Source organism: Hetaerina americana, unplaced genomic scaffold (assembly GCF_022747635.1).
Source record: "Hetaerina americana unplaced genomic scaffold, ioHetAmer1.1.p SCAF_4, whole genome shotgun sequence".
NCBI lineage: Eukaryota > Metazoa > Arthropoda > Insecta > Odonata > Calopterygidae > Hetaerina > Hetaerina americana.
This window is the reverse complement of record NW_027286985.1, coordinates 57,562,652-57,623,599: the sequence shown is the minus strand read 5'-3', so window position 1 is coordinate 57,623,599 and position 60,948 is coordinate 57,562,652. Positions and strand designations below refer to the sequence as shown.

Sequence of the window (60,948 nt, the reverse complement as noted above, 5' to 3'; positions counted from 1 at the left end):
TCAAAGCAATTTCTATTTGTGTCTCTACCATGTGATAAATTGACTTATTGCATCACTTCTCTTCCATTCTCATTCCCTTTTACTGCTCCTGGAACCTCTTCCAGTTTTTCAAATACTTCTGGATGGCTGGACATTGGTATATATTTGCACATTTGCTAGCACCGTATTCATGGGCTCTCCCTCTGACTTTATCATCAGAATCAACTCATTGTTTTCCCCACAAAATTTGATTCTTCTGGCCCATATCTTCTTCAGTACGATGCCTTCTTCTTCAATCTTCTGGATATCTCCAGAGTATATCACTATGTATCAGTTGCTCCAGAAGTTGTTGACCTTGGCCCACTTAAATTCACTCACTCCCGGGATGTCTATCCACAATGTGTCCATCTCACTCTTAGCATTATCCGACTGCACCCGACATAATATTAAAGAAATACTCTAATGCCTGAATTACAATAAAACATTCTTCAAATCCACATACTTCCAGGCACCCTTTATCCAATATACCTGCTCTTTGCTAGTCTCTACCGCCTCTCCCCAATATTCTACCCTCTACCATAGTCTTCAGCACTCGATCAACGACCATTAAGTGCCACTTATTATGTCCTTCATCCCTATTCCATTTGACATTTGAGGAGTTTAGCTGAGTAAATTGGCTATCAAAATAATGTGCATGTATCTCAGCAGACAGGAGTAGGTTGCAGGTGCTATTCACTTATCTGCAGCTTGTACTAGTAAATATACCTGGTGTTATATTTCAACAATAAAGATAAAGATGCTTGAATTCAACAAATGCTCATACCTTGCCAAAAATATTTCATGCTTTTGTAGCTCAAAAATGGACATAAGCGCAGGCAGGAGTGCCTTTTTCAAAGTGCCTTGTTACTCATTAACAAAGCCCATGCAATCATGTATTGTTCTATGGTGAATAAATCTATCCAACTCTTTAAAAGACCCACCATTTACCATAACCCACCAATGACCATATGGTGTAGTTTTAAAATAATCCCTAAGTTAGTAGAGGGCTTGCTATTGTGAGTTCACCTAATCAGAAAAAAAGGATTTAGCAACTCCTGACATTAGAAGCAAAATGATAAAGCAATGCATAATGTAAGTTTGGATTCAAATGACTGATAAATAACTGCCACTTACCCTTGATGATCTATCTATCTATCAAACCAAGCAGGGAAAATGTTTACAACTCTTGTGGAAAAACTTTAAAACCAAATCGAGTGTACAAAGCATATTAGTTGTGCTCTGCTATTGTTTTTACTCTCAATTCAAATTGACATTATCATTATGAAGTTACTACCAATGATTCTGGATTTCATATGGCCAATCTTGAATTCTTATACACCTATGAAATCTGGACCGTACTTAATAAAGACAACAAAAGAATACAAACCTTAGAGATGCCACATATGAAATCAAACTTTCCAATCTATAGACTTTGCATACAGATACTTTATTTTTTGGGAATGGGATGGGAATAACAATTGTTCCGATGAAATCTTCTGACTACACTCCTTCCTCATAAATATAACTCAGACTTTCAACAAATCTCTTTTTTCAATTTTTCCCTCTTTATTTACACTGTAGAGATATTATCCGTTTCTAATACCTTGTGTCTTTTAATGCCTTTTCTATCTTGTTATATTCCTAGCCCCAGCTATCCTTGCCTACATTACATTTGCTTTCTATTTCTAAGTCAGCCGACTTAATATTCTTTCTAGGACCTGGCTGTTACCATTCTCCTTTTAAAACCTACTCTCTTTTCCCTTCACTGGCATCCTATGCATCTCGCTAGTGAAGACAGATTAGGAAATGGAATGTAGAAGTGTTATCTGGGGCAAAAAGAAGTGTAGAAAATTATGAGCAAGGACAGGGTAAAAAAAGAAGAAAAATGGGAACATTTCACAAAACGGATATTGAAAGTTGGTCACAAATAAATGCGAAAAAAACAGGGAAACCAGGGCTTACAGGCGAGATGATTAGGAAGATAGATGAGATAAGGAAATAGAAATAGGCTAAAGATTTAAGATAGATTAATAGAATGCTTAGAGGATCTGTATTATAAGGCTATTAGGCCAGCCCGTTTAGACATAGAAAGAGAATATCACATAAATGAGGATTGCTTAAAGTTAGGCATACTTGATCGCAAAATAGAAAGTCCAATAAGGGCAATGAAAGAAAATAAGGCTTTGGGGGTATTTCATTTTACCCCCACGGCCTAATTTTACAAAATTCATATTACCTCAGAATGCTTAAGGGATTAGGAAAATGAGGGAGGAAGAGTTTCTATGGACTACTCCATAGCATCTTTGAGGGAGGAGTTTGGTTGGAGGTTTTAGTTAGATCATAATTAGTTCTCATCCCAAAAAATGGAACGGCAACCATATGTGAGGATTATAGAGCAATTAGTTTCTTTTTCTTCACAGCTAAGTTGGAACTCGAATCATCAATAAGAGGATGGAGATGAGGGCAAATGAAAAATTAGAATTGATTAGATTGGATTCAGGGAGGGGAAAGAAGCATATGATGCCATAGCAGTGATTAGTTTGCTAATCAAGCTGAACATAGAAAACAATCAGATGAGTTTGTTTGTTTCATAGATTTTGAGAAGATATTTGAATGGGTAAATTTGGTAGAATTAAAAATTTTATGCAGACTGGAGAGTAGATTGGAGGGATAGGCAACTTATCCACAACCTGTACTTGTCCAAGACTACTCGGGTATGAGTGGCAGATAGCAGATCTTAATGAGCAGCACTGGATCAGACAGGTCATTGTCACCCATGCTATTCACTTTATATGCGGAGGAAATGGTAAAAGAGGCATGGGAAGAACAAGAGGTAGGAATGAAATTTAGGGGAATTCATAAAAATGGTTAGGATTATGGATGATCAAGCTTTAGTTAGCCTGCCTAGGGGTTAGATTTAGAAGACCTTTTTCGAAATACTTCTCATTCCAACTGGATGCCTTTCTCAAGATTTTTTCCATTCCTAAAATTTGCAATGTATTTGATTTAGATATAGAATTTATAAGTTGCAAGAGGGTGAAGCAGTGAAAATGTGTAAATGAGATATGAATACGACTACCCCTCAGTGAAGGATGAGGGCACCATGTAGTACATTCTCAGAATTGCTAATCACCAGAAATGGGGGAGAATTTGTGATAGGCACAACCTGTTTGGGTATATTGCCCTGCGCAATTCACTCACTGTGGCACACAATCGATCAAATGAGATAAAGTAAGCACGCAGGTTGTCCCTGTTTTCAAATATAAACTTGGTGTAATCTATGAAATTGGACATGTTAATTTCTCCCGAATTCACCTTCACGGCTTTGATGGACTTTACTTTTGGTTTTCTCGTTGCCCCTTCGAAGCATGCACCGCTTCAAGGTAATTGCTGAATAGTGTTAGAGAAAGATTGTATCATGTTTTTCTCCATTTATTTTACCTCTTCTGGCTTTCGCGTGCATTGCGGCGAATGGATTCGAAGAGAAATGATAGGTTTCTGAACTTTTTTCGATATTTGGCTGCATAGAATCGAAATGTGGAAATCAATATATGTTCAAATATAATTTTAGATTTTAAATATTTTTATCAACATTTCTTCTTATGAAGAAATTATCTTATTTGAAGCTCCATTCTTCTGGTCCACGTATTGATGTAGTGTTAAAGCCGAAAAGTGCTAATCTAGTGCTTTCTAATGAGGAGGGTATCACCGAAGGGGCGACCGTAGGGCGCAGGAGAAGCATATCCATCCGCCCTTCCTTTGTTCCACCAGGGGTTCCAATGCGTCGTTTCCCTCACTCAAGACCTCTCCTGGATGATGCAGATACGGGCGACGACAGATTTTTTAGTGGTGTCGCGATCCCTACTTGAGGTGCTTTGTGGAGGGCACTTTGAGTGAGTACGTCGTCCGTCGGATAGGACATCAAGCTGCGGACCCCTTGGCGCCTTTCGTTAAGAGCAGGATAATGCTGACGCCGGGTTTCTCTCCACCCTTCATCCTTTCCTGTCCATCCCTAATGACGCAAATGACCTTAGCTGTCGGTCGCCTCCCATAAAAACTACTACTACAGTTAGGGAACATGTCTACTAACTTAAAAAATATAATTTATTGGAAGTGTATTGGGGAAATGTTACCATTCGCTGGTTTCGGCCTACTTTAGAATATGCTGCTAGTATGTATATGGAATCCTCATTAGGATGGATTGATTGCCGAATAAGATCGTGAGCGGCGTAGAGCAGTTAGATTTGTAAAGCGTCGTAATGATTAACTTGGAGGCGTATCTAAATTATTAGAGGAGCTAGGCGAGGAAACACTCACGGAGCAAAGATTTAATTAAAAATTCAATCTCTTGCATAAATTGGAAGGATGTCTCTTGCGTAATTATACCGAAAATATGTTATTACCCCATCGTACTCCAGTTGGAGATGTCATATCAGTAAAATTAGAGAGATTAAGTGTAGAACAGATAGAATTAAGATGTCAATTTTCCAATGAACGATTTGGTATCAGACTAACGCTGTCCGACCGCGCAAGGGCAAAAGTATTTCGAGTCACAATTAGTCTGGTATGTAATAACCCCTTCAATACACCCTATCGATATCGGCACAGTACTACAAAAATAATAACTAATCGCTGCCAAAAGTAGCAGCAAGTAATCTTGACGTACGTCTTACACAGTGCAAGTGAAGCAGGAGGCAACGCCCTCTCATCGCACTCCTGTCCAGTAAAGCAATGGCTACATACAGGAGAGGAGGGAGGGAGCGGTATGGAGTGAGTTTGAGGCCGTAGAGTAAGAGGATTAGAAGGCTCGGAGGGGCCGGGAGGGTCCATCGGCAACTCCGTCTCGTCGAGGGTACGGCAAAGCTTTCAAGGCTGGTCTTCCTCCACCCTCTGCGTTATTTCTTCATTTTTAATTTTTTGGTCCTTGGAGGCGTCACTTACTACCCTGCCTTTATCCACACACACACCTCCCACAGGATCACGAAATCTTTCCGTATTGATATTGTATGAGCTTTATCGTGGGGCCAACGGTTTCTGTGTGGTCTGAAAGAGAAATTGAGAAGGGTGGAGAAATTGAGAGGTGCCGCTGAGATGAGGGTTAAAGCCATTGCCGAGAGAGAATTTTTGATACTCGTCCAATTGGTGCTTGTTCCATTTTGTGAAGAGAAATTATTCCATGGGTGTCATTGAGAGTGTGCTACTACTGGTTAGTACAACACTCGAGAGGAATCCATCCTTGGAAAAGGCGCAAAGGTTCCCTAATTGGTATGTATGTACTGTATCCGATGTAGTCGGAGAAAGAAGAAATTATATTTGGTAAAAATGATCATACAGCTCAGTGGAATGAAAATTTTCGTTCTGTCAATCTGACAATACGTACATAAGCACCCCGACAGGTAGCGGCGGAATCGGGTTGCTCAAGATTCACAAGTTTGGTGAGAAGAATTCCGGTAAACACATAAATTCGAAGAGACAAATATTATTCTTTTCCATAATCCCACGATTAACCTTTTTTGATTCCAGGAAACATTTCAAATACATTCTTCCATCATCATCCTCCTTTTTCCCTTGCACGCTTATCCGCTGTAATTTTATTTTTAAGCTTAAAATAAAAATCTTATTGATTGTATATTATTTACAATTTATTTTTAACAAAATTTTATAATACACTGCGTCATAGGAATAGTTTTTGGAGCGATTTGCCGGAGTTACACCATGTATCTCCGTCTTGTGTGCTACACGATTAAATAAGTGCAATGCTCTTTAGACCTGTTGATAAGATGATTTTTATTGCACAATTTAATGTTTCTAGCTCGTCCAAGGGTGATTTGTTATCGCGTCGTTAGGCGTCTTACCTTTCCACATTTTAATGCATCTCGAGGGGAACATCACATCAGGGATATTGTTTAGTCTGGCACTCTGGTACACCTACAGTTAAGGTGTGAAAATGGGCCCCGAAAATAAAATTTAATTTTGTAGTGGGTGAATTTCCTGGTTGGTATCCGGAATCTGCTTTAGCCTGGAAAAGTAGTCGGGATATCCGCGTTCCTCTTCCAGCCAGTTCTTGTAATATTGGACAATTTCCACTCATCGTGTTTATCTTCTGTTCTTTCATTACGACTGATTTAGTAAACACGCTTTAGTAGAATGTGTTTTTAAATTAACTCGTTTGTTTATCACATTTCTGTTTTTAGGTTCAACATTTTACGACAGATTTGAAACTTCCGCTCCACATTATCATTGAGAAAAGAGCCTCTTTTTTACGTATACCTTATATTATCAAGGTAGAAAACGTTTCCAGATAACCCGCAAATTCAGACATCAAGAAGTAGTTTCATCATGCCTCGTAGTGCCGAGTGGTTATAGTGCTAAACTACTGATCTGAGGGTCCGGGTTCGATTACGTATAACGCATCTGGGCACCTTCAAGTTCACCAAAGTTGTGTGATTTTTCATTTACGATATCATCCTGGGAAATTGTAGAGACACGGTCGAATACAATAAATCAGTTTGAAGTTAATTACAGAATTTCAATTATTGAGATTGGAATGTTCAGCATATCAGTTTTGAATTTCAGAAGCGATAAAAAGGTGTGCATCTACTGTTTATTTTTTAGGGAATTATTTTAATTTTGTTGCCGTATAAATCAATTAATCTACATATTTGGAATGCTAATTTTCTGCCGATATTCTGGAAACTAGCCTCCCTTTCACGTATTTTAAGATGGAAAAGATATCGCAGAGAATCACAATAACTAGTTTGTAAAATCACGAAACTGCAAAATTCCACCTAGCATTCGTTTAGAAAGGTTCATGATAAAATTTCGTTACTGCTTTTAATACCTTGTCTCCCTGTATTTTTTCGCATAGTCTTTTCTCCTGCCTTTATTTTCTGCAAGGTACGAGTTGATGAAAATTGGGGTGCAATTAGAATTTGAATAACACACGCGACGATCGCATTTATTTTTTCGGAATGCAGTGCTATAGCTATTATAACTTAAAGATTTTATTTCGCCCATTTTTATGCGAATCATATTAAAATTGTCATCAATTTCATAAAAATATACAGTAAGTTATAATTTTTTATTAGCAAAATTATAGTCCTGTTCTAATACTGGAAAGAACCATCTCTTTTAGTAAACATGGAAGAGAATCCCATGCCAGGGAAGTCTATATGAACTCATAAAAGAGATTTAGTTTGCATCTTTCATGTGTCATTTCGATTTTATGAGTGATAATAGCGATGGTTTACATTATATTCTTTTTCGGAAATAGATGAGAAACTGATTGTCCGAGTGCAAAGGCCCGAAAATGGATATTCCTGGGGCCCAGGAATGGCTAAGAATGGGAAATGGTAGAAGAAAGGATGAGGAGGAGAGAAGAAATTTAGGGATATAGGACGAAGTGGGTGCGAGAGACTGTCGCAAGGAGAAAGCACAGCACTTCGGACGTTCCCTCAACTCTCGGAGGACCGTAAAATCTCTCCATTCTTGCGACTTTTATTTCCACAAGATGGTCTTTTAATGCATCGGCAAAATTTTGACATTTAAAATGCTTTTGTTCAGTGATTACCTTGACTATGCTAATGAGTCACAGTTGGGGATTTTCCTCAGAAAACCCGCGCATACTCATCTATTATCCAACAGTAGATAATGTGTAAGCGTTTTCGGTATTACATAAATATTTATGTTTGACTTCTTATGTTGGTATATTTCTTAAAGAAGTTCATTTATTCTTCAGGTTGGATATATCATTCAAATTATTTAATTCAGTCATGAACCGAGACTGCGATTTTCCTTTGACAAAAATTGCTTCCAAGTTGCAAAGTCACTAAAATATTGAGCCGCGTAGGAGGAAAGTCAATGCTGTTCAATTTTTAGCACCACCATATTACCTCAAATGAATTACTAAAAATAAATAGATATTAAAAATGAAAAAGCCTTAAATCCATGTTAGCAGAGTTTATAAGAGACTCGAAACCGTTTTAACCCCAAAGAAATTTGTATTGTAAACCAATAACTCTCTGACAAGCAGTTCGAATTCTGGCCGAATTCTACTGAGCTCATTTTTTCTTTTACTCTCCACTATCATGAGTCAACTTTTTAGAACAAGATCTTAGCTTAAAACTGTAAGTTTCAAAGTAACATTAAAGCTGAAAGTATGCGGATTTCTTGGCACCGTTAATGTTAGAAAGTGCATATATAAGATAATTGATGCTTTACACGTGAAAGCTAAATTATCAGCTTCAGAATAGAAAAAAAAAGCTTATATGAACTATTTGATTGCCATTATAAGAAATTATAATAGTTGTACAATATAAAAGTCGGAACATAAAATTTATTTCTTATTGGAAGTATCAAGTTGCGGAATTTTCTTTGAGCCAAACGTAGAAGATATTTCATTAAGACAAAATGCCTTTTTAAAGGTCGAAAGCTCTTTTAAAACGGCCATGTTTAACATTGATTCTCGTGAGGCATACGAGTAAATGTTTAAATTGAAGTTCATAAGTGGTTTGAAACATCGTTATCTTCCACTTCTTCGTCAGTTTGAGTTGGCGCGCACTAGCAGGAAGGGCATCCCATCGGAATGTTAAACAAGATATTAGTGCCCTTAGCTGACTCTGCCATGCGTTCAATAGGATCCTTATCGCTGTCCCCCCCCCCTCGTGAGGGTGGAAGATTATAACCTTATCTTCTTTCTGGCATTCGCAATTGGAAAGGGATTGCCCTAGCATTAAGGAAAATTGAGTATCGCTCCTTCAGAAGGATTTGGTTTGATAGAATTCGTCCAATGTACCTCATTGTCCACAGACCTATCCCTCTAACTAAATCGGGGAAGTGCATGACCGTCCTGTATATGAAGCGGCGGTGATCCTGGGTTTGAACCAACCAACTTCCTCGTCGACTCCCGTCTTTTCCCTAGCATACTATGTATTCATCGCCCCACGAAATTCCTATTCTGTCTTGTCGGCGGCGGTAAATTTGTTCCCCTCTCGAGAATTCCAAGATCGCAGTCTACCTTTCCTAGCCAATCCATTGTTCGCTCGACTAGTTTAGTTGCTTTCTTACTCTCAAATTCTGAAATGCTGCTCTCTCGTTGGACAACCTCGTCCAAGGTCTTCCAAGAGAGAGGAAATATATCGTATACAATTACCGTCTTAAGCGTGGAAATATTCAATTACCGTCACCAAATGCTTTATGATACGTAACCTTGGGAAAACAAGTTTCTTGGTTGCTTGTGCGGACGGGCTTGAAAACACTTAAGTCTTTAAGCCAGATAGGATAAATTGAATTTATGCCTGCAAGTAGGACTTAGAAATACTCTGTTTATGGCTGTTTTCAATGGGGTAACGTGCGCCTAATGAAAACGATCAGCGAGAAAGGAATAGCTGAGATTGAAGTGACACTATTAATTCGTTTTCAACCGAAATTGCCCTATGAAAAATACAAATTTTTCAAACGCATTTGGATTTCTTCAATTCTCGAGATGAATTGGAATCAAAGAATTCTTCTATTCAAAGTTTACAATTTTAATGGTGAAAATGGAATATTTCAATCATTGTTCAACTAGTGCTCATTTTCTTAACGAATTTGACTGATTGACTTTTACTATATCGTGTTAAACTTCCTCCAGTGGAACACAGCCTTATTGTATGAATAACTTTCAGTTTTGGCCTTTATGAGAGACTTAAGCCCAAAACTAAATAAACTGGACGTGGAACAGTATATAAGGTCCTAAAAGGGAGTCGTAATACACATTTGATGCTAGTCAGGTAGTGAAAGCTAGATAATGACAAACATGACGTGTCATAATACTGGTCCTCAGAAATTATATTTTTAATTTTTTCCCGACGGATAATTTTATTATTAAATTAAATGTAATCCACATATTCAATACTCGGGATTTGGAATTGGTGCCATTCAAATTCTTAGTATTTTTACTGAATCGAACATATCATGGGAAGCAATTAATAAAATATTGTTGGATCATTATGTCACATACACGAGTTTCCGGTTTGGATGCCTTCTCCAAATCTACCAAACAAAGATTCGTCAATCCTGATTACACTCTATATTCCTTCCTATCAGTGTTCTCACATATGGCTTCAGACATGCCTCTCCCCTTTCTGAACCTAAACTGACCATCCCCAAGATATCGTTTGTTTTCCTCTCATTGATGATCCTTAGTATCACATTACATGTATGTGAGATCAAATATTGTTCTATAGTCCTCACATGCGGTTGCCTTTCCCATTTTAGGAATGGGAACTAAAACTGACATGAGGAATTCTTCCGGCAAACTTCCTCTCACAAAATGCGAAGAATTAACCCAGAAAAATTCTTCCTTTTAAGTTTTCTTGAAACCTCGAGTAGTTCTATAGGGATGTTTTCTATATCCAACAACCTTACTTCATTTCAATTCCCTTAATGCCTCTTTCGATCTTGCCATCAAGAGTACCCGGCCGTAAATTATCTTCTCGTACGTCACATTCTCTTCCTACTACCTTGATCAAAAATTTCCCGGAATTTATTCAGAAAATTAAAAATACAAGTTTATTCATCTAAATCTATATTGTCCCCTTCAAAGTAATCCCCATCGACTGCAACACACTTATGCCAGCGCTTGATCCAATCCTCGAAACATTTTTTATATTCGGTTTTCGGTATGTCCATCAGTGCGTACTGCGATTTTTCCATTACTTCCTCTCGGCTGCTAAAACGCGTTCCCCGTAATGGTTTTTTAACTCGATTGAACAGAAAGAAGTCACAGGGAGCCAAATCAGGTGAATTCGGTGGCTGTTGGATGGTATTTGTTGCATTTTTCGTCAAAAAATTACGAATAATGATAGCACTGTGCGACGGTGCGTTATCATGGTGCAAAATCCACGAGTTTTCTGCCCACATTTCTGGTCTCTTTCGGCGAATTGCTTCACGCAAACGTCTCATAACGCCCAAATAATACTCTTTGTTTACTGTCTGGCCTTCTGGCAAAAATTCATGATGCACTACACCGTTGTAATCCATGAAAACCGTCAGCATTGCCTTCTTTTTTGACTGAAAACGACGTGGTTTTTTTGGTCTCGGCTCATTTGGTGAACGCCATTCACTTGCCTGATGTCTGGATTGCGTGTCGTACTCATAAACCCACGTCTCGTCTCCAGTAATGATCCCTTTGATGAATGTGGGTGGGATCGGATTCAGCCTCGCAAATCATGTCTTTTGCGACGTCAACACGGTCTCTTTTTTGCATGAAATTGAGGTCTTTTGGCATGCTACACGACGGAAACCCAAATCATTAACCACAATGTCTTGGGCGGATCCATAGGCAATGTTCAAGTCCTCCGCTATTTCTCTGATGGTTAATTTGCGGTTATTGACCAACATTTCTTTTACTTTATCAATTTTTTCACCGACTTTCGATGTCGATGGTCTGCCACTGCGTTCATCATCTTCGATTGACTCACGACCACTTCTGAACCGCTCGTGCCACTGGTAAACGACCGTTTTTTTAGAGAATCGTTGCCGAAACACTTTTCCAACATTTCCAACGTCCGTGCGCCACTAAATCCGTTTTTTACGCAAAATTTAATACAAGTTTGTTGTTGCAAATTTAAATCCATTTCTGAAATTGTAAAAAATCGCCAACACACACAGAGATAGATGTACTCTTGGCTACGTAACTTTTGCAAATGTCAAGTTATGACACTAAGATTTAAAGGGAATATCAACAACAGATGTACCAATTTAACAAAAAAAACAGAACTCAAATCGGAACGATGGGAGCGCCACACGGTGGTTATTCCGGGAACTTTTTGATCAAGGTAGTATGTCTAAGCTTGCTGGCGGAAAGTCTTTACCATATAAGTGCTCAATGCATCATTCTATCTATCATGAATCTTTTCTAGTTCAAGTAATGATATTCCTATTTTACCTTTAGTTTTTTGCAAGCATTTTCTCTAGGATGGTGCTTTCACCTTTATTTACAGTGCACCAACTTCATCCTTCCTTTGTAAACTTTCCATATTCTCGCCCTGTCTTCCACCACGCTTCTTTTGTCCTGTTAGATTTCCGCCTCAGTGCGTTGTTCAACTCTTCATGCTTCCTTCTACCTTACTGAGTATAAATTCTTCCATTTCATTTTCTCATCTTACTTTCTAAGTCATTTTGTTGGTAATCCATTGCTATTTGTCTTTTCCTATTAATTGCTCCCGTTATTTTGTTGGTAACTCTCGATATACTTTTTTGAATCTCCCCAAGTTTATTCTACTGTACTGGTTCATTGTCCTCACTCATTTTTTCTATTGCCTCCCGTGACATTTCGATTAGTTTTCATTTCCTCAATCGTCTTCCCGTTTTAACCTTTTGAATCTGAAGTAACATCAGTAGTGCTAAATCATGATCTTCATCCGCATCAGTCCCTGGGAAACGGTCCCACTGGGCGGTGACTTAATCACTTCGTTGCTAAATGTGTGCATAACCATTATATAGTCCAACTGACATCTTCCTGAATCACCAGGGGATTTTACAGGTATAAATGCGCCTATTTTGTTGCTGAGACTAAGTGACTTTTATCTTTAGTCTTCATCTCGCGGAGAACTATACTGGTTTCTTTCCACGGTGATTCCTTATTCCTAAACCATGATCCCTTTACTACTGACCCCCCTTCGCCTACTACCCTCAAATTCAAATCCCTCATGACTAATAAATGTTTCCTTCCAGGAACACCAGCAATTATTTCCTATTATTGATAGAGAAGATTGTTGGCAGAAATCCAAAAGAGGCTGGAAAGATGAACGCAGAAAATTGTAATCTACGAGGGTCATCCGGAAAGTAGTACCCGTTCGTGAAATAAAGACACAAAAGTAAATATTAACAAACATAAAAAATTTTATTTGAAAGAGGATACTTTAAACTACTTCTCAACATAATCTCCAAGCAAATTAAGGCATTTGTCATAACGTGTGACAAGTTTCTGTATTCCTGCTGCATAGTCCTTCGCCGCCAGCTCATTGAGATACGCGAGGGACCCATCTTGCACAAATTTTTGCATAATGCAGATGGTGTTTAACAATTTCATGAACAATTGTTCGAGAAACATTGGGAAAATGCTCACAGATGTCATCAATTGTGACGCGCCGATCGTTCCTCACGAATTCGTCAACTGAGCTCACCAGTTGGTCTGTAATGACAGACGGTCTCTCCGAACGCTCATCGTCGTGTGTGTTCCCCCTCCCCATGTTGAAGTTGCGACACCACCGCCGAACAGACGACTCGTCCATTACATTGTCTCCATACACCTCCTTTAATTGGCGATGAATATCACATGGGCGAACGTTTCTTGCATTGCGGAATTTAATCACTGCCCTCACTTCACAACTGGCGGCGTTCTCAATTTTTTTAAACATTGTAAACAATCACAGAAACAACACAGGCAATGCTAGCGTCACGCAACTTGGCTCAGAGAAGGCAGACAAGCCACTGAAGCTATCTGACCTCGTCCAGCGGCTACTCGCGTCGTCAGCACTTCATGCGGCACGAACGGGTACTACTTTCCGGATGACCCTCGTATATTCGGCAGTCCCCGAAGGAAGTGTAATAGGGCCGCTACTATTCTTAATATACATTAATGCCTTAGTCAGGCTCACAAGTTAGCAACCATAGATTCTTTGCAGACAAAGGGTGGTATACAGGGAAATTAGGAACCAACTAGATCGCGAGCTACTCCCGAGAGACTTAGACACAATATCGTATTGATGTAAGGAATAGGGCTTAGTACTAAACATAGGCAAATGCGCAGTTTTGAAATTTTGGAAAAAAGAAAGTGGCGATCAGGACATTTAGTATGAAATAGAGGGTTAGGTGCAAACTACGGCCGATCAAGTTAAATATTTGGGGAGTAGTTCTCACACCACGCCTTTCACGGGGAGCACATGTGGGGATAAAATACGGATCCGCTTTAAAGAAACTCCGGTTCATTAAACGGGTGGTGGGGAAATGTAATGAGAAAGCAAAAGAGAGGTGTAATTTTACTCTTGATATGCCTAGGTAATATGCCGCAATTATTTGGGATCCTTGGGAGAAAGTTTGGCAAAAAGAATTAGATTAAGTTCAGAGAAAATCTAACAAGATGCGAAGAGGACAAGCGAGTTTAACAATGACAATAAAGGAATTATTATGGCCCCACACTATTTAGGTATATGCATGCTGATGCATATCAGAGAATGGTTAAGATATATTATTAAATGAATTGAGTTAATTATTAATCGAAATATTACGTTCCAGTACGCTTGATCCGTTGAGGAGAGAGTAAATATTTCATTTACCACCATTGGTTATGATTCTGCTTAGAAAGTTGGAGTTTTTTGTTAAAATTACTTCAATTTCGTTTTTCACCAGATAATTTCCTTACGAATAAATCCACCACTCTGGTACATTAACGTGCGATTACTTGTCATACGTTCAGTCATTTTTTTTCTATCAGGAGCCAACGCGGTAATGATCAAAATTGCCCATTTCATTGGGGTTAATGCGCCACGAAAAAGTTCATCGCCTTATTTACTTAAATGCTTTTAGGCCTACGTCAACCGCTGTGGGTTTATCTCTTCAATAACATTATTATGGCGTGCTTAAGCCATAAAATGGGTGCATTGGACTGGAGAAAAATTTATTTCCCGTGCTGGTGATTACGTAATTTTCTTTCGGTTTGCCTCTTACGGGGAGATTTCAAGTTTAACTAGTCATTCTTTTATCTTTAGTCTGGCTACAACATACGGGCTTTCCATTACGGTTAAATAAAAATAGCTCTATCTTAGAGTTGTATTTCAGGATTCCTTAAACAGCTTAGAAAACTTGTTCACATATCGAAGGTTTACGTTTAGATTACAGTACTGAATTAATATTGGTAGTAAACATAGGTTACAGCGGTATTTTTTCAAAAACGTAATAGAATCCCTAGGAAACACGAGTAGAGGGGCTCGGCATTAGATTCATTCGAAAACTTAAAATGAGATTATTGGAGTAATTTGTATACGCCATAAGGTTATTCGATTGAATTGTAATTCATCCATTTATCATAATATCATGTATTATTGCTTTCTTTTTGTTTTCATTTGGGGTTCCGAAATGGAGGAACCTTCAAAATAAAATGAAGTAATGAACACAGAAATAACGTCGCGGAAATGAACTCTGCGAGAAGAGAGTTAATTAATAAAATCCAAATGTTAATGTCGTATTCGCAAGTCACTTTCATTTCATGCTTCAATATATTTCTGAGGTAGAAGCAAAGGGCACCATGGCTTTTTATGATAAAATACCTGTGTAACTTATAAACGGAGAAAAGGTAACGTTATCAAGTATTGTATTTTATCGGTAATTACATAAAATTTGAATTCATAGAAAATTTTCTTTTTTCCACTAAAATGTGAAGTGTATTAACTTAACATTGTACGTTTCAATACGCAACTGGCGTTCGCATTGCGCTTCAGCGCGCTATCGCAGTAATTGTACGTGTTTTAGGAGCTCATTTCCTAGGTATCTGGGCGGAAGTGATGATTAACCGTCATTTTCCTTTATCACATCAGTTCGTGATATAGTGCTTTCTAGAATGAGGTCGATTACCGGAAGGTGACCGGTGGTAAAGGCCACTTAAAGGTATGCTTACATTCTATTTATGCAGATCGAATTGATGCAGACTATTGTTAACAATAACTAAGTTAAAATTGTTTAGTTCCATATAGGTACAGTTCATTATCCTATTTATAGAATTAGTAGTATGGCTGAGCCCTACACACGGTTTATAAATCTCGAGGTAACTAGCTTTTATCCCCAGAATAATATATCCACAGGATAAATCAGTTTAGCATTTATCCAAAAGCAGCTGGAGGTTACGTACTCACCTCCGCACCCTAACTTTCACCAATAAATGAAGCACACTAGTTACGAAATTGATACACTGTGATTTCGGGTGGCCATTTGGAATTATTTGAACACTAATTTCTACTGGCTGGATTGCTATACGAGCAAATTTTACCTCACGCTGACGTCCCAAAAATCAATACATTATCTCCAGGAAAGTCATCATTTCCATCCTTTTTCGTCAGTTGCTTCGCAGATATGTAACTTATCTTGAAAACTCGCTTGTATCTTGAAAAACGGTTGTAGCTCAATAAGTGAATTCTTAAGTAACCCCAACTTGCCTAAAAAATATAAACTGCAATTAAATAATAATATAAAATATGAATTGTATTCAATATGATAATGTATTAACATACACACACAATATGCAATTAAAGTCAGAGATACCAAATAGAGGGGATCGGGATTGGTGCGGTAGCTATCGTACTGGCTTCCCACCCAGAGGGCGCGGGTTCAAATCCCGGCGGTGTTGAATATTTTTCAGAGGTATCTCGATCTGTACTTGAGGTGCTTTGTGGAGGGCATATTGAGTGAGTCCGTCGGATGGGACGTTAAGCTGCGGACCCCTTGGCGTCTTTCGTAAAGAATAGGCTAATGCCGACGCCGGGTTTCTCTCCACCCTTTCCATCCCCAATTGCGCAAATGACCTCAGCTGTCGGTCGCCTCTCCTAAATACTACAACCAAATTCTACTATGCTCTTTGTTGAACTGGTGTTCTGATTAGTCCATGAAGTTGCGCAACGGAGAGAGGATTTAAAGAGCGCTTGGGTAAACAGGAAATAAAAATGGTTACAAATGCCTCTGGCGATGTTTAATGAAGTTTACGCATACTGAACATAGTTAAATGCGCCCGCTTCAGCTTCTCGAGCGTATAGTACGTGACCTGTTCCACGTTTCGTATTATCGCGCCCGAATGCAGAAAGCTCGAGCCACCGAAGCACGCACCTTACGGGCTGGACGCATTACTTTACCGTGACAAACTTTAAAAACGCGTTTCTGGAAGTTGTTTGACCTCTCAATCCCTTTATTCTCGAGGGCCTATTTTGTGGAAAACATCTCAATTAATTTGTTTCCGCCAAATTACTGAAATGAATACGGTAGCTGTTGCTATATAAAAAAAACCATAAACACAGTAATCAACCCGAAGGTCGGCTTAGTAGGTGATGGTAGAGTTCACCCAGTACTAAGCCCTATAAGGCGTGTGAATTTCACACATCGGGGTAGGGGGGCCAGTTCCTTTCCCTGCGCCGGTTATGGTTTCCCAGGAAGACCTGGTACCCAAAAAAAATCACTTTAGCTTGGGTGGAGTTGCAGGTGCCCAGAGTGCCTTCCCCGGGTATCGAACCCGGGACCCTCCGATCAGCAGTCATCCCGGCGGTGTTGAATATTTTTCAGAGGTATCTCGATCCCTACTTGAGGTGCTTTGTGGAGGGCACTTTAAGTGAGTACGCCGTCCGTCGGATGGGACGTTAAGCCGCGGACCCCTTGGCGCCTTTCGTAAAGAGTAGGCTAATGCCGACGCCGGGTTTCTCTCCACCCTTCATCCTTTCCTGTCCTTCCCCTATGGCGCAAATGACCTTAGCTGTCGGTCGCCTCCCCTCAAAACTACTACTACGATCAGCAGTCCAAAGCTCTACCCACTGGACTGCCGCGACCTTGTTGCAATATATAGACGGCATATCGATTCCATAAATTATGTGACGAGGAGTCTAAATTACCACTTGAAGTTTTCCTTGTGTGCTTTAAAATAATGAATTGACTTACTGTACTCTTTTCCCTGCTGTTGGGATTAGTCACGGAAGAGGGAAGTCGTCAATGAAGTGAGTTTGTATCACGTCGCTTCTACCGATGGTCAGTATCGGTCTCTTCGATCTTTGATCCTCAGGGGTTGAGCCAACTCTGACAGTCATCATGTAAGTCCAATGGTCCATTCGGGAAGGCAAATTTTCTTCTCTCTAGTCAGACGGTCTTCGGGATGATGCTCCGCTTTCATGATATACTATACACACGAGGAGGATAAGAATAGTATAGATAAAACAAATTGAAGGAGCGAAATAAGGTTTCGGAAGTGAGAGAGACTTGTCAGATGCACTCATTTCTATCGCAACCCTTCCATTCTCACGCGAATACAATAACCGCAGTCAACACTCTCTCCGAATCTACCTCTACTATAGTCAACCAATTTTAATTTAATGGCATTGAATAAGAGACTAGCTCCCCTAGGTTACCTTACCTCCATTCCCCCGGGCACCGCAAAACGCATGTCCCATTCATTGCTTCTCCCCTTAGGCTTGATTTCCTAGTTCGGCAAGGAGAGTGGCCGGGATTGCTGGGCACCTTCGCAAGACTTAATTGATGGATAATAGCGAGGAGCTCAATTCCCGTTTTACATCCCTTCAAGATCCATGATCTCTTGTTTCAAAGAAATGTCTCACCTCCGTTGACCGCATCGCCCGCCTACCCTTCTCCCCCATGCCAACCACTTCGGTCGGTACCGAGAGGGCTGGCTTGCTCCCTCGATTGCTTTTATGCCTCTGGGCAGTTTTATTCGATTCGTGACAAAATTTCGGCATTAATGCGATATCAATGGCAGCACACATTTTGGTCTCCTTTTTAACGGCTTGAGGTCTACTTATGTCGAAAGGGAAACATGTTTTTTGCTGCCACTTCAGGAGTCGGTTCCATTGCATAGAAAAGTTTCTCTCCATTTTTTTTTCATTTTCGACGTCAGGGAGTGTTTACCTTCATTAAATGAAGAACACAATGTATATTCCCACTGTTCTTCATTTAATGATCCACAAAGGTGGGCCTGAAACAATTGAATAGTGTTTACCTTATATTTTAGGGGCGTATTTCATTTAAATTCATTTTCTCCATAAAACAATGCAGCAGACCACCTAGTTATTTATCGTCGTTTGTTTTGAGATAAACCTGGAACTTAAGCATCATTCTTAGTTATTTATTCGTCCTAGTTTAAAAATTAGTTTTTCCAGTGAATTCCATGTTTGGATTTACAAATTCTGCTTGATGAACGTGTAGTTTTCCCGTTGAAATTGACATTAAAAAGTAGTTAGGTTTGCAAGATCGCGAAACAAAACTGGCTTTGTTCTTTTCTTCGATAATTTTATTTTGAGAGGGGTTGAAGTTTCCTCCAAAAACAATATCATCTTATTTTCCTATTGATGCCAGTGGTTCACCGCAAATTTAGCCCTAGAAGTGCATGTAATTTGCTTATATTTAACTTTAAATTTCAGTGAAAATTTATGAAGTGCGTCCCGTTATCTGTACAATCTCGGAATACAAACTGATAGTCGTCTCATGGGTCTACAAAATCAACCAGTCGTATTTTTCTGACATTATCGTAAACGCTTTCTAGTTTCCCCGGCGACTGAACAACATGACCTTTTTCAGAGTTTAATTCCGTTCGAGCGTTATATTTGGGGCCATATCCAACCAAGCCGCCCTCCCTTCGCTTCGTTCTCCCTCACTTTCCCCACCACCACTCCCATATCGCGACAGCATGCCCGAAATGCTAATGCTCCCCACCTCCTATTCCCCCTAGTAATTAATCCGCGTCTCATCCAGCCAAGCGATTTCTGCCGCCACCTCCAATCAGCTCTGCTTACGACATTCAATTTCCAATTAGACCACGCCGTGGGGCCCCTCCCCTGCGCGCCCTTGACTCCTTATCTCATTACTTTCAAGTGGCGTTTTAGCTCCCATTCGAGCAATCACCCCTAAAGTCCTCCCAAATGGTGAGCACCCACTGTAAGCATTGACAAAAATTTACCTTTAAGAACCGGTTTTTTTGGAAGAATTGAATTCTGTCGGCAGGGTGTTTCATAAATTCTCCCGTGTTCATGTTTGGGACCATTTCGTCTTCAGTGTTCCATGCTTAATTTCTTCCCTACTTTGAAATAAACAGTGAAATTAGTTATTTTCTTGAATGACACCCTTACAAAAAATGAAAATCTAGAGCATAACTCTCATTATATTCATGGTTTTTTAACCCAAATAAAGACGGATATTGGCAATAAAAGACCTACTTTTAAGTTTTTAAAAAAATTCTGCTGTTGTTAGAAATTTCACTTCTTTTTTAAATGTAGCTTGCAATTGTTGAGTTTCCCTCTTAAAGTTCCATATTGCCATTCGTAGGTATGCGCACTAAGCCAAAACAAGGAATAGTTCCATTTTCTTTGTATAACCGTAGGATTTGCTAATTAAACAGGAGAATGTAGGGAAACAGGTTTTGGATATGCTGGAGAACAACGCGGCAGAACCCAAAAATCCAAAACTTACGATTTCATCGCTGCAAAAGTTGTCGACAGAAATGGACTAGAAAAAAATGGAATCATTATTGGGGACAGTTATCGAGGAATATAAATTACAGAGGTTTGTAAATGAAAATTTGGAGTGCAAAATAGACTGGCGTTAATTGATGGTATGAGAAAGCAGTATGATGTATTTAGGTGCTCTCCCCTTGACTTTGAAAAAAGAAATCGAACTTGAACACCTTCCGAGGAAATCCACTTCAAATGAGACGATTCATATTTTTCTGATAGCATCAGCCTAAGCCAGCCTTTCTTCTTCCCAATCCTACTTGCCCCGACTCAAGCAACTCGGGGACCTGTAGGGGATGTGACGTTGTGGAGGTGGTTACGATTTGGGTGTTTGCCGACGAATTAAGCCCCGAGTTCAATTTAGAACTTGGCCGTCAACGGATCAATTCTTTAAGACTCCGCTTTCAGACTCCATTCCTTCCACTTCTTTTATACCGGAAGGCCCCCTGTCTTTTTAAACCCATAAGTTAACCGAACTGAAGGAATCTATCTGATGTCGTACGGCCATTCCTTCCTTTCAGGTAGCCTGTCGATCATGCAGCCCGCAGCGTAGGGCAGTCTCCACCCTTCCTGCATCTTTTGGATTTCAAACTACAAGCCCGTCTGGTGCCTTCCCCACTACACCTAGCACCACCTCGATTGTTATTCTTTGTCCATTTCAATTTTTACATACCCACATTCCGAAAGCCTCTAATCTACAAATCACCTTGCCATTAGGACAAAACGTGCATTATTCTACTAAAAATTACTATGTGATGCACAAAACCATGCTCTACATCAAAGTGTTAATGGTTCTTTTCGTAACATTCTTATTACATGGCCCTGTCATTAATTCCATTGTTCAGGTGACAGCTACTTAGATTGATGCAATTCTTTTTTGTTCCTACCACATAAAAAGAAGAATTGACTGAAAAGTGAATTTTACATGCTATTGAGCTTAGTATTGCATGAGTACACACCCTCATCAAGACCACCTATTCTGGACTGATGGATTTTGGCAAATCTGGAAATATGAATTTTTGACTCAACAAATAAGAAGGTTGAAATCTTAACCACATTTCGCTAATCACCTGGTAATCAATGATAGGAATATTGGAGAGTTATCAATAATACAATTAATTAACATCAATCAGCAAGAGTCCAATTCATATATTTATACAATCCCTTAAACAGTTTTCTTCCCTCTGTTTATGAATTGAGTCATTAAAACCATCAAAACCTCATCTCTTCATTGGTTTTTTTATCTTACTTACCTTTTTGGATAAATTAGACATTTTACTGAATTTAATGGGAGTTCTTGTGACTGTTTTACTTTTAACACCTTCTAACATCTTTGATGCTTTCACTTTTTTAAGTTTTGGTATAACTTCACCATCATCTGAACCTTCAGCATCACTACTACCTGGTTTCATTTGTTTCACGGACTGCTCATTCTCTAACTTTTCACCATTGACGGTTTTCTTCAAAGCCTTCGTTTTCACATTTTTAGAAGGTTTTACAACTTCACCAGATTCCAGATGGGCTTTTATTTTGTCCATCGAAATACTCTTATATTTCTTTCTCACTATTATCCCTTCTGACTTCTTTACTTTCTTGACAGGTGAAGGTGTATTCATCAGCTCATCCACTGGTTTTACTGTACTTGCCTTGGCTACCTTTAATTTTTTCTTGACCACAGGAGATGTTTCTGACACTTGAACCTCTGAAATTTTCGAGACTTTGGATTCAACTATTTCACCAGTGTCATCCTCTTCCATTTCCTCTTCATCATTTACATGATTATGCTTGGGGATCAAATTTGAAAATTTTTTCAACTTCGCCACAAAGAACCCATCCAAGTTATGGGTATGAGGGTAATATCTGCGAGTGAGCTCCATTGAGGAATGAAACCTGCAATGAAAGAAAATTTTGTAGAACACACAAAAGTGAGGAAATCTAATTCTGGATCTACATCTATCCGTGCCACAATCACATACCTGTGCTGTCGAAAGTTTTTAAACCCAGGCGTTCCAAAATCCAGTCCAGTTGGGACAAGTTTAACATCTCTCTTTTTGAGAGCATAGTTTATTACCAACTCATTTTCTTCTGGCTAAAAATCATGAACATAATTTTTAAATGACAAACAATAGCATTTGGTATAACAGCTTCCCAAAAATTCAATAGAAATTGAACTCACCAAAATTGAACAGGTTGAATAGACCAGATATCCCCCAGTTGATGAACTAGAATTCAGGCAATCAATTGCAGCCAATATAAGTTCTTTCTGTAAAGTGCAGCATCTCATAATGCTTGAGTCATCTTTGCTCATTTTCACACTGGGGTCTTTTGCTACAATTCCTGTACCTGAACATGGTGCATCAAGAAGAACCCTATCAAATCCCTTCATCACCTGAAATACAAAAAAATATGGATTTAGGTCAAGCAAATTCAACCACATAACATCACGAAATGTTAAAAAATTAAAGAATGAAAAATCTTACCGTTGGAAGCTTTCTGCCATCCATACAGGAAATGACTGAGTTGACAACACCCAAACGATGAAAATTACCTATGATAGCTTTAGTTCTATCAGATTTAGCATCATTAGCTAATAGCACACCAGTGTTTTTCATTATTGCAGCTGCAATTTGAAAATTTTAAAGTTAATAAGGTTTACTAATATAATGTATAATGGACAATAAATAATCATAATTCTAAAACAAAAAGTTCTTAGCAATAGCAACCAAGGAGCTTGCCTCACATTTCTTTTACTCTCATGGCCCCTTTTTTCATGAATTCATCACAAGTTTATACTGGTGTGTATACAATGTAATGGAGACCATTTAATCAACGGCAAACATTTTTGCACTGCTGAAGTTAAATATATTAAACAATGTTGCAAAAACGAAAAACAAAGAACACTACACACTTTTCAAACTGCTTTTCTCTTATTTTACTCTTAACAGCTAAGAGTAAAAATATAATGGAGGGCTAAAAATTTGCACATGTCTGCTTTATTTTTTTGGGTAGGCACCACTACTTCCTAATCACTGTTTTGAAACCCTGTGCATAATAATCAACTGCATTCCTACATGTAGTGCTGCCGTATTTATTGATCAGTCTACTTCAATTACTGTGAATTAGGCTATAACATGAGGGTAAGGTAGATGCACAAGTAACTAGTAGCAAGGTCTAGGCTCAATGAGGAGTGATCATAAACTTTTTATTTGGAGTTTCTGTATCTTCCCAGCAATGCATACAGCAGAGTGTGGGTTTGCATGGTCAAAAATGAATGAACAAAGAATCCTGAATACTAGTTCTACAGTAATGATTCTTTCCATTAATGCACCAAGGGGTACACAGATTGATGTCTCATTTTACAGAATTCTTTACTTGGAGTGCTCTACTTATAGAACACCAGTAGGGATCAGGATAGCTCTTGAAAAATTATTTCACCAACCACACCAATGGAGGAAAATCTCATTACTAATCAGGTAAACGAATCTTTCAATAACATAAAACCTATAAATAAAAAAACCAAGTAAGTAATCACCTATATGAGAAGCTTTTCCACCAGGAGCTGCACACATGTCCAATACTTTTTCATTTTCCTGAGGTGCAAGGGCCATTACCGGCAGAAAACTTGAAGCACCCTTAAAAATCATAATGAAATTGAATAAACAATTGATAAAAAATGTTCAACTAACTTATATTAAAGAATATAAAATCACATTATGGATGAATAAACTCTATTATGATTATACATCCACTTTAATAACATTAATCTTTAGAAGAAACTACTCTATTCCATCTGTTACAGAGGGTGGTCACTCAATTAATGATTCAAACTCAAGTGTTATTCACACTCATTTAAGCACATAAGTCCTAGTTTCCAAGGTTTCTTGGAGTAACCTGAAATTATGGTATTTGTATAGTATGACGATAGGTAATTTAATAGCAATAATTAGCATTGATTTTTGCAGAAAACAGGATTAGACTGGAGGGATAGGCAAATTAACAACAACCTCCACGTTTCTCAGACTACTCACATTAAAGTGGCAAATGGAGTACGGGCAGTGTTAAAAAGATGGGCCATACAGGGCCATTATCACCCATGCTTTTCAAAGTATAAGTGGAGAAAAGAGTAAAAGAGGCACAGGAAGAACTATACATAAGAATAAAAAGTTAAAGGGGAATTAAAAAAAATTAGATAAGCATGCGGATGATCAAGTTTTAGTTTGTCAGTCAGCCAACGGACTGGAAGCATTGCTGAGTGCATTGGAAAGTCAGTGCAATGGTAAGGGATGAAGGTTCATGTAAACAACACAAAGGTGATGAATTTTCGAGGAAGAGGAAGGCTAAGTTCAACGTTACAATTGGAGGAGGAAATAAATAATTCACAGAAAATAGGTAGAACAGTTTACCGAACTGGTAAGTGTTTTAGACCAAGACAGCCAAAGTAGTCGGAACATTAGATGAAGACCTGCATTAGGCAAAGAAGTTTACACAAGATTGAGGGAGTAGAAGAAAGGGATGCTGAATACAGATGTAAACAAAAGGTTCAGTGAAAACTTAGATCCACAGCTTTGTTTTGTAGGGCTTGGAAACTTGGCCATTCTAGCATGATGAGGTGAAGGAGAGAGAGGATTGTCGGGAGAAATCCAAAGGAGCTAGGAAGAATGGATTGAGGCTGTATTAATCGGTGATGGAATGTTGAAGATTGCACAAGAGGGAAGAATATTAGGAATGCAAGGAAGACATAAAAAGATTAGACATGTTGAAGGGAAGTAGACAGCTCGGAATTGAAGGAGGATTTATTGTAGCATGGGGTCAGGTTCTCTTTTGGGAGAGACTAAGAAATGTACGGGTGTTAAATTTGCATCTTCCCAAAACCTACCTTAAATGGTAGGCTACCAAAAATGAATATTAATTTAACTGATTGTGTTTGTAGCTCGCCCAATTCTTTCATTTAATTGTTCAACCATTCAAAATCTTAAAGCCATTAAAATTCCAAATTTATCGACCAGATGTCACATTTTTTTTTGGCTGCAATGAATAATCACTTATGCTACATGACCACCCTGTCACATTGAGATACATCATATTAACTCATTAGAGGCAATAGTGGTGAGTTTGGCTCAGAGGATGGAAGCCTATGGCTAACCAAAAATTTTTTTTAAACTGTTCCTAAATACTCACAAAGAAAGTTTAATTCCAAAGCAAAGGGAAAGCGATTGATTTATGAAGTTTCCACATTAAATAGTCAAGGATTTGAAGGATATATAAATTGGGACCGCAATTTTTTTGACCAAATATGGAATTATATGACATTTTTGCAAGTTTGTTTATTTTGCTCTTCTAAGTTTTTTCTGAGCCTTAAATTTTGAAATGATGACACTATACTATATAACAACTCCCATCATGTTGTTAAATGGTACAGCTCAATTTTTTTGCTTTATACAGCAAAACAACCATTTCAATTGAAGAGAGACAGATGTCCATCTCAGAATTATACAAATAAAAAAATTAGCATCAATAGTACACAAAAATCACTCCAACTAATTTCCTAGAATCCAACTAAAGAGGCATTATCTTCACCTTGTTTTAAATATTTTTCAAACTTTTTAATGACACAAAATCACATTAGTAATTAACATATTCCTTTATTTCCTGACCCATACGATGCAGATTTTCAGGTAGGAATTAATGAAAAATACTTCATTCATACAGAAAATGATCGATGTATTTTGGTGTGGTATATGAAGAGAATTGAATTGTCAAATTAAAAAATTAGCAGCTACACATACACCAATGCTTATTCATCATAAAATCCTAGAAATTTGACATTCCTGTTGCTAGATCGTTTCAGCAGTTTCTTTTCATTGGGGTTGTCACTTTCCTCTTACACAATGTGGTCTTCACTTCCATGTATCACATTACTAATATTACATTTTTAAGAAGACATTATGATAGTCTCACTTTAAACTCGTGTATGTATCTACATTTGAAAAACTTACCTGAATGAGATAATGACCAGCCAGATATTCTGGAGTAGCACCAACAGGAACTTGAGAAGAATACACGACCAGACCAACTTTTGACCATGTTATTAGATCCAAATTAGTTCCCCGGTTTATCAAAGCCTAAAACAAAAAGCGAATATTTTATCACAAAAACTTGAAAATGAGCTCAAAAAGGCCAAGATCACTAAAATGGAGTTCACATAGGATGTACCTACAGATACTCTATCTTTACTGCATAAAGGAAAACTTGCCTGATTATATTTAAGTAATTACTTACCATGAACAAATTCAAGGCAGCTTATTTGTTTCCTTTGTGTATAAAATCATCCACTTCGGAAGTAGAACTCTAGCGTGGTCAACCATGACTACGCTTGAGTTCTACTTCCCAAGTGGATGACTTTATACTCAAAGGAAACAAATAAGCTGCCTTGCATGACCACGCTAGAGTTCTATGGTAGAAGAATAAGAGAGGGGTGTTGAGTTTGTAGTCATTTAAATGGGGTGCCCTGGCACAATGAGTGACTACAACAGTAAAAAACACATGCCATAGCCAAACCTTCCAAAAAATAAAACAACATGGAATTCTCATAATTGCCAATTACTTTATTGCTCAAATTTATGTCCAAAACCTATGGATAAAATAAAATTAACCAGTTAACTTAGATAAAATCTAAGTTAATTGATTAATCTTCTTTTATGGAGATGATTAACCAATTTCTATCACAATTCTCCCCAGCTACATTTATAAAGTTAAATTTTTGTTCATATTATATTGGTAAATTAACATTAATTTTTGTTAAGACATTTGGAATTAAGAAATAGACAGAGATCTAAATTTGGGGAAAATTGAGACCAAAAGGTCCCTTCTTCCATTTTATTAATAGGTCACATATTTATCAATTTTTAAACTGATAATTGGTCTTACTGGCTGCTGTAATCTGGATTGTGCAAAACATCATATTTTTATGTTGAATGGCTTTTTTCAATAAATTATAATAACAAACTGGCTGATGAACGGCCCTAGTGATATTGATCACTATCATTTAAAAGGTCAAAATAAAAACATTGAAAATCAAACAGAAGTGGGAACATTTGCAAATAGCATACACAAAGAGAGGTATACTCTATTATACATTTAAGATTTTCTTACATGAGAAGATTCACTTCATATTTTTCAGTGTTATGCTTTGTGTTATATGCGTGACTTATGACAAAAAAGAGCTATGAGATTCAAACAAAAGAATAATACCCACAACTTGCATGGAGGTGGAAAATCCAAGTCAGACATGGGCCATTGAGGGTTTTAAAGAACGATTTAAGTAATTGACTGAACGGATGAAATTAACAATGTCCCAATACCGTAGCATGCACTTGTCTGACAGTGCTGAGAGATGGATAATCATGACTTACTTCAAAAGACATGTGACTAGTAAGTGGAGACACTGAAGGGAATTATCTTGGGAATGCCATATGCCAGCTATTGGGAAAGCAATAAAAGGCAGATTAAGCCCAAGTGACAAAAATATCACTTTTTTCTTCTACATAGACATCAATGAGAACAATTACCAAAATGTACCTTTATAATGCACTTACATGAATGAATGTTCTTCAGTTGAGAATTTCCATATCTTTTAAGCCACTGCACTACTATCAGGCAAAACAAATTTTAATTTGATTGCCCTCACTATCTCACATCACATTTTACTCTATTGTAAACATTAGCTTATTCAAAACTACCAATCTTAACTTGGAAAGATGATGTTTCTGCAGTCTATTTACAGAAAATGCAGAAAGGGCAGGACAAGGAGAGGTCTGTTGGATAGAATAAAGAGGGTTACATACAATGTATGCAGAATGTAAGAAGGTTTGTTGTAGGGTATATTAGTGCCGGTAAGCCTTAGACTAATGTCATTAGTCTCTGAACCCATGTAAAACCTTAACTGGTAGACTACCATCAATGATAATAGGCGTTCAGATAATTATAGATTCTGTTTTCCAGAAGCAACCCCTCAGAATCACTGTTTTACTTCCAGGTGGAAGAGGCAGTTAGATGAGTGCAGGGAATGGAAATAAAATGATGTCGGCAAGTGGGAAAGAAAATAACAAGCTCTGTTTTGAAGTTATCATTACACTTCATTTATCATAAACAGAAATTAAAACACTTGCAGTATTCTTTGACTGAATTAGATCTAAGACTTCAAGGTTGTAGCATGAAAATCAATTGAAATAAAACTTTCAACTTTTAGAATGCAGAATAGAACCCAATGTAGGTACGAGGGTTAGATGAGAAGTTCTCGGCCTGACTGCAATTTTCTGTTAAAAAATTATTTTACTTTTCTACATAATCTCCCTCGACTTCAACACACTTGGTCCAACATTTTTCCCAGACAGTATTCCTTCCCAGAAGTTAGAAGCCTGGAAGGCTGATATAATATCTATCTACGGCTCTCTTAGCAAAGCCTAACGCAAATCCAATAGTTTTTCCCATCACCAATGCACCTTTGTGAGCAGGTGCCTTGTCCTGGTGAAAGATGATTTTTTTCCTTCTTCAAGGAAGGGCTTTTCTTGCAAATTTTGGCATCCAGCTGGTCAAGAAGGTTGGAGTAATATTTGCCTGTAATTTTTCTGCCTTTCTCAAGGAAATCAATTAACAGGGTCCCTTTTGCATCCCAAAGCATACTGGCAATGAACTTTCTGGCAGATGCCATCAACTTTACTTTCTTTGGTGCTGAACCACCAGCTTCCACCCACTGCTTTGACTGCTGTTTCATTTCTTGCATGTAGTAGTGAACCCATGTCTCAACTATAGTAACATCACTGCACAAAATCAGTCGGTTCCCTCTTGCATTGGTCCAAACATTGCTGTGAAAATCGTTCGAGCATTTACTTTCAATCAGCATTCAGCAATCATGGCACCCACCTTGCACAGAGCTTTCACATCCCTAATTCCTTGTGCAAAATTTTGCACCCTTTCTTCTGATTTCCCCATGGCCTTAGCTATCTCACTCACCTTCACTCGCCTATCATCCAACAAAATATCGAGCACCTTTTCGATGGTTTCCGATGCCTTTGCAATTTTAGACCATCTATCACGTGGGTCATCTTTGAGGGATATGCGACCACGTTTAAATTTAGCTGCCCACTTTTTAACACAAGACATTAAAGGAGCAGAGTCCATGTACACTTTTTTCAATTTCAGATGAATTTTCTTAGGGGTTATTCCATCCAAAACAAAGAATTTTATGACTGCACAGAATTCCAGTTTCTCCATTATAACGAAAAACAGGAAAGACATCTACTGTAATGATACGTGTAAACAAACTACTTGAGAGAACAAGTTGAAACTTGTCTTATGAACTAATGACACGGGCACCCAGGTAGAAATCATAAATTTTGCTGATTGGAATGCTGTATCAGTGTCAGAGTGAGAAGTTTTCACCTTACCCTAGTATATGCTGCATTATTGAGAGGTATTAAAATAAGGAGATATTTAGTTTCATACATCTAATAAATCTAGTTGAGAAGGAAGAGAACTTGGAATAGAAGCTTAAAGATAATAAGTGAAGAAGAACTCAGATTTGAAGGAATACATTATGAGAAGGTAAATATTGAAAGGACAAAGGAGAAAGATCTACAAAAAAACTTAAGTGACCATTTGTGAGGATTATGACACTCAAAGGATCAAAGGCATGGACTTGGAAAGGAATAATAAAAATTCAGAAGCAACAATACAGCACTGCACATTTTTGTGCAAAAGGAGGGACACATTGAGTGGCCATGAAAAATCTAAGCAATACATTAAAAGAGCTAAAAAAAAGAGAATAGCTAATGAAAACTGGGGCTGTAGAAATACTGCTACTTAGTCTTTTCCCATAATATCTAACATTCAATATGACTACAATTACATTTCATAAGGAACAAACAATTATTGCCACGTAACATACTAACCTGTGCAAGGTCTCTCCTCCTTGACTTGAGGCTATTTGTTCTGAGAGTCATTGGGCGGTTAACTTCACTGGCTTCAAGGAATTCAATTAGTTCAGACAATGGGAAGATCTGTAGTAGTTTTTCCATCAAAAATTCATTGTAGCTATAGTAAAGGCACAAGTCCTTCAAAAGCAATTCTGTGTATTCACTTCGGTTTCTGGAAAGGGAAAAAAATCATCAAATCACTATCCAATGAATATTAGTTAAAAACAAAAACCCTAAAAGCATGAAATAAATTCATTCTCTCATCTTATGAGCAACAGAGATGGTGTAACAGGTATGAGAACTAATTTAAAATAATGAAGGTTCCTGGGAGAGGAAACTAAAGTTGAATATTAAAATAGGCGGGCCAAAACTAGCACAGGCAAAACAGTTTAGGCATCATGGAAGTGTCTCAGACCAAGACGGTCACAGTAGTCATGATATAAGAATTGTGTTAGGCAAAGATGCTTTCACAAGAAGGTGGAAATTGATGACATTGATGATCAGTAAGGAGGTTAAAAAAGATTAGAGGAAAATTTGGTGTGAAGTGTGGTTTAGTAGAGCTTGGAAACTAGGTTGTTGAAGCATGGTGAAAGGAGTAGATCAGAGGGTTTTGAAATAGGGTAGGGGAGAAGGATGAAAACAGTAAAATGGATGGATTGGATACCAACCATAGAGTACTATACACGGAGGGGGAAAAGAGTGTTTTTAGGGAACATTAAATACCAGTTAACCAATTAATTATAATCTGATGAGCACGTGATTTATACAGCCCTAACAGAAAAATGTATCATTTATTCAAGTTGTATGTAATATATTATCTTGAAGATAAGCCCAAAAGTTAATGAACAATTATGTGCATATCAGTAATATTACATAAAATATGCAAAAAAAATTTTATCACAAGATATTTGGAATACAATATTTTTCTAGCCTTAAATGATATTCTGATAAAAACAGCTAACGTCAACTTATGATAAATTAAGAGTGTTTGAAGTGAACATGTATATAGTATACCAGATATAGTACGCTTGTCAAAAGATCATATCTTACCAATATCTCAAACAATGAAAATCTATGAATAGAAACAGACTATTCATGACTCGAGGTATATTAGAACCTTGTGCATTTAGTATCTGACAAGTATTTTTCTCAGCATGTAACTATGCCAAGATAAGAAAAATAAAAAATGGTTGACTTTTATTTTACATTGTGTTTCAAGGAGCCAAATTTGCAAATTATTGTTGTTTATGCCCACGTATGTGCACTGTAGAACTTGTCATATTAGCTGAAATTCAACATCAATTTTGTAGCATTGTAGTACTTCAGATGCTGTTATACATTTCCTTGTTGATATTGTTATGTGGTACTGCTTGCATGTTGTGTTACATTTAAGTGCATCAACTTCTAAATGGCAACTCTTTGAGTAGTAAATAATGACATCACAGCAGTATTACCACTATGTGGGGGTATTATTTTAAGTAATTATTACTGAGAAGATATTTGGATTAAATTAATCCTGCAAACTGATTGATTCTTATGCACATAATCATGTAAATTACAGCTATTCATGTTGATTTGTTTTGTTTCAGTAAACCGTAGGTTGAAATAACCTGCAATAAGGAGAAGATATTTACTTGCTGGTAATTAAGTTCAGTCATCTGAAAGGTTACAGAGCTCAGCAAATCCAGGATGAAATAATGGCTATTTATAAAAATGCTAGCTTGTTAGAGGACACAGCTGTGAGGTGGAAAAGGAATTTTCAAACTGGCCACATTCCCTTACACAAGATCCAAGAAGTGGAAGATCATCACTCAGGGGCGATGCAGCCTCAGTGCAGAGAGTAGAGGACTTGTATTATATCAGACAGAAGAGCAACCATCTAAATGAACATGAAGGAGACTGGTCTTAGCTACAGCAGTGTACGAAAAATTATTCACTAAGAACTACACATGTCATAGATGTCTGCACACTGGGTTCCACAACTACTGACTCCTTTCCAGGAACATTCACAGTAAAGCTTGCAATCGTGGCCAGCAAGCAAAGTGATGTGGCTTTAAAGTGTAAACACATCCCCCTATTCTCCCAACCAGGACACAAGTGGCTACTTCTTATCCCCTGAGCTCAAGAATCCACTGCCAAATCTGACATTTGACAACATAAATGACATCATTTAAGAGGTGGAACAATGGTTTCCAATGTAATCTGCTGAAATATTCTATTAAGGCCAAGATGGATGAATTGAAAGGTCAAGAAATGCAGAGAAAAATGTACTACTCTGGATGGTGACTATGCAGAGATGTCTTCAGAGTAACCAATAAAAATGAAATTTCTATCCTGACAATTTTTTTAATAATTAAAAGGTAATAATACCCCTCATACATGACTACTAAATATTAGTTGAGCTGGATTTGACAGGGATCGCCTTTACGTTTCGTCACCAGACTTTCTTATCCCATACTTAGTTTGCTTGAGGAAGGCCACTTTGACTAGGAAAGGTGACTATCAAGTAGGAGAGGAGTCCTTTCACACCAGTTCAATCATATTTTTTTTTACCATGCATCACTTCAGATTTTGAGGAAACTTGGTATTCCCCCTTTTAATGATTTAACTAACCATGTTTTCACACATTTTTCATTCAGATTTTATTTATCTAGCTCTACTAGTTTTACCCATTTATCCCTTAGCATCAACAGAAATAGGTGATTCCTTTCAACTCACCTCCCTTCTTCTCGAAGTCTTTTGAAATCAGACAATACAATTATTATGTCTTTAATACGCTGATGTACGTCTGTAAGGCTAAGTGATTTTGAGTTCTCTTCCTCTGTTGGAAAAATGAACACCTCCTGGTTCCCCACATTTAGCTGAAGTTCTTTTTCTGCCAATTTACTGTGGAAAGAGGAAACAAAATAACACATAAGCGCATATAATATTTTCAAGCTCTGAAATGCACACAATGACCAACATGAATGGTGGATTGTTCATTAAATGTAGATATAATTTGAAGAACATCATAGAGAAAGCATTAATAAGGTTCTAGAGTAAGAAGTCTGCATAAAAGCATAGGCACAAAAGGAAAGTATGCCAGTGGGTAGGGAACTACTTTTCCCCATGTCCATATTAGAATGGTCCTAAGGTAGAAGAAATAGTTTTCTTGCAAACTTCTCCAAGGTGCCCATTGAAGCAATTCCATTACATTAACATTGTCATCTCTAGAATATTACTGCAAGTAAGTTGAATTAATCTGTACTAAATTAAAATTGGAAGTTCATATACTTAAAAAATTTCACTACCATTGGGTCAGTGAAGGATAAAATATTTCCTAATGTTAACACCAAAAGTTAAATTATTATAAACTTCAACTATGGATTTCAATATAAATACCAGATGATGTGACACACAACAAAGCTTTAATAGCACTTGACACAATAATCCCAGCCACAAATACAGTATGTATTACGGTATTTTTCAGCAGGTAAAGAGAGTTTGACTGAAATATTTTTATGGCAGTACAAGGATTTAGATGAGACTAAATTGGATTCATTGTGGAGAGTAACCTTCTCAGAAAAATTACAGTTTCTGATAAAAGTGAACTGAAGTGCATCAAAACACTTTGAATGCTGGTGGAACTATGAGTACATTCTACATCATTAGATAGACATTTAAAACAGTAGAATTCTATCTCTGTACTGTACTGACTTTCATTGCACTGACTTATCCAAGTACACAGAGTGATTTATAAAAATCTCTGCAACTACAAAGAAGGATTAGGATGCAAACATTTTTAGTGAAAGGGAGTGAATGTGATAGCCAGGGGGACAAATGACTGATCATTCCAAGATACATGCAAGACCTTGGTGAATGTGATATTTCAATCAGCATTGCAGTAATAGTAGTTTTAAGGGAGGCGACCGACAGTAAAGATCATTTGCGCCATTAAGGATGAATGGGAAAGGAAGGGTGGAGAGTAACCTGGCATTGGCATTAGCCTACTCTTGTCGAAAGGTGCCAAGGGGTCTGCAGCTTAACGTCCTATCTGACGGATGCCGTACTTACTCAAAGTGCTCTCCACAAAGCACCTCAAGTAGGGATCGTCATACAACTGAAAAAAATCTTGTGCCTCCAGGATTTGAGCCCGGGCCCTCACAGAGAGAAGCCTGTGTGTTAGCCACCGCACCATCCCAATCCCCACCAGCATTGTAATTTAATAGACTGGAGATAATTCCCCAGTGGGAGCTACATTCGTCCTGCTCAAAACCTTCAAACAAACCAAATCAAAGTAAACAACCCACAGTTTAGAACACGGGTGAAAAAAGAGCTTACTTCATACTGAATTCTACTGAGAAATTATATCTCATAGGGGTGATGGTGGGCAATATGTACAAGGCTCAGACTTCACTGTTTTAAGTGAAGATGTGGAAAGCTGGGATTTCTCAGCCATCAGCAGTTTCCCAGGTTTCCAGACCCAGAAATGTCAGGCAACAAAATAAAAACACCTTGGATGAAACATAATTGGGTCTCAAAAGACAGTAGAGTGGATTAGACCTTGGCCCACCTGATCATAAGCTGAGCAATCCATCCAATATGCTAACCCTGCCACCTATTTTAACCCTTAAAAATAATCCCATACATAAAAAACGGCAGGATATATCACAACGGTTACTTTGATGGCATCACCCACTAATGTGCAATGAAGTGCGCAGAATAATAATCATTCAAATTTCAGTCGAGGTATATCATTTAGACATTGTGAAGTTCTAGCAATTCTGTATTTCTTCACAGAAAGAGAAAAAACAGCCATTGTAACCAAACTTATAATTCTAAACAAAAGTGACCTTCCTAGGTTTGTGCCGTAAATATTAATTATTGGGTTCCATGAGCCTCTGTTAATCTTTGTTTGGTTGGCCGTACAGAGTCTCCAGATTTAGTTGTTCCTGCATATCTGAAAATGAGGTGATGCCTTTTCTAACATCCCTGGACATGTGGCCCTAATTAACCTGTACCTCCCAGATCCAAGCATTATCCTTCTGAACTAAATACCATCCTCCATTATTAATAATTTAACCCATTTACTTTTGAGTAGCTGCCCACTGAGGAGCATATCCTCAAAGGACTTGTTTTGCCAGTCTTAAGTAACACAGTATAAATGGGAATGAATCAATAAGGGAGAGAGATTTAAGCCCTAATAAACTCTGTAAATAACAAGGCATAAAGAGGCAATCAACAAATGAATAAAGTAGAAAATATACATAAATTAACATTGAACTTGAAGGCAATAATGAATGAGTTTTGCAATATTTAAGTTTACAATTTGCCCCCAAACAAATTACTGTGAAGTTTTACAGGATAATTGAAGTGACAAACTACACCTTGAACCTAGTACAGTAGCTAATGAACTATAGGTAAAAATTAGGCTCCACGTTTATTATTGAATTAATTTGAAAAGTTGTTCAAGTCTTTCCTTACCTCTCCTTTTTCTGCTTCTTTTTTAATTTTTTGGCAGCCTTTTCAATAGGGAGTAAATCCTCTTCGTCTTCCTGTTTTTCCTCCTCATCTTCGGTGTCGTCATCATCTGAATCAGCACCATAATCATCTTCAGGATCACTGTCATCCTCTAAGTCATCCAACTTCCCTACATGACAATCATCTTCTGAATCTGAACTTGGAACTTTTTTCTGGACATGCTTAGATTTGACATTTATATTTTTTTTCTTTGCTGGAAACAACCATGACTTATTTTCATCCGAGAAGTTTGCAACTGTTTTGCCCTCATCTTCGGAATTATTCTCGTCACTTCCCTCTATAAAAAAATAAATAATAATAATTACTTAACAATCCCATAGACTCAAGAGTTTAGATCTCCTTGAGTTTTACAGCTTAGATACCTTAAGAGTTGGGAGACCATAAAGTGAAAATTATGAGATTTCCAAACATACTAACTTCTTCGAATGAAAACCTAATGTTTGCTGTTTCCAATATGTGATTAAGATTATATTGAAAGCACCGCAAATTCCGCAATCCAAACATTTGAGAAGGGTGACTATTGGAACAAATATACTCTTTACTAGAATACGTTTCAAACCAACTTGCATTCAAAAGAGCAGAGTGATTAATATGAGGAGGACCGCTGAAAGAGAATATCGCACAAATGGTAGTAACATTACAGGAATTCTAACTATCCAGAGAGTAGGGAGGTTTAATGTGAGAAGTGAACTGACAGGTAAGCACCCAATGCACTGATGCATGGAAGTTAAAATCAAATGAGGAGCATCCAAATTGGCAGATGAGATCGACAGGTCGTTTCATCATTGGAAGAAAGACGATTCAATGCCAGGTTGAACTAACTAAATATACATAGATCCACAATTTACAGCACCGAGGTTGGGGATCAAGATGGTGTGGTGGCTATTGTACTAACTTCCCACCTAGGGTTCGAATTCCGGTGGCGTCATTACCCTAATGGCCCAATGACCTTAGCTGTCGATCACCTCCCCTATATACTACTACTACTAGCACCCAGGTCTCGAAAATTATTCTCTTTCCAATACACAGTGGTCGCTTTGATCATGTATATAAAATTCGGGAAATATCTGCCAGAACTAGCAGACTCAAGGACTCCTCCTTCCCACGGGACAACATTCGGGTTATAGATAGCGAAAATTCTGCTTGCCACCCTCAGCGCCTTGAGAAAAATTAGTTATACTCAATTGCATGCACTTATAGATGCCTTATAAAGAGACCTCGTGTATTTCATTGTCAAAACCGTTTCCCCATGGCCGCATTATAATGTCATTAAATAATGAGCTGCTTTTTACAGTATTGCTTGCTCTGCCTCGTCGGTTTTCAAGATTCCCCTTCCATTCCTTGTCTCTCTCCGAGGGGGGACCCTCTCGCTAACTGCAGCGCTAGGTCATATTCCCTCACGGTGTCCTTGGGTGAGGAGACCGTAGTATGTTGCATGACCATGTGGTATTAAAATTTCGCTTCCCATTTGTCACATTCTAGCTAGCACGTCATTGGATAAATTTTTTACTGCATCCCTTAAGTTCAATTTTTTGTCAGTTGATAGTATACGTATGTATTGGCATGCGATAAAAGTTGACAGGATTTTCGCATGAATGTATACGCCGCTGCGGGTATAGGTTTGCATGGATGCGTGAATTTTGATGTGGATTTGTTCCCTTTTACAGGTAGTGACTTAACACCCCACCGCCACACGCCCTTTTTACTAAAATTTAGACAGTCGGAAGTCATCAATGTGTACAGTTGATACTTAAATAATTGAAGATACAGTGCCATTACTCCGACGAAGTAGCACTTTTTGCAGAATAAACACAAATATGACTCAGGGGTTTAGAAAAGTAATTAAATTACACAACTTTATCTAACCATCATATAACACACATCAGCTCAAGCCTTAATATCTTCAATTAAACCATACATCAAACTTTAACTCATACCTTGGGATGTTTCGTTCTGATTATTCTTCTTTATTTCCTGCCGTTTTTTCTTCGATTCCTCAGCTTCAACACGTTTTTTTGCTCTCTTTGCAGCTCGTTGCTTTTGCTTATGACTTAATTTCTTGGCGATTCCAGATTCTGTTGTGTCAATGAAAATATGTTAGTTATATTAGCTCGAAATGTAATCCTCAAAATGAGAGTGAATTTCAAAAGTACTAACGAAGATGCTCTGGAAACACTGGATCTTTCTGTTTCTTTGATTTCCTTCCAGGGCCCTTCTTAACCTTTTCAGTGAATCCAGCCTTGCGACCCATCGTTTATTTCAACGGATATTAGTCTGACAACAACCTATTTATTTTACAAAACTATCGCACAGCTGCTATTCCTTTACACATCACAAAATTTGAACACACTTCCCACATGCCATGCGCTCTATAACAATTGACTGTAAATATTGAATGAATACGTTATAATATAGATGACTCTGCATGGACAAAAGAATATAGAAAAACAATTTATTTGATTTGGGAGCGTTTTAGTGATTTAGTTTGTAAAAACTTGTAGTTTTAACAGTCTCAGAATACTTCATAACTTACTTCTGTAATGACTGAGTCCCTTTATGTAATATTCACGTTGAAGTTCGACACTTCAAAATAATTTTGACAATCGAAATGCGCAGTTGAACATGGACGTGGTTTGAAATCCCGTAATCAATTTGTTTAAATTGTGTTCTTGTTGCCGGAGAAAAAACATGCCCACTTGGAATCAAATTCAGTCCCAGCTGCGTAATGCCAACAATCCAGTTGTTTTCTTCGATATTACCGTTGGCACAACTGTACGAACGTTTTGAACATTTCAGTGCAATTATATATCTACAGCATTTTTGACTTCACAAAATTTATGAATTAAAATTGGAATTGTTTTTCTTTTAGGAAATAGGGCGTATGATTCTTGAACTTTTCGCTGACGTAGTACCAAAAACGTGTGAAAATTTTAGGCAATTCTGCACTGGTGAATACCGGAAAGATGGTGTTCCATTAGGCTATAAAGGAGCAATCTTTCACCGAGTAATTAAAGATTTCATGATTCAAGGAGGAGACTTTGTCAATGTAAGTAAGCATATGCTCAGCATTACCCACTGTAATCGTTAGCAATAATAAAAACGAAGTTCATGTTCCACACGTGTGAACATGAAATTTAAAGGCCCAATTACGCCTTATTCGAGGATCGAGAAAAAGTCAACTATCCAGGTCCACATGTACCTTCCTTGTGATTTCGCAAGCTCTTGGGGAAAATTCACGGACCGTAATCGAAACTTATTGGGAGATTTTTCAAGGCATAATTAACTCTTGATCGTCATTTTGCGTTTACATTGAAAAACTACTGGAAAAATGGGTTTAGAATTTTCGAGCACAATTCTTATGGAAACATTGAATGAAGCAGAGTTGAGTACTTCTTGAAGTATTAAATATGCCTATATCCAGTTTGTGGCAGTTTATATGCCATGGGTTTAAACGCGAAAAGAACCTATCCCTTGGCCTTAAAAATATTGATGTTCTCATCTCCAGTTATGCATTTCATCAAGCTCTCCCCCACATTTATACCCTCAGTCATCAAACTGTACCACACACCCATCCCTCTCTTGGGCGTAACTTCCTTCTACAAAACGTATACATGCATATTTAGTTTAACTTTAACAGTGAACTAGCGCCTTTTCTTAGATATTTGGTATGCAAATGGCTATTTAAATGCAAAAAATACTATTTTATCCAGTATATGTTAAATACTGATAAAATTGACCTGTAAGAAATCTTAAATGCAGTCTGACAAATAAGAAACTCCAAAGCATGTTTTTGAATGTACAACCTCTTCATCCTGTGTCTGCGCTAGATAATTATGAGGTTTCTGCATGAAGAAATTGGAAAGAAGTATCATTAGGTTGAATTTCACTGGGTTTTATTATATCTCTGTAGTTCAATTTTGTTTTGGAAAATATTCTGATTTTTGCAAGGTGGAAATCGGTCATTTAAATGTATGCCCTTTTGTTACTATTGGAATTCTCTAAACCCAATTATTTAAAAAGCGTCAATTGTTTAATGAGTGACACAAGAGTTACCAGTGCTTAAGAGAACTTTTCGAGGGGCCCGGGTACTGTTATTGTCCCAATTCATATGCCCTGTGACACGTAGCTTGTTTGGTTTGCTTTCCCCAACTACCCTTCGGACCTTACCAGCCGAGGACTCAAATGAACATATTCATCTGCCCTTCAGAAACGATTAGTCAAAAATGGATTATCTGTTAATGGAAAATATATATGCAGTTTGTGGGAATGTGTATGAATCATTATAACCAATTGGTCGCTCTGGTTCAAATGGAGTGGAAAGCATTAACCGTATCACTATTTTTATGTACACAAAACAATATTTCCATTTACAGGGAGATGGTACTGGGGTCATGAGTGTATATGGAGGAGGAACATATCCTGATGAAAATTTCAATTTAAAGCACGATGCTCCCGGATTGCTGTCAATGGTAAAACTTATTTCTAGTTTTCATTAAATTTGGTTTGAATTTGTTATTATTTCTTATGAAACTACTATTTATTTCAGGCAAACAGTGGAAAGGACACAAATGGGTGCCAATTTTTTGTGACTTGTGCCAAGTGTAATTTCTTAGATGGGAAGCATGTAGTGTTTGGAAGAGTGGTTGATGGACTTCTGGTGATGAGGAAAATAGAAAATGTACCAACTGGTCCTAATAACAAACCCAAAATACCTGTAATAATATCTCAATGTGGCCAAATGTAACTCTATTCAGTAAAACAATTTTAATTTTTTATCACGAGTCATAATTTAACACATTGGTACAGTGTAACATAAGTTGTTCAACAGTATCAAATAAGTTAAAGACAGTCAACAATTTTCTAAACGAGCCAAGTACAAATGAGTCATGGTTGCCCATGCAAATAAATAATATCAACATTATATTACAAAATTTGTCGAACTAAGTTAAAGCAAACATCAAGACCTCGTTGAGAGAATTCCTAATTTTCTACTCTTAACAGATGGCATTCCATACCTCCTTCTTGCCTCTGTTATGAAAGCATTTTCCATCTGTCTTACTACTTCATTAAAAAACATATGGGATAACCGGGAGTGAAGGGATGACCGAAACTCAAATGACACAGAAAAGTCTATTATACATGATTGTGGTGTTGTTTTCAGTCCAGGGGAAAACTTCCAAATTGTGAGTAGGTGGTTGAAGAGAGTTCCTTCTGTGCAAACAGCTTTCACAAGATTAGGTTTCACCAAAGTAACCTTGGATGTATAACTTTCAGTAACTACAGAGAAACCAATGACTAGGTCTGCTTTAATAAGCCCAGGTTGGTTCAACTTAATCACAGAGCTTTTACAAAAGGGAACAAATGACTTATAATTGCCTACATCTGCAACAACAGTGTACATCTGTTCCATGGAATATCTGAAATGAAAATTGAAAAGGTCAATCAACAGAAAACAAAAAGTATTACTCAATTTAGTTTCCTAAATTTTAAGTTAAAAAAATGATGTGCCATACAAACAGTAATTTTCAGTAATCCAAAAACTACAACATAAAAATTTGTGGATTTCTTGGACTATTGGCTGTGGTAGGAACAGCAGGGGAAAAGCAAAATAAGCTAATGAAAAATATCACGATTGATGTAAAAGTTCTGTGATCATGCAATTTAGCATAGCCTTTGGACTGATATGAGTTTAATGCAGAGAGTTCTTAATCCATCTTCCTGCCTCCTGTAGATTTCTCCCAGCAGTCTCCTCCCCTCCCCCACCATGCCTAGTACTTCCTTGCTTTGATTTCCTATCTATCCACTTATCCTTCACGTCCTCCTCCACACACAAATTTCAAAAAGCCTCTAATCTATGCCTATCATCATACTTCAATGACCATGTTTCCATGCCATACAAAACAAAACCAGAAATTTTGCAGAAATATAACTAAACATTAAGAAAGATTTAATTCTTATGTCTTAGCGTCAGTCCTGCCACACATCCTAGTAGTAGCAAACAATTCACATGAGGATAAACACATGTAGAAGCCGCAGGTGCCCAGTGGTATCACCTGGAACTGAACCCAGGCCCTCTGGGCAGAAGCTCAGAGGTCTGTCCATGGGAATATTACACCCCCAAATTGAGAAATTATTTCAAAAGTAATTATTGCATATGGGTCTTAAAAAGAAAACAAAATTTATATCGGGTATTTCCTCTCCAAAACATGGAATCATAGCCCCCAACATTAAAAAATTAAACAAAATTGATGGTGTGCATAAATTTTTAGAAATTAAGAACAATCCTGAACATAAGACAATCTTTTGATCAAAAATGGGAAAAACTTCAACTGAGAAGCACTTAAGACCAATGTGAATAATACATTAAAGTTTTGTAAGTTCTTGAAACCATTCAGACAATTCTAACCTCAAATCTTTTTTTCTTATCTCCTTTAAATTTGCAATAATCTGACAAAGTTAAAATTTAACGGTTCTATGCATGAAGATATCTTAAGGGGTTAATAATAAGAAACTTGATTTGAAAATAGGTGACAAATATAAATTGTCAAGCTGGGACATACCCCTTAAAATGGATTGCAACCTTGACGAGGTGGAAGGGCTTGTGCATTATCATGACCCCTAGAACTCTAAGCTCTAATTTGGTTACCATGGTACATGTACCGCTATTTCACATGATCAACATTATTTGAATTATTTCACAAAACTATAAGGTAGCTAAAAGTTAAGAAAATATTAATGTTTGATGCTGCATACTTGGTGTGTTATCATCTTCTTTACACCTTGGTAGTGGCTTGTGGGTAGCAGGTAGATAGTTAAGGCCAGGCATAATGTACACTTAATTTGAAAAAATGAGCTGACATACTTTTAAGTTATCTTTTAAAGAAATATTAAGAGACCATCAGACTTTTGCAGCAGCAGTAAACTGAAAAAACGATGTACTTTTAAAGATAACTAATAAAATAATAATTCGAGCACAAACAATTTAGCAGCAGCTGTTCACAACATACGAAGCATCTGCTCAGCTGTCGGCATACATCATAATATATATTTGTAAATGTATGAGAAATAGATCAGTGCAGTAGTTTAATGCAGTAGTTTAATTTTCCCTTATTGTTGAAGTAATTGAATTTAAAGCTAAATTCTGAGTGAAACATGTTTTTCCAATCTCAAAAGTTTCCAGATCATACCTAGCCAATATTACTTTCAGAATTTTTATCCTATTTAAGCCAACAATTAGATGCCCTTACTCCACACTGTTTTGGCACGATGCATCCTAAAAATATATCAAAGTAAGATTATTGTGTAGCATCAGTGGATATACTGAAAACTTTGATCAACTTGCTATACATGTACGTCCTTCATGCATGGGCACATTTATTGTATAGTTCCACATGTGCATTCTTGGATCCAGCATAACAACCAACTTTTCCAACAATAATGCATCTACAGTCAGCTTTTGATTCCATAGGCCTGAAGCCAATAGGTAGAAGAGTGAATAAATGCGGTAATCATGGCATGTTGTAACAACAAACATATCAACACTATTATGTATTCTATCATTAATGTATTTTGAAAACTAATAGGCATATTCATTTTAGAACTGTTGCCTTTAATGTAAACCAGAGGTTTCAACAGGAAGATTAGTTGGATAGGTGTGAGTAGAGCTTGCATTGTAAAGATTGAGATAAACACTGTGGAGGCATTGTGTCTTTTCCCTCAGCCACTAGATATTCTTCACAGTATTTTGCAACAATATGATCACAAAACATGGATTTAGATGGGGATTTCCCAGTGCTCAGGGTTGTTAACCAAAATTTAATTGAAGACAAACAATATTTTATCAATAGACAATGTCTCAAAGCAAAATTTTATTGAGTGACTTTTTGGATTCATTCTCACCTCATATATTTAAGTTCTGCAATTATTTGCTGAATATGCTCCTATGTCGCTGAATGTGCTCAACTATCAGCTTAGGCAAGAGAGAAAAATGAGATTGAAAGGAAACCATATGTGGTAGCAGTGATTATGCCACCCTCCTCCCCTTGAATGCCCGAAGGAAAACTTTTACAAATGACGGTACTAAGTACACTAGAGCAAAATTATAATAACAAAAATGAGGAAACAAGCATTAGGCTCTGCGCTGTTCTCCTTTCTGAAATGAAATCAATAAACGAAAGACTTCATTTGCCTCCTAAGTGACATAGAATGAAATAATGAACTTTCATTGCAGTTAAAACCCTAGTTCAGAAGCACCCGGATTTTAATACAGAATCATTCCATCAGCAGCCAGAAATTACCCACTATGCATGCTGAAACCTCTAACGTAATGCTTGAGAAATGAATAAACATTGACATCAAAAGGTGAAAAATATTAGTTTTTCCTATTGGCCTAAATGTATATAAAATACTTTGTATTCACAGAGGAAAGAAATAAATGAGAACTTTTGAGGATATTACATATTTGTCATGGGAATATCCTCACTGTAATGATTCCACCTGGTGTGATAGGATCGTCTGCTATTTTGTATGAAGAGGTTTTGTGAGGTCCAAAGCACATATCTAAATGCACAACTATCTATATTTGGGCTGGTGACAGCTACATTGTGCAAACCCTTGGTATTCACTCCATATGAAAAATCCAGGAATTCTATAGGAAAATTAAGAGATAGGTTAAGGTTGAAAATTTCCCATGAAAATCTACAAAGTATGAAAATATCAGTGAGACCATTTCAAAGTGCATGCATGCATATATTATGGAAAATGTAATGACATTATGTAAGCCATGTATTAAAGTGTGCTAGTGGTCCAAGAAAATGTCATGGATCATCAAATGAGCAGAGGTATGCTGAAACATCCCAGAAAACATCACATTATTAATTCTAACTTCCAAAATAATTGTTCATGAAACCAAGACATTCCTTGAGACTGACCTGAATGGCCTGTAGACCAATGGAAGTTGGTCTATTTAGGCATTAGAATAATCTTTGTCACCAAAAAAATATCCTATAGCTCATATATCTTCCTACATGAAGCTCCTCTGTGATTCACAAAATCTGGCCAACAACCTGAAATTTAAATCAATTGTGCCTAAATGTGGATTCAAATTTTACAAAATGAAATAAGAAGAAACACACAAAGTTAACTCAAACAGGAAGGCCATTTTTTTAATAAAATTATGAAATCATCACCATTTGTTAGTCTACCGTAGAGAGGTAGATCTATAATGATCCCTGGAAACTATCATTCAGCATAGAGCACTTTTTCATTTCTTCCTATTTCATGCACTCATTCAAGCTATGCAAAATGCCTATTCTCTCCTATACCCAGAATTAGGATTCCAAATACTTCCACACCCTGCTTTGTTCCTTCTATCACAACCTACTATCGCAGCTACTCCCTCTCTACATTTTCTCCAATTCTTTCCTCAAAGATTAGGATTCAGAATAATACAAAGCTATACTCTGGACTATAATGGATAGGTAGCTCATTTTAATCTCTGAATGAATCAGAGTCTGCAAGTATGAGCAGTGAAGGGAGAATCTGAATGGACAATTATGGGAAGGGGAATAAGACAAGGTGGTCCATCATTGTCAATTCTATTTAACCTACATGCTGGGGAAATATGCCAGTCAGATTTGTAGATACTCAAGCATTCGTTAATCAATCAATACTTATATTCCATTCACTTTTGGAGCAACTTAAGTAAGGAAAAAAACTTCATCCAAAGTTTTTTCAGGGTATTGAATTGGAAGGAACAGTAACAACGGCTGTACGAATATTATGGGAAAAATCAACACTAGTTGTACTTATACTAGAGTATGTACTCTTAAAGAGTATGACTGGGGTTGATTCTTCTCATTTATGGAACTTCCTCCATTTTTATTAATATCCTCCACATTGTCGGACCATTCAATGCCAAAGCATAGAGGCCATGTAACCTACCATCTCATATTTTCAAGTTTTACACTATTTGCACCTTAAGACAAATTTAAAATTTTAGGAATTTTGGGTAAATACTTACAGGCTTTCATATTAATTCTTTTTAACTAGCAATGAAAAATTTTCAGAATATAGTAGCTTCAAAAAATAATTGCCCTTCTTACATCATTGTCTAAATTAGGTGAATTTTTCCAGTGTGCTTAAAAAAATTATATTTAATTGATAAAATAAAAGATTAACATATAATAATACAAGGGACATGGTCATGGAAAGTCATTTCTATGGATTCCAATGCTCTAGTTGACAGTAAGCTGGGCTACAGACCAGGTGACTGGAGTTTGATTCTGAGTGATGCCTCCGAGTAGCCAGAGGCGGCACAGGGAAAAACCCCTGGTCCGCTATCCTGATGTGTATTTCAAACACAACTGGGCTTAGCATATGGTGAGCTCTACCCTCACCTATCAAAATAACCTTCATGTTAATAACAGTGGTTGGCTGATAACACCACTAAAAAAGTTCAAGAGGCCAAAAATGTATTTATAATAAAAACATTGGTCTAATTGAATTATTTTTTGACCATAGTTCCCATTTTTGAAATATCTCAATTTTTGCACAGTGAGGTGAATTCATGTGTTTATAGTCCTAAAATATTCAGGATGGAGAAATAACAGGAAGCATTATTTTATTATTGAAGTATATGGACTACTAGGCTATGCATCATGCTATGATACAGACATGAAAGAAGAATATGTACTACATTTTACATTGGTCACATTCATAGATACTTCACATATACTCTTCTGTTCCTGACAATTGTAATATTTCTTAAGTCTTCGAATACATTCATTCATGACTTTCTCAGTAAACACCTGCCTCTCATTTTTTGGTTGGTGATTCAACTCTCATAATTTGGTCGATATGACCAAAGCAATACAGAACACTTCTTTCAAATTTGCCAACTGGCAGATCCAATCCACTTGCTTTAATGACCAACTAGTTCCATACTCACTCTCTCCCTCATTTTTACCTCCAAACACTCCTCTAAGTAACCCATACCCACCACATTTAGTCAGTATTAATGCTTACCCTGGCATACTTAAGTATCACTCTCATACAATAATGTGAGGAGCACATTTATACACATTGTCATTTTTGTAGCTTTTGACAAATATTCACATTTCACAAACACCACATTCTAGCAACAACATTTCTCCCAGCAATAGCACACCTAATGTTCTCTTCATCTATCTAAATTTATTTCATAAAAATCTACCTATCTGACAATATACTACTAATTAATTTCATTTTCTCTAATTCCTAACAGAAACTAATCAGCATTCCCAGTAGATGTGACCAACTCTGAATATTATGTAACCTGGAATTAAATGGTTTCACTTTCCCTCCAACTTAAGAGGAACCTGTCCACCAACACTCGCACCACAAGATAATTCTCAGCTTTTGTCTCTGTAAGCCATTTTCTTAGTAAACTGTGGAGAGTAATAAGGAGTTTGGCAGAGATAACAAGGTTTTGAAGTTTGACTGGTCAGCAGTTAGCCGTTGGTGTAAGGCCTTACTCTAAATGAATATGTAATTATTATGCCAACGTTTTTGCTACTTATTTTAAGCCCAGGGAGGAGAGTATTTTGTAACTGCATGCTGGATAGAAATTTGCATTGTTGTTTGCTAATCAATTGTTAGAGAGTACTCACCCCATCCCTTGAATGCCCTTATTTCAAGCAGGGGGTTTTTGGTGAGTTTTTACAAAGAAGAATTCCAAATACACTTAAGTCTAATCATCTTTTATTTGTACTAATTTTTATCTCCTTTTCACGTTGAAGGAAATGAATATTTGGAACTTGGCATTAGTACGTAAAAACTGGTTAACTCAATCTACATCAGTTGCAGACATGATGGACCATATGTCTTCCTTTCCCAAAATTTTTTATTGCATGCTTATTTGGAACCCCATGTTCCTTGGAAATCAACTTGGAAAACCAAATACCACTTCTGTCAAATATAGCCTGAAGGCAGTTTATATGAAATATTTAATCTACCACAAAAACCCTGCGTTTTCAAAACAGGACTTTTGGAAACAGGACTTTGAACAGAACAGCCACTAATGGGTATAACAGTAAAACAAAATAGAAAAGAATAAGGGCTTAATAGGCTATTTTAAGCCACCACTTGCCAATCGACACTAGATAATGCTCCACATTTACGTGGACAGTTATCAAATTCATCTTGTAACAGTAAGCCATTAAATTAATATCATATTTACTAATACATCCCTCCTGTCTTTACTCTCTGCAGTAGGTTTTTGCTTCAATCAGTATTTTCGACTTAAAAGAACCCATCGCCCAACTAAAGTTCACAAAGTGAACGTTATCTAATAATAATTTGTTAATTTTAAATTGGAGTACCTAAGAGTTTGGAAAATTATTTCTACATTTATGGACCATCGAAAAGTTAAATCATTGAGGAAATTGATGAAAACATGTTCTATGCCTATCATAATGTACTATACAAGCATCACTTGAACACGTATAAAGTATAAACATGTTAAATCACCAATTAATAAAAGGGAAAATCGAAAATTGGCATAGGATTATTTTTCTAAGTCACCGTGCAAGGAATTCGAACACAGGAAATCCGTTCTCCTCTGGTTGATCCAGAATCAGATAAATACTATCTACAGTTCTTCACCCATGAAAATACTGTTTAATAAATAATTTGTGCACCTGGGGTATTTTTTTATGCTACAGGTCAATACACAATTCCTTGTAATTTGCACAGTCTACCCACGATTATACATTGTAAAGCATTTAGTATTTTGCATAGCATGCGAATTCGAAAGTTTCACATCACATTTAAGACTTTTTTGAGGACTCATAAATAGAATTGCTTTAAGCAACCATATTGGTGAAGTAAATTCACATATCTTGTCTCTCAAGGGAGAGTTGAAAATTTGCTACCTTTCTGTTCCAGCATCAACCATTACAGACAAAACAATGTCAGATGTCACATGTCATCCATAAATAATCTATAATATTCAGTTTTGTTGCATTGTAAAATATGATTGTGATGGATAACAAATGGATGTGGTAAACGGACTTATTTCGCATTAACGTTGCGAGAAGTACACTAAAAGCATAGTAATATACTTACCCAACCAATTTCTTTTCAGAATATTCTTTCTTCCGATCACTTATCCCGGCCAAGTTGAAAAGAGAACGATAAAGTAACTTTGACCCGTATTCAGTAGGAGCCACTGAGCCATTTTTAACTATGAGATGATGCGCACATTCCAGTGTCCTTCCAATTTTATTCTTTCTGAAACTTTTTCACATGTTTCAATATTTTAAGTGCCAAATTAAAAAAAGAGAAATATGTCGTGAAAACTTCCATGAATTAATGCGCTCAAGGACACATAAGGAAGTAGATAATAACGCCAATATATACTAATTGAAATGATGCATTTGTAAATATTTGGGTGAATTTACCATGTTATTGACATGAATTCAAGTACATAGCCAAACAAAAATGAATATTATACTCACTAACGTGGCTGCACAAGCAGACATTGCCGGGAAACACATTCAAGCGCGGCTAGCCCCATCATAGATAGCATCAAAATATTCTATATTATTGTGCCAAAACCCCCCGAAGGTAAATAATTTTACATTATGGAATCATGGCAAATTTCACAAGGCCATAGGATTCTGTTCCCTCCATGGATTGCAAAATACTTCGATAAGTCGACAGCTCTCGAATTCTTTCGGAAGAGCCACCAAAATGAGCACTCCTTGATTTGTGGCATTGGTGTGTGCCAGTGTATATGTACTATGTTTTCCTTCGTCAAAGAAAGCCATCACCTAGCAATGATAACTTAAAAATCCAAGGAAGTTAGAATTTTAAAATGGCGGTGATTTTGAACTGTTTTTGTTTCTAATTTTCAAAATTACATTCGTTAATGAGAACGAACTAACGCAGCATGAATATTTTGTCTGTTTATTCAGTAATTAAAAATATGATGAAGTTCCGTAGGTCGATAAAGTAAGTCATTTATTTAAACATTCTCATTTATTCTAATGCCATCATGATTTTGATGTTGGTTTGAGGTTGCTTCATACGCTTTCGACGGTTTCTGGCTCAACTTTGTGGAAGTTCATCTTCATTTAATGAAGAACACAATGTATCCCTCCACCGCTCTTTGAAAGAACAGAGGAAAAAAACTGTTTATCCTTTCGAATCCGTTACACTCAACTAAATTATGATCTTAATCCATATTCAATTCTGAGAAATAGTGCTAATTAATCATGCTGTTTTGAAACCTGTACCTGACCAAAATGTAGTCTAAAAGATACCACTGTGAATCCTTATACATTTTCAAAGTTTTTTATGATTAAACCCTTACTCCTGCAGAACTCTTCATATTTCTTCCTGTGTTTTCAAGAATATTGATGTTATGGGGCCATTCCAGAAGCACCAATCATGGGTTGTCAGAGATGAATTTTCTCAATGGTTAGAGGTCGAGATAATGAGTGATATTTTAGTCAAAACAATGACAATATAACTGAGGCAGTCACCCTCCAAGTATGGGGTTCCAGTTAAGATTGTTTGATGCTGAATTTTTCTGTAGATAAGATAGGTTGTATGAATTCTCTCAAAAAATAACATCTGCCACATTTGAGCAGTCTCATTTCACCCAGCCAAAAGTGGACAAGCGGAAGAGATGGTCCAAACAACAAACAAGGGCTCCACAACGAATAAAGGGGGGTCAGGGGAGGGGGAACTATGAAGATAAAAGTTACTGGATTCCTTGTGGCCCAACATTCCACACCAAATATGTTTAGTTAGAGGCTCACCCGAAGTGCTATTGATGGGAAATCAGATGCAATTATGCCCTGCAAAGCTGTATCCAAATAGTTATCTGTCATAACCCCATTCTCATGGGACTATGATCGAAAAACAGCTAAACATTCCCATCATTAATTAATTAGTTTGAGTTGTAGAGACGCATGCCAACTCAATTGTGAGAATAATGCCATTCTCTAGTGCATGAAAGATACTTAAAACATCCAAGTCATGATATGGAAGTTTGGCTGGAACAATGTGAATACATTGCTAAAACTTCAGGAAATAATGCTATAATGAAAGTGTGTATTTAGTGGGTAAAATTAAAACAATTTGTAAGTATAGTATAATTTCTCGAGGCAGAAATTACATAATTGAATGCTTAAGGTGGTAACTCTAAGAAATTGAATTTGGCTGTATATATGCAACTTTAAACAATTGTTTGAATGTATTTTAAGCAAAAGTCCAGTTTACCCATAAAAGGAGCAAACAGTATATAACCAGAATAGGTATCCTAGCAGAGAACTATAACAGTACCAGAGAAACATTCTGCTGGAATGTATGTACAGTAAAGCATTAAAAAAATAATTCCATGTAAAATATAACACAACAGTTTGAACAAATAATTTCAGAGAATATTAGACATCAGGAAACAAATGTATTGCAGAATTAAAGTTTACATCTCAAGTTGTGGCAGAGAGGCTAAAAAATATATTATTACGCACATTAAGTCTTCCAGTCAGTTCAAATATTTAAATATGGTGGCCTCACAGTATTTAAATTTATCTTACATATTACGGTAGGCAACCTGTTAATTCTTTATGTTGTGTTTGTTCCATAATTAATGTTAGAGTGTGTGTTCAAAGGCAAGGAAATAGATTAAAATGGAGAAATTTAATTCAATTATTTTAGAAATGGCTTTAAATGTAAGGTAAATAATGTTTTTTTATGCAAATACTTTTATTTAATCAAAAATTAATTTTATATTAAAATGAATCAATGTTCTATACACTGTTTTATGCAACTTTTCTGCTCTCTTCTGCTATAGAGGAGAAAGGGATAATCACATAAAACCTTTCCTTTAAATGCCAGAGAACTGCTGGTAAAAGAGAGGAAGTTCGAGGCACAAGTGCATGGGACATCATTACCTCCAACCCAGCCCATGGACACATGGCCAGCAAGAACACATGGATAACCAAAGGAAGTAAGATACCCACTTATTTGAAGGACATAGTGTGAGACTATGAGGTGGGGGAATCAATCTGAAAAGGTGTAGGTGTCATATTCTACATAATGTGTTGTTAATATCATGTGGTAGCCATATTGTTTGTTGACAATGTTGGAGTGAAGGCACTCTGCTTCCAGGTCTCTAGCATGTAACATTGTAAAAGAAGTGGTCCACAATAAATAGCTGTGCATCACTACAAGCACTGGTTATTTATTTTGGGTTGTAACTAATCAGGATTCAATACACCATGTTCAAAACTCCAAAGAGTCTATGAGAATCATTGGTTTAACCCTAGTTCTAATGAAATGATAATACTTGAAGATTTTACAACATTTCTTTAGTGCATGAAGTGGTTTAAGGTCTCCAGAGCACATATTTACAATGGTAGACCATAACTTTAAATATACAAAATCTTTATAACCAACCATTCAAAAACTCAACAAAAGATCAAATGTTAGATTCATAAGATAAACCCACCTATTTGAAGAAGAAATCTATGCCAATATCTTTTCTCACAGTGTCACAAATTTTATAAATTTTTAAAACTTTTGATTTCACTTGAAAAATACCCAATTGGAACAATGCTGAATAAAACATTTTACACCCAAACATTTCTTACATAATCCAACAACAATAAATTATCTTAGTTGTTAGGATTCAATGAATAGATTTTTCCAGTAGAATTTCAATACATGGAATTGAAATTGATAAATTCTATTCTATCATAAATCAGATAAATGGCTTAGCATTATGGGAAGAATATATGAAAATTGATCATTAAAAATTCATGCAAGCATTCAGCAACTTACTAGCACATGTGGAAATGTTCACACGTGCCATCACACAATCGTATTTACACATTCACACGATTACAAATTTAAGGGGAAATATAAAAATTAATATTTTGACACAAATAATTTAACATTCAATTTTATGACTGCATGAATGACTTTTCACAGTCCTTGAAAGATGTCCACATTGACTAAACAAATTTCACACATCAATTCCAGAAGATTTTCCAAGTAAATCTGAGAAACATGCATGATTACAATAGTATTGCCATGTAATAATTGTACTTGAAAATTTATCCATGCTTCCTCAATTGTCAGACCAAATCTTTACCCTTGAAAAAAAATAGCATCAACTTACAAACATACAGATGTAATGCCAATAACAATAAACAATTTTTAGGATGTAATACTTTTCCTGCCATGATTAGTATCTGTTAAACAAAAATACTAGGCTCCAAGGGTTTCAAAAAGCATCTTCAATCATTGAGAATAAATGAAAAAAAAATCACTTTCAGGAACTGAAACATCTTAAATAACCACACACCATTCTTTTACAGACACTCCACAAGTATGCCTTTTTTTTTGATAAATTAGAATTCTGTAGAATTTGATGTAGAATTCTTTCAAAGCTGATGCAACCACCTCATCAAACATCAGCACCAACTGTACACCATTCATCAATCAACACATTAAATTTAGTAAAATTAATTAATTACAGAATAAAATTTTAAATACTCAACAGCTATATACATTAAGATATAGGTGAAAATATACAATTATTTACAGGAATGAGAAAAACTATGATTGAGCACCAAGTATTACAATCATCCCATGGTGGAAATCCTTCAGCATGATTTTATTAAGAGCAATGGCTATTACCACAGACATGTCATTTTTAGTTTTGTTATCCCTAACACTGCACCACAATATGAAAGGAGAGGAGTCAAAGATTGGCATAGACTGCAGTTAAAAATGTGTGCAGCAATTATTCACCACTGATAGGTACTAGCACATCCATCCAAAAGCGAGTAAGTTTGGGTGTTGAACCATTCACTACATTCAGCCATTTTTTGGTATTTTCATTCTTAAAAAAAATGAAATGAAAAACTTATGACTGCCAAGTATTCATTAAATTGTAATTTACATTTCTTGGAAAAGTTTTACACACCTTGACCTTGAATTCACTCCATTGTTTTTCTATTTATCACCATGTATTTTTCAATAAGTTACATTTTATGTGTTAAGGGGCCAGATAAGACAAGATTCTCCAAACACTGATTCACAACAATCAGATGACACCTATGAATAATAGTATACCAAAATAACCCTCTTCATCAGATCTCTGGGAAATGGGATTTTTTTTTCTGTTCTTAAAAGGCATCTCAAAAACTTTCCCACGTGACATTTTAAAAGCTATTTCATATTTACAATTTTGGCCAAGTTTTCAAAAATTAACAAAATACTGAGAAAACTCTTGCAAAACAGTTCATAATGTGAAGAGTCAAAATATTTCAATTAGTTTGCATATGTAGCAGGATAAATATTAGGATGGCGATATTGAAAATCTACTCAAGTATTATTTAAATAATTATAATGCCTGTAAATATCTATTTGAGCCATGAGGTTTAAATAAAATATTTCATATTATTCCTATGTTAAGTACAAAGTTTTAATTTAATATCATGGTATTAATAAAAAGCTACATAATTTATTGAACCAAACATTTTTACTTTATGAAGAGTGCTGCTGAAGAAGAGTAAAGATACAAGTTGTCAGACCACATATAAAGTTCTTCAAGTTAACTGGATCTACCTCTCTTTAGTACATGAGTAAAAAAGAATAAAACCACATGCAAAATATAAATTATAATTACATGAGGATTAAATGTTATATATTACGTAACACTTCCCTTGAAAATTTATAATTTCAATCAAAATTGAATGCAACTTTTGATATGTAAAATAATAGTAGTATGCAATGTTTTACTCAATTGTATACTACATCTCTAATCTACAAGAGATAGTTAATAAGATGGAAATGCTTTACAAACTATTCAGATTTAACCTAATTATTTTCAGCATAATGCAAGGTTATTGAATGAAATACAGTCGTCATAGCCTGACCAAACTGGCTGGTACATTAGGTACATGTACATATATAGTGTGGTATTGCTTTTGTTTATGAAAAAAATTTTGCAAATGGATGTGCTACATTTAGACTCCAAAGAAGGACTGTTGTACATTAGTAAATTTCATTATCTATAGACTGAGTGATTTAACAAAGCTGAAGAGTCAAAAATTTTTATATTTCACTTTATATAATTCTTAGTTGAATTGTACATGCTTTTATAACTTATTTAATACAATTTGTCTATGAAGAATGAGCTCATGGACAGTAGGTTAGTTAACCATCTGATAAAGCAACAATACATGTCAGCCTTTAATATAGAAAATGCCACTGGAAGTGTCAAAAATAATGTATAATTACTTTGCAGATTCAATGTGGAGTAAACAGTGTTTTTTTTCAATCACTCTTGATATCGTGAAAGTTGGGGAAAAAAGAGAAACCAATTATTTAGTTTTATGCATAAAATTTGACAAACAGAGATTGTCATTTACTTGAAGCACTCCCTTGAATTGAAAATTAAAGCTCTTCTTTGGGCATAGCAGTAATATGTGATACATGAATATTATGAAGGTTAATATGTATCCTGCTAAACCTAGTCATATTGATTTGAATGCCTCTAGTGTTTCTTGAAAGTCTAGTAAAAATCATTAAAGATACAATGCATTATTTGTCTCTGATAAATTTATGATAAAACATTTTTATACAGTTTAGATTACAGACTATCTGTGCACCTCACCTTTGGCAACATTCCTGCTAAGTGGAACAATATGCCACCTGGAAATGGCAGTGTTTTTGCATTTCTAATGAAACTCTATGCATTGTTTTTTCAGTTGAACTGTTTTTGACTATACAATATACTCAAATAAATATTAAAATGAAACTACCGTATTTTAACCCTTTTGATTAAAACAAAGTACAAATGACAGTAATTATTTCAATATCATCTCTCCTCACGGAGCAAAAATATATGTTTATATGTATGTTAATTGAAATATATTTCAAATATAGCTACTAATATTCTGAAATTACTCTCCTAAGGCAATATGCCAGAATGCAGAAAGGCTAAATATGTGCTGACAACTGATTGTGAAGCTCTTAAAAGGTGGAACTGATCCTGACTTCTTAATTATAAGGAATATTTTTCATTCAGTCTAATGAAACCTACCAAAAAAAAAAGTACCAGGATGTTACCATGTACCAGCTCTACCACATTCTTCCCATCAAAAAAATTACAACATCTTCCCTAACAGCTTCTTCATTTCCTGAATGAAATATTTTGCAAGTATATGAAAGAGTGAATTATATGCTTACCATGAAGGACGAAGAGGAGTTATGTGAAAAGAGTTCTCTATATATCACTCTGCAGCCCACCATCATCAACCTTTATGCCACCATGATGAAATGGCTGCCTAATTCCCATCATTTAGCCCATTATCTAAAACTCGCTACCTTGCACCCATTTCATCTTCATCACAGTCCACATTGACCTATAAATACTTTACTGCCTATAAATCCCTAACTTATAAATTATTCTGGCAATACCGATTCAACAATCTCATTAAAAATAGGAAACTGTCTTTCAAAAATAATAGTTATCCTTACACAATATACAAACACAACACAACCGACTTTCAATTTTTATGTCCTAATATTATCATAAAAAAGTGGTTGGCATGTATTTCAAATGAAGCCACTAGTTATGGGTCATCTTCTTCAATTAACATAAATGATCTTAACTGCTTTGGCTTAGCAATAATTACACTCAAATTTAAATCATAAATACGTCCACATGATCTCATCTTGAGACAAACTTAAAAATAAATGGAGACACACCTTTCTTAAAATCCACTAATTAACTGCTACATAAACTGGAGGACTAATGTTATTGATCACACAGTTTTTCAAGCATTCAGCACAAAAGCAGACTATTTCTTAAAGCTGTTGGAGTCTTTTGAAATTTTCAAGCTGCTGCCATTGTGTACTAGCCCTCCAGAATGGACTTCAAAAGACAACTTGAACTCTCATTTTTTTCACAGCTCCTTCCTAAAACAATGTAGACCCCCAAAAACTCTCCCATTTCAGATTTTATCAGCTCAAAGTAAGCTAATATGAGGTTTATAAGTGGGACAAGCTGCCAAAGACAAGGCTATATTTTTCCGAGGCAAAATTTTCTGGCTGTAATGGCCACAGGTACATCTCACAAGTGCTTTTGCTTTTTGCTGTCCATATTCAGATGATTTCCACTCATGTCATCTGACAACCCCGTAGCATGGCTTGCATCCATTCTGTAATCAAGAATAAAATTGTCAATCCCCACAAACCATTACAGTGTAATTTACCTTTTACTGAACTATGAAATAAGGGCAAATATCATTCAGGAAGGACCAATCAAAGAATCTGTGTAAATAAGAAAAAAATACATAATAGCCGAATAAGAAATGAGATACAGATTGTATGGATGATTCCTTACAGGGGTAATACCAAGAATAAATCATATCTGTATATTGTTTTTCCAAATAGTTTTTTATAAAATGTATTAATCAATCTTGAGTGCGACTAAGTCATGGCATGACCATGACTAAGATAAAGAGAATGACCACTCTTACCTCCACTGGGATGATTTCACATACCTTCTGGCTTATTCTGGGGAGAACTTCATCTTCTAATCTATCCCAATCAGCCATCAAATTGCTCACCTTTTTATACTGTATCATTTAGGCAATAATTTACCTGGAATCTTCTGCTTACTCATTATCCATGGTATCAACTAAATTGCTCTTATGGCCCGAGTTTAACCTGGGTTTTCAAAAGGTACAATACTTTAAGTGGTAACTCTAGTTTCATACAATAGAATTGAGTATATGGAATCATGAGGTGATTTCGACTGAACAAAACTGGAGAATCTATATCAAATAACAATGATGCCATTTGCAAGAAAATAAGTATATTTTACATTGGAGCAACAGAATGGAGGAAGATGAAATTAGGCCTTTTTTCAAATCAGGTGATAAAAACAGGAATTTAACAACCAAGAGATTGTGCAAGCAATGTTAAAATCTGATCACATGGATTTTATCAGCCTGGTTGGTATTAATGCTAATCACTGATATAAGATGAAAACTAAGTAATTCCTTGAAATTTGATGTGGCTATGTAAATACTGTGAAAATTACTGCTGAGAAGCAAGGCATTAACTGGTTCATAAGCTCTTATATTGATTGTTATTTCAAAGAAATCAACCCTCAACAGTGTCAAATGTTTTATGATACATATTGCCTCAGAGGGAAATGATGAATCTTCACAAGACAATGTTTGGTAAATAAAGAAACTAAGATAATGGTTTATACAAGTAACTAAAATCCAGAATCAATATCAATCTGATTTCAAAAAATAATTTTAAACATCATGAACTTAAATTCAACTCTGTTATGCGATATGCATGCTAATTTAAGGGAGTCATTTACATATTTTATCATTATGTAATTACAAATTATATTGTCTTATATCAATTTTTACTAAACAACAGGGAAGGAAGACATTCTTTCTCCAGATCATTCACACAGAGTATGTTTGCTACATGGACCACAGTTTCACCATCTGTCTTAGAGGTGAAACTTTTACCCACCAAAGTAACCTAATTAGTGAAATATATGAAAAAGTAAAGCCTTAATCTACACCATGTGGAAAAATGTAGAATAACCCTATAATAATAATTTTAGTGCACATCAAACTTCCTATTGGGCTGAGACAATTTAGCTGCTGGTAGTAATGGAGAGATGGTGCAGCCAACATATTACACACTAATCATTAGCATTCTTCACATTAATATATAAGAAGTGCAATCATGGTTATTTATAGCAACAGATATCCTATAATTGTTCAAATTCCATAGTATGAAATCTGATATAATGTTATTCCAGGCATTGGTTACCAACCATGAATCATTGGAGCTATAGAACAATTTTTTAGTGTATGCTGTGCTACCAAGGAAAATCACAAAATGGGAAGAGATAAAACTAGGTGCAAAAATATCCATGGACGAACCCCAGGGCCTTTGGTAGACAATGAAATTAATAAATAATCGTAAAAAGATAAAATATAATATGCACATGCATAGAAATTCATGTGTCAATTTTTTAAGTCCAAATACACATGTCAAAATATATACTTCATAATTTCTTTTTTTATTTCTCTTAATTGAGCCTGTGTCTTTGCTCCTTTCTGACGTGATTTATACCATGTACATACACCACCCACCTGGTATTTTTGTATTATGATCTCTGGGCAAATAAAAGTAATAATAATAATAACTTAGAGAGCACATTGGATTTCACCTATAAATTATCTCTTCATGTCAATTATTGGTGGTAAACATATAATAAATGTGGGATTCAACTGATCGAAGATGATAGCTACATATGCTGCAAGGAAAATTTATATACATTAATTACTTATTTTTTCCTTAATTATATGTGGCATGCCAAGATACACATTTTGAGTTTAGTATCCAGATTGAAAATAGACATTCCCAATTTTGGTTCAATGGTTACCTCATTCTATTTAGATCGGTGGAGGCCAAACTGTCTCGAGAGTGCAACCTTGGCTGGGCATCCACCGTGGATGATGACGGGCCCTCCAGCCTCTCTCTTTCGGCTGCCAAGGCACGTTCTCTCTGCAATCTTGGTAGGAATAAAAATAGTGTATTAGTTTTCCGATGGGTATTCATTATATGGTGGTCGATCATTTAATTCCTTCATTTGCCACAATTTTTTTCTTAATACTTAAGGTATATTATGACAAAATGTAGGGGTGCTCAAGGCATAAATTTTGATTCACTTGTTTAGTAACTTTTTGACAATCATTCTCCTCCTGATCTTGACAGACTTTAGATTAAATTATTCTACCCTACTCTACGGTGGAGATGTGCACTGAATCAATATCCACATGTATACAATAAAAAGAGAAGGTAGCTTACAATCTAGTACTGTATGGGCACTCTTGCTTTTATCAATTAAGTGAAAGTTAAACCTGAGTCAATAAAAAATCAAATTTAATTCTACTGTATTTTTATATGCATTAAATACATCATATTAAATTCTTTATCAATCTTCTGTTAAGTTACGACTGATAAATTTTGTTACTTAAATTATATTGATGGCAACATTTTTTAGGATGTGGATAATGGATTGATTAATGATTGCAAAACCTTGTATATTAAAGAAGTGTTAAGGAGAGAAATTATCCCTCATGAAATTTCTCCACATTTATTTAAAATATATGAACATTTTTAACATTTACTATTTAAAGTGGTATTGAAAATATGCGCAGAACATGGACAGTAGTATTCACTGTAACTTGTATGGTTTGTATTATTTCCTTATTCATCATTACATATTTACAATACAAGAGTTTAAGATGTAACAAATATTTTCATAACATGAATTGATGTACACACTTGAAGAACTTTACTCTTCATATTGTTTTGAATTACATGAGATATAGGTGTACTTTTGAAGCCTTCCTCAAAGCTCAATAGCATGAGCTTTGTGTATTTAATGTAACATATGTCTAAGTGATAATACTTAAAAATGTTCATGGAGGTAAATAAAAAAAAATTAACTACCTTTTATGATACTCACTGGATTTCCTGGACTAACATCCCACAAACTTTGATAGCATTAAAGAGGAATTTTATTTTAATCAATATTGATGGTACCTTAAGTTGTTGTATTATATCTAACAATGAATATTCAGTTTTAGCAACAGAAATATTTTTCCCAGAGAGTGGACAATTACATACCATATGCTATATATTAATTTTCCTGTATCCAAATATATTGATTGTAATATTAGAAAGCAAGCATAATCTGTGGCTATTCCATACCTAAATTTGCAAAAAATAAAGCAAGGTAATTTATATTACAATATTTAATACATGTATTCACACTGAATGGGAGCCTATTTAAATTTTATAAATACATATGCAAAAATATGTGCACTGATGTGTATAATAATACCGTGTTTATCATAATTAGTACATTTACGCATTATAATTTTAGGTATGTATTCATATAAAATAGAATATATTCATTAGGTATTAAGAATTTACAACTAGGTACCAATATATTGTTTACTGCTGTAAGTATATCTGCATACCTATTATTAATGCTTTATTTTATTTGGTTTCATATTTGTTTACTGAAAAACACTTTCATTACTAACAAATGAATTACATTAGGGCATCAC

At 36.2% G+C, this 60,948-nt stretch overlaps 4 protein-coding genes across 4 annotated transcripts in view; 1 reads left to right on the top strand and 3 right to left on the bottom strand.

Moving 5' to 3' along the window:
* Positions 1–21,395: 21,395 nt before the first annotated feature.
* On the bottom strand, positions 21,396–38,129 carry LOC139691922 (uncharacterized). Its single transcript, XM_071589870.1, has 11 exons — positions 37,922–38,129; positions 37,702–37,839; positions 35,708–36,041; positions 32,963–33,130; positions 30,221–30,416; positions 26,267–26,392; positions 23,803–23,902; positions 22,751–22,890; positions 22,447–22,659; positions 22,247–22,359; positions 21,396–22,160 (listed from the first exon to the last, which is right to left on the bottom strand). The coding sequence occupies exons 1-11, from the start codon at positions 38,013–38,015 to the stop codon at positions 21,491–21,493; spliced, it is 2,292 nt and encodes a 763-aa protein (XP_071445971.1). The 5' UTR covers positions 38,016–38,129; the 3' UTR covers positions 21,396–21,490.
* Positions 38,130–38,262: 133 nt separating this feature from the next.
* LOC139691799 (peptidyl-prolyl cis-trans isomerase H) lies at positions 38,263–40,537 on the top strand. The gene is made up of 4 exons (XM_071589669.1): positions 38,263–38,536; positions 38,634–38,810; positions 40,138–40,233; positions 40,311–40,537. Exons 1-4 carry the CDS (start codon positions 38,453–38,455, stop codon positions 40,506–40,508), a joined length of 555 nt encoding a protein of 184 aa, XP_071445770.1. The 5' UTR covers positions 38,263–38,452; the 3' UTR covers positions 40,509–40,537.
* LOC139691798 (coenzyme Q-binding protein COQ10 homolog B, mitochondrial) lies at positions 40,530–49,523 on the bottom strand. Its single transcript, XM_071589668.1, has 3 exons — positions 49,261–49,523; positions 48,869–49,039; positions 40,530–41,181 (listed from the first exon to the last, which is right to left on the bottom strand). Exons 1-3 carry the CDS (start codon positions 49,329–49,331, stop codon positions 40,722–40,724), a joined length of 702 nt encoding a protein of 233 aa, XP_071445769.1. The 5' UTR covers positions 49,332–49,523; the 3' UTR covers positions 40,530–40,721.
* A 2,582-nt stretch (positions 49,524–52,105) lies between these two features.
* Camta (Calmodulin-binding transcription activator) overlaps positions 52,106–60,948 on the bottom strand; it is a 1,815,113-nt gene continuing 1,806,270 nt past the window's right edge. The window contains exons 35-36 of the mRNA XM_071590285.1: positions 59,253–59,381; positions 52,106–56,988 (exon numbers count right to left, since the gene is read on the bottom strand). Of these exons, the coding sequence (XP_071446386.1) occupies positions 56,901–56,988; positions 59,253–59,381 (217 nt within the window). The 3' untranslated portion in view covers positions 52,106–56,900. The remainder of the gene's footprint in view (positions 56,989–59,252; positions 59,382–60,948) is intronic.

Bases quoted from the DNA above. Each gene is read 5' to 3' on its own strand.
- LOC139691922 (XM_071589870.1), bottom strand. From the start codon at position 38,015: ATGGGTCGCAAGGCTGGATTCACTGAAAAGGTTAAGAAGGGCCCTGGA. The intron at 36,042-37,701 runs GTATGAGTTAAA...ATTTTTTTATAG, and splicing joins TCAGAACGAAACATCCCAAG to AGGGAAGTGACGAGAATAAT. The intron at 22,161-22,246 runs GTATGTGATTGT...CTTTCATTGCAG, and splicing joins AAAAACTTTCGACAGCACAG to GTTTCATTCCTCAATGGAGC.
- LOC139691799 (XM_071589669.1), top strand. From the start codon at position 38,453: ATGCCCACTTGGAATCAAATTCAGTCCCAGCTGCGTAATGCCAACAAT. The intron at 38,537-38,633 runs GTACGAACGTTT...TTTTTCTTTTAG, and splicing joins ATATTACCGTTGGCACAACT to GAAATAGGGCGTATGATTCT. The intron at 40,234-40,310 runs GTAAAACTTATT...TATTTATTTCAG, and splicing joins CTCCCGGATTGCTGTCAATG to GCAAACAGTGGAAAGGACAC.
- LOC139691798 (XM_071589668.1), bottom strand. From the start codon at position 49,331: ATGCTATCTATGATGGGGCTAGCCGCGCTTGAATGTGTTTCCCGGCAA. The intron at 49,040-49,260 runs GTGAGTATAATA...CATGTGAAAAAG, and splicing joins CTGCTTGTGCAGCCACGTTA to TTTCAGAAAGAATAAAATTG. The intron at 41,182-48,868 runs GTAAGTATATTA...TTTTCATTTCAG, and splicing joins TCTGAAAAGAAATTGGTTGG to ATATTCCATGGAACAGATGT.